The 61,271-nt window shown below is 37.8% G+C and overlaps 3 protein-coding genes and 3 long non-coding RNA genes across 11 annotated transcripts in view; 4 read left to right on the top strand and 2 right to left on the bottom strand.

Moving 5' to 3' along the window:
• Window positions 1-647, top strand: part of c7h19orf53 (chromosome 7 C19orf53 homolog) — a 2,181-nt gene extending 1,534 nt beyond the window's left edge. Inside the window, exons 3-4 of one of the 2 annotated variants that reach the window (XR_013300841.1) lie at window positions 205-458; window positions 535-647. Coding sequence is in view for 1 of the 2 variants with exons in the window: in XM_077604391.1 (XP_077460517.1) it covers window positions 205-351 (147 nt within the window). In the remaining variant the exon portion in view is untranslated. Of the gene's footprint in view, window positions 1-204 lie in introns of both variants that reach the window. The other variant, XM_077604391.1, reaches the window with a different exon arrangement.
• A 2,349-nt stretch (window positions 648-2,996) lies between these two features.
• On the top strand, window positions 2,997-4,463 carry LOC144077020 (uncharacterized). 2 transcript variants are annotated; one of them, XR_013300856.1, is made up of 5 exons: window positions 2,997-3,102; window positions 3,294-3,371; window positions 3,931-3,996; window positions 4,079-4,209; window positions 4,352-4,463. It is a non-coding gene; the product is annotated as an uncharacterized LOC144077020 (long non-coding RNA). The 2 variants fall into 2 exon arrangements; XR_013300855.1 differs by having other exon boundaries at window positions 4,079-4,228; window positions 4,352-4,375.
• Window positions 4,464-4,521: 58 nt separating this feature from the next.
• Window positions 4,522-5,965, bottom strand: LOC144077021 (uncharacterized). Of its 3 annotated transcripts, XR_013300858.1 has the most exons (6): window positions 5,862-5,965; window positions 5,209-5,295; window positions 5,020-5,111; window positions 4,846-4,936; window positions 4,741-4,760; window positions 4,522-4,601 (listed from the first exon to the last, which is right to left on the bottom strand). It is a non-coding gene; the product is annotated as an uncharacterized LOC144077021 (long non-coding RNA). The 3 variants fall into 3 exon arrangements; XR_013300857.1 differs by having other exon boundaries at window positions 4,522-4,760; XR_013300859.1 differs by having other exon boundaries at window positions 4,522-4,760; window positions 5,559-5,923.
• Window positions 5,966-13,148: 7,183 nt separating this feature from the next.
• Window positions 13,149-25,699, top strand: chrnb5a (cholinergic receptor, nicotinic, beta 5a). The gene is made up of 9 exons (XM_077604448.1): window positions 13,149-13,173; window positions 13,401-13,519; window positions 16,633-16,778; window positions 18,311-18,355; window positions 18,679-18,788; window positions 19,864-20,390; window positions 21,161-21,645; window positions 22,453-22,598; window positions 25,159-25,699. Exons 2-9 carry the CDS (start codon window positions 13,456-13,458, stop codon window positions 25,172-25,174), a joined length of 1,539 nt encoding a protein of 512 aa, XP_077460574.1. The 5' UTR covers window positions 13,149-13,173; window positions 13,401-13,455; the 3' UTR covers window positions 25,175-25,699.
• A 10,174-nt stretch (window positions 25,700-35,873) lies between these two features.
• On the top strand, window positions 35,874-53,928 carry chrna6 (cholinergic receptor, nicotinic, alpha 6). Of its 2 annotated transcripts, XM_077604446.1 has the most exons (8): window positions 35,874-36,070; window positions 41,492-41,631; window positions 42,994-43,038; window positions 44,388-44,497; window positions 45,057-45,264; window positions 47,676-48,275; window positions 49,537-49,809; window positions 51,015-53,928. In XM_077604446.1, the coding sequence occupies exons 1-8, from the start codon at window positions 36,016-36,018 to the stop codon at window positions 51,138-51,140; spliced, it is 1,557 nt and encodes a 518-aa protein (XP_077460572.1). In that variant the 5' UTR covers window positions 35,874-36,015; the 3' UTR covers window positions 51,141-53,928. The 2 variants fall into 2 exon arrangements, with proteins under 2 accessions (XP_077460572.1, XP_077460573.1); XM_077604447.1 differs by lacking the exon at window positions 49,537-49,809.
• Window positions 49,199-58,345, bottom strand: LOC144077023 (uncharacterized). Its single transcript, XR_013300860.1, has 3 exons — window positions 57,221-58,345; window positions 53,785-53,865; window positions 49,199-49,628 (listed from the first exon to the last, which is right to left on the bottom strand). It is a non-coding gene; the product is annotated as an uncharacterized LOC144077023 (long non-coding RNA).
• Between the last annotated feature and the right edge of the window lie 2,926 nt (window positions 58,346-61,271).

Here is a 61,271-nt window from a genome sequence, read left to right on the forward strand (position 1 = left end):
GCGACTTATACTCCTGTGTGACTTATGTTTTTTTTTTCCTTATTAATTATGCTTTTTTTGGCTGGTGCGACTTATAGTCCAGAAAATACGGTATACGTATTGGAGTAAATGACATTAAATGTTTGTATTGATGTACAACATTGGCACAGCTCTGTTATGAATGATTCAGTGATGAAGTTATCAGTATTTCATGTCTTCTCTAAGGATCTGGAAGTTGCCATTAGGAACAAGATTGAACATGATGTGACGCAGAAGGCGAGTTCATCCCTACACAAGCCGCTTAGCGTGGTCAAAGGCGCTGAGCGCAAAGACAAGACGGGACCACCTCGACCAGGAAGCAGTTCCAAATAGGTCTGCATACTATGAACATTAGGACTCAACAAGCAAAAGTTTCAGGTGGACTTCAAAGTTTCTGGATGCTGCACACTACTCAACACTGACTACTGTCATTTGTGTTGATGCAGTTATGAAAAAATATCTGCATATTTTAGCCGTAGTAATATGACTTATCAGTCATATTACTATGGCTAAAATATGCAGATATATAATTGTAGGAACAAAAATGTCTAACTTATAAAATTCTTACAGAGTAAAATATTTTCAACAGGTGTTTGATTTAATAAACCAATTCAACTATGAAATGCTCATTCAACATTTGTTCATAGTTTTTTTTCTCTTCCAAAATTAAAATGCACACAACTACTCTACATATAATAACTTTCGGACCGTTCCATTGCTAAGCGTGTATCACATAAATTTTATTCCCATATTCTTCCTACTCTTTCGCTTCAAATCAGGCCTATCCCAGCTCCTTCCAGCCTGAGTACAGGTGCATTGTGGGGTGGTTAATGATGACCTTTTTGCTTAGTGAGAAAACCCTGAAGTACTAGAATACAAACGCTGCCATAATTGCTGTACTTCAGAAGTCGTTCAAGTAGATAATGACCCTCCGTAAGAATTTTATTGCCATCTGGTGGTATAAATTAGTCATAGGTGTGAAATCTTTTGGATAGAAAATACTGTTAATCAAACAGACTAAAACGAATTGTCTAAGATGTTTTATGCCATATTTTTTATCTTACTGTATATTTCCTGAAAAGTATGCGGTTTAGAAAATGAATAGGCGTACAAGTGGGCCACATAACACTCCCACTATGAGTGATTTATACATAGTTTTTGCTTAATATGCAGAAATCCTGGAAACTGTACAGAAGAGTTATCAGGAACAGAGTCAGGGTGCAGTATACTCCATTAAAAACACATTCTATCTCACATTGTTATTTTTTCAGTATTTTCAGTATGCTTTCATTTATATTCATTCATTTTTTGAACCGCTTTATGCTCAGTAGGGTTGCAACCCTTAAAAAACAAGAGTTCACAAAAATATATAACAAGAACCCAAAAACTAAGATTTTATTAAGCACTTTAAAATCAGATGGAAGTGTTTCAGTGAATGTTACAGGTTTTTGTCAAGGAAAATAGACCAGTGTTTTACAACCGTTTAACTGTGTGTTGGATTTATTTTGGGATGTTTCTATATGTTTTGTAAGCATTTTTAATAAGTAATAAGGCTATAAATTAATTCATGATTTATGTTGGGACCACGGACACTTTTTCCCCCCCATCGTCGCTCAAGGCCCCACAGCTCGAGGACACATTGTTTTCAGGACTGTGCGCTTTTCGGCAAGACACAACCTGTTTTTGGACGGGACTCTGGCCGCAGATGGCGATAATAGCATTATTGTTTGAAAATACGGCTGCTTGGTTTACCTTAGAATGCTTTGTTTACCTTATAATGAAAATATTATGCAATTCCTTACACCGTTGTTTTGGCTTGTTCAACTTTTATGCTTACTTCTGCAATTCTTACACAGTTGTTTTTCTAACCTTCTAGGGCAGGGGTGTCAAACTCATTTGGCATCGTGGGCCACATACGGCCTAGGGAGATGTCAAGTGGGCCGGACCATTAAAATTATACCATGCTCTGCCATAAATAACCCAAATATCATGTCTTTCCTTTGTTTTGGTGTAAAGAAGCACAAGAACATTAGGAAAATATTGAAATTGAATGAACTATCCTTTTTCAAAACATTTCATGAAACACCTCATATTTCCTTAGACAAATGTGCAATTGACTTTTATCATTCACAAATATGCATTGCAACTGATCCCACTGATTGTACAAAGGCACAAAACTTTAATTGGTACTGAAAAATATAGTCATGCACTTTAAGATTAAATGAGACTTTTAAGGAAAGGACTTTTTAAACCACTTACACATACGCATATAAAATCTAAATGTAATCCCTGCGTGCACCTTACAAACTAAGGAGAGTGATTTTAAATGTGTAATGAAGAAAGTGTTCGCCTGTCCTGTAAATCTGTAAACTTCATACATGAAACATACATACACATACAATACATACTGAAAATTTATGGAGTTGCTGCTGTTTTCAGTCTGTCTCAGTGATGCGGCTTGTCTTCTACTCTGATGGAAAGAGTGCGCCCCTTAGCGGATAATCCATGAATTGCAGCGAATTAAAAATATTAATTCCATGTCTTTTATGCATTTTTTTTCCACTTTCAAATTATCCTGCGGGCCTGATCGAACCTCCTTGGGGGCCGGTTCCGGCCCGCGGGCCGTATGTTTGACACCCTGCTTTAGCCAAATGAATCCCAATTGAAAAAGCATATCCAAGTATGTAACCTTAGAAGTCAAAAACAAACACTGAAGTGCATGTCACCGCAATGTTCATAATGTGCAATATTGTATCTTAAAGTATTAAAGCCCAACCAAAAAGTATTTACAGTACGTTATTATGAAAACAATGTATTTGTTTTGAAGTATTAATGCCCAACCCAAAAGTATTTGCAGCCCCAGCCCCCTGACTAATGCACTCTATGATGAAAACGATCTCTTTTTTTGTGTCTATGTGTAATAGGCGTGGCCGAGGCGTGGCTGTGGTCAGAGTTCAAAAGACCCGCCGCCACGCCGCCAGATGAGCCGGAGGCTGGGCGCGTTGGACTGCTGAGCTGCTCAGAATTGACGATTTCCCGAAGAAAGACCCGACAAACTTCTTCCAGGACAATGCAGCGCGTTCGGTACTTTGTCTTTTGGGGATTTCGTAGCCCCAGTTCTCATTTCAATAGTGCTTTTTGACGGGAACGTGCTTCATTGGCGTGATGTAGCCCCGACGTGGATGCAAACACAAATGTTTGCTAGCAAGTTGGCTACATTGCGTCACCTATTGCTCTTAATGTTTAAAAAGAAACCCTTCCATTGTGTGTTTCAGTCCCTCAACGAGGACAGACTGCTGGGAAACATCAAGAATGTGGCCATAACGGCCAAAAAGGAGCAGTTTGTCGGCAAAGTGAGTCTTTTTTTAATAGCTTCTAATTCCTCTACCCGTGTAATTGGATTGGATAACTTTATTCATCCCGTATTCGGGAAATTTAGTTGTCACAGTAATGTTTAGATATCAGCGACCAGTGTTCACGGCTTTCCTAAATTAGCTTGTTTAGCATCATGATACACTCCAATTTTGAATGAAGACACTAACTGGGTTGGCGTTGATTTTTAATAGCAAGATCCTGTGTGGGTAACTCACACTCACACTAGAGCCATCAAGTGGAGGTGTAAGGAATAAACAGTACACTTCTAGAATACGTATATACCTTTGCCCTTCCCTTTCCTAAAGGAAGACTTCAGGGCTTGGACCTTTTGATTTTTAATTGTGGTTTTGACAAAACCTAAGCGAGACATTCATTCAACCGTAGCGCAGGGGTCATTTTTGACTCGTTTAAACAACCATTTTTCCTCCGTCTAAGAGCTTTGTGAGACGTATTTTATTTTTTTCATTGAATGGGAGTCATTTGTGCATCAAAATGGTTAAATAAGCAATGGCATAATCATGCTGTGGTGTTTTGCAGAAGTTTAAAGCCACGGAGATGGTGGAAGCTGTCCAAATCTACAAGACCAAAGAAGTCGTGTATGACGTAAGACCTGTTTTTCAGGTTATTTGATTTATTATTTTCATGTCATGTGTACTAAAAATACTCTATTTTGCTTCTCTTCAAGGTCCACCCAAGTTTACCAAATCAACGCTAAAGAAAGGTGACTTTGGAGTGTGGCACAGCCTTTGACACCAACATCTTGAGGGCCCCTATCCAGTATGTTTTCCATATCTCCCACCACATCTGAAAAGAGAGGTGGGTCCTTCTGATGTTGGTAAAACCTAACTTAGTATTATTGTTTTTTGGTCAAATCTTTTGACCTAACTGGCCCCCAGTCTATTTTTTTTAATGTTGGACTTAATCTATTGTGCTTTAACCCTCTTTTTTTTCTCCCCAGAATTCCATCCAGTGCCAAGAAGAGTGTCATCAATGGAAACACCACCTCCTCTTTAAATGCTGGAACACCTATGTGAATTTCTCAATTACCCCATTTTGTGGGAAAATAAAACCTCTGAAATTTACTCATGTATTTTTCTTCATAGAACTAGCAAAGGAATGCAAGCAACATGACATTTTAGAATTTTTATTCAAAGAAATACATTTGCACACTTAGGATCACATTGCTTGGCGTAGCTGGTATTCTCCACCTGTAGAATAAACACCAAAAAAAAAAAGACCATTGAGGGTCTTGGGTCTTTTTTCCTCCAAGTGTTTTAACAAAGACAAATAACACTCAAATCTCTTTTATTGAAATTTCTGATTGAAAAAAAAAAAAGAAATCCTCACCTTAGGGATCGGGACATCACCTCTAAAATAAGAGGGGGTTAGTAAATTGCAACTTTAGTCAATGAAATAATGTGAGATTGGAATGTTTTGACTTGGATACATTACAATATAACCCGGAAATAAGCTGCTTCCGGTAGCCAGCGCTATCGCATTTCGATCTTAATCCATATGAAATACATATGCGTGCTTTGTGTGTCTAAAATACAGAAATAGCACTCGTTACTGACACTGCGGCGTAAGAAACGATGCGCCAAATAGGCGTGAAAATACGGTATTAACCTCAAAGCAGAGTTCAGAGACGATGCATCATCTTCAAAAGGGCAACCTGGGAAGATCACCTGGTCCTCCAGGGTCTGGACATCACCATGGACCTGGTGCATGCAAAAAAATAGAGCAAAAGTTATCATATACAGAGACTGGAGATTCAACAGATGTGTTTAGGTGGTTTTTTTTGGTCATTAGTATTACCTTGATACCTTGGCCCAGTCTCCTCTCCCCTCAAGGGTGTGCATGGTTCTGGACACACGGGAACAGCTTCATCTTGATTTAACCAAGCTATTTGGGAAGTGCAAACAATTATTACAGGAAAGAGAAATCTTAAAGTAAATGATCAAGATAACGAATGAAAATAAGTTAGTGAGTGCTCGGTGCTAATTTCCCCTTTCCAGACAAAGCGATTCAATATACAGACTGATGTTAAAAACTAGGAAAGTCGGCTTAACCATTTTGGTATCAATGATTTTTGTTTAAAACAGAATTACAAATTGGAAAAGGGAGTTTAGCAATCGCAGTGAAAACTATCATTACATTCAACACACCTTCACCTGGCAAACTGACCGTTGATATCTCGGCTTTGTTTGATAAAATGAAGTCTTCCCCCACGACTCAATAATGGAGAGAATACGGACAAAATACTTTTGAAGTCAAATGTCGTGAGGCTAATGCTAAGCTAGCTAGTGACATGCCAAGGAGCCCATACTTCAAATGTCGACGGTGTGTTCGACCTGGCAATAAACTAACAGATTTGTTGGCGTTTTGGCTCAATTGATTCCTAAAAAAATCTCCCGGTAGGGTGTTAAAAATGCACATAGGCCAGTAAATTGCTCTAGTCTAGGGCTTACCTCGTTTGGGTGCTAGTCGTTCGACCGACGGCATGGAAATGGCTGTGCAAATGGGGCGAGATGCTGCGCAGGTGCATAATTTAAGCACCTGCGTTACCAATGGGCGTAACCACGCCCATAGGAGGTGATTTGTCCTCCCGACTCATGACCATGTTTGGAAGATGACGTACTATAGTCGCCATTTTTGTAGTCTTGATGCTGGAAAAGAGTGTGTTCGGTTTTTTTTAAATATAAAAAGCCTTACTTTGCATGGTCATTTAAAAAAAATAAAAAGCCTTACTATACATGATCATTTTTTACAAATTATAAAGCCTTACTATATACTATGTCGTATTTTAAGAAAAAAAGCCTTACTATACTATGTCGTTTTTTTTAAAGAAAAAAAGCCTTACTATATACACTATGTCGTTTTTTAGGAAAAAAACCTTACTATACTATGTAGTTTTTTAGGAAAAAAGCCTTACTATACTATGTCGTTTTTTAGGAAAAAAAGCCTTACTATACTATGTCGTTTTTTAAGAAAAAAAGCCTTACTATACTATGTCGTTTTTTAAAGAAAAAAAGCCTTACTATATACCAGGGGTGTCAAACTCATTTCGCATCGTGGGCCACATACGGCCTAGGGAGATGTCAAGTGCGCCGGACCATTAAAATTATACCATGCTCTGCTATAAATAACCAAAATATCATGTCTTTCCTTTAATTTGGTGTAAAGAGGCACAAGAACACTAGGAAAATATTGAAATTGAATGAACTATCCTTTTACAAAACATTTCATGAAACACCTCATATTTCCTTAGACAAATGTGCAATTGACTTTTATCATTCACAAATATGCATTGCAACTGATCCCACTGATTGTACAAAGGCACAAAACTTTAATTGGTACTGAAAAATATAGTCATGCACTTTAAGATTAAATGAGACTTTTAAAGAAAGGAATTTTTAAACCACTTACACATACGCATATAAAATCTAAATGTAATCCCTGCGTGCACCTTACAAACTAAAGAGAGTGATTTTAAATGTGTAATGAAGAAAGTGTTCGCCTGTCCTGTAAATCTGTAAACTTCATACATGAAACATACATACACATACAATACATACTGAAAATTTATGGAGTTGCTGCTGTTTTCAGTCTGTCTCAGTGATGCGGCTTGTCTTCTACTCTGATGGAAAGAGTGCGCGCCTTAGCGGATAATCCATGAATTGCAGCGAATTAAAAATATTAATTCCATGTCTTTTATGCATTTTTTTCCACTTTCAAATTATCCTGCGGGCCTGATCGAACCTCCTTGGGGGCCAGTTCCGGCCCGCGGGCCGTATGTTTGACACCCCTGTTCTAGGGTGTTATTCTACTGTCTAAGACAATTGTTTTGATTACATAACGATGTTTTCCGTTTGTCGCGATTAAATACAATGAATCAGATACTGCCAACGAGAATGCCTTGTGGACGGGACGACGTCACAAGTGTACCTCCTTGCAAGTTGTAACCAGATATGTGAAAGATGTCTTCCAATTTTAATTAAATATTACTAATAATGATTTAAGGGTATTAATCATAATTCCAACACTGTGTCACACTTTTTGCATTGCCCAAATCAAGGCACACCACCTGCTAAAAAACATGCAATTTAAAACTAGCACCTATATTTAATATACCAGGCTATTCTAATCAAAGTTTTATCAACACCAATCAAAAAATAAATTAAAAAAAATAGCTGACCCCAAACAACTTCCGGTTCATGTGATGTAAAAATAAGTGATGTACTGATTTTATTCTTATAATGTCTTGCCTTTGTTACACCCTGCATTCGATCTTGACACACAGGGGGAAATAATCAGAACAGCGAGATGTTGTTGTTACTTCAATCCAACTTTTACTGTAATAATTAACACAAAAACCCATAACATACAATTAAACCCATATATATACATTATCAACACGTTAGAACCCAAAACATAATGTACAATTACACCTATATATATATAAATATATATATTATCAACACTTTAGAACCCAAAACCCAATGCACACACACACTCGTTCAACACACGGTCATAACTTGTTATATCTTTTCCTTTTACAACTTGTAGTAGTCCTACTATTATTCAACAGGGCAAACAATGCAATATCAATAATATAAAATCCTTTCTATGACCGTTATAGACACTGTCAACGATAATGGTGGCCGAAGGTAGCGTGCTAAATGCTATTCCATGTGCGTGACCGAGACTCTCACATTCACGCCCGTAATTCAAACGTAAATAAACATTAATAACCATTATCTCTTTTCTCACACGCTAAACAGTGTATATTACAAACCCCAAACTCAAACAGCCTTTACAACAAACAGCATACCTTGACACACAGGGGGAAATAATCAGAACAGCGAGATGTTGTTGTTACTTCAATCCAACTTTTACTGTAATGATTCAGCACACCTCCCGTGCCTCAAGCTACTTGCTAAGACATCAATAATCGAATACCGATCTACTTTAACATGCCCCACACTTGCCATGTGGATCCAAGGGTCACCAATCGAACACCGATAGACACATTCAATCCAAACTCGTCATAGCTTCTTTACATGCAATCGTTAATAAATCAAACACTCTAGCATGTCACACTAATAAATCAAACACTCTAGTATGTCACACTAATAGATCAAACACTCTAGTATGTCACACTCTCCCCCACAAAAACAAATGTCGTCCCGACATCAGTATATTCCAAATATCTTCCCCTTGTTGGTTGTTATGCTGAACAGTCTAGCGAACTTGTCATTTCACATCCTCTTCTGTAAACTGATACTCATGAAAACTCCAGGCGGCAAGGGCCACAGTTCAAATATAATCCACAACTCGTACGGTCCACGTTCACTGGATGGAAACTGTAATCACAGTCGTAACAGTCCATGTTCGCATAATACATGCCACCCTTGTAGGCTCAAGCCTGTTGGAGTCCATACATAAAGGGTGGTTGAATGTAATATGGCTGCAGGTGTACTAACCAAGGAACCACTCCTGGTGCAGGGTAAGGAGGTAGCAGCTGATGTGGTGACTGAGTACTATAACAGGAGGGGACACCAAGCTGATCATAGGTCGTTCGTCGTGGTGGATGTCTCTCCCTTCTTGGCCGTTCATAAGTCAACGCCTCAGGTTCATTCACAGTGGTTGGCGGAGAGGTCTCTGATAAATGATCATCACGAGGATCTTCAACAGCCAGATTTGTTCCCTCACCAGGCAGGTCCTCCAGCTGATAGTCCTCTTCTGCTTGTACTGGTCCGGAAACAGGGCCCTTCACTTCGAGTCTCTGATTCGCTGGCAGTGGCCTGTGCTTAGACTCCATCCCTTGGGCATCTCTCTCATTTAGCACCTGGAGGGGCTCGTAGTGAAAGTCATCTTCGTAACCACTGTCTTGGTCTGTCTCTTGAAGATGAGATACCGGCTGCTGTTTATTTCTCTCCATACTCTTGTCAATTTTTCCTCCTTCTGGTGTCAGGTTTTTTATCAGGATGCGCTCTCCTGGTTGTAGCACGGAGCTCCTCACTTTGGTGTCATAGTGCTTTTTACCTCGTTCTGCAGCTTTTCGTACACTCACGGTGGCAATGGTGTACGCCTCCTCCATCCCTTGTCTCCCTTTCTCCACTTTGGCCTTGTATAACTCCAGCTTGTCAGCTTTGATTGCGCGTTCTCTCAGCGCATCCAGTTCATCGCGATAGGCGCGGGCTGCACGGGCGTCTACGAGCAGCCTCAAATTCTCCTGCTGGAGCCTCTTTATTTCTTCCTCCATGTTTTCCTGCTGGTGTCTGTTGTCCAGCAGTTGTTCATTCCTCTCTTCTAGCTCTTGTCTAAGTCGTCTGATCTTTGCCTTTGAATCGGCAGGTTCCACCATCAGGTGTTGCTGAGTTCCCACCTGCTGCTGTTGCATGCTGGGAGGATTGACGATGGCCAGTGGACTGGGTGTGCCACAAAGCACACGAACCACACCTTCCCTTTCCCGAGTTAGCTCTGCTATAGTCTCTTCTTTTAGTGGTCTGCCTCCTCGGATTTTACATCCAGCTTGGAAATGTTCTCCACTACCACACCGATAACAATGTGTGCACTTCACATCTCGCCCTCCCTGCTGACAAGCACAACACCTTCTTGGGACATAAGCAGGGCGGCTAGTGTTCCAGGGGGGTGCTGGGGGCTTGCTGTAGTAATTTTGTTTTGCAAAAGGTGGCTGGGGCTTCCTAACTGGTCTTCTAACTGAAGGTGGGAGGTAGGACTGAGGCTGAAATGTAGACTGCTGTAGTATCTCCTTTATCTGAGCTATTTCTGCACTGAGATCTTTAAGAGAAGCAACACTTGCCTTAAGTTCAGTCAACTCCGCTCGTACCTCAGGGGACACTTTTGGTTTTTCTTCTACAGGGCAATTGGTAGGTCGTAGTTCTTCTGACTGCACCTTGCTAACATGTGTCGCTGCCTGTGGGGTACTAAACTTCTTTTTATTTCTCCTTTCCACTTCATTAGCACAGGCTATATTTAACCGCTCTAGTAACAGTTCATCTGAAGTCTTACAGTCCAGCAAGAGAGGCTGCATATCTACCCTCACACTGTCACTCTGGAGACCAGTGAGTATTGTGTGCAAGCACATACGCTGGACTAAACTTGGGTCATACTGGAGTCCTGATTCTGATTCTCGAGATGCAAACAGTACCTTCTGCCTAAGACCCAAGACTCACATTAAGAAACTTTGAGGAGTCTCTTTGATCTGCTGCACTTCTGAAGCTAACTGCTTATAGAGGTCGGAAGCACTCCTCTCCTGAAAGTGAGTGCGTAGGATGCATTTGAGTGTGGGAAGAGTGAGGTTAGGTTTCTCTTCCAAATAATTACGTAGCTGCAAACTGGGGGAGATAGCTCTGATAACTGCATCAATAATTTCCACATCTAGGTAACCCTTATTCAGTCCATTTTCAATTTGATGAACAAGGCTGGAGAATGTCAGCTTGTCCCTTTGGCCTGGTTCACCTATCTGGCCAGCAATTTTGAAGTCCTTGCGCCAGTATGAGCTTGGCTGGGGCTGGGGAGACACACCCCCTTGAGGGTCCGCAGCATCTGGTAGCTGGGGCAAAGTTATTGGAGTCTCTTCCAATCTTGATCCTTGCTTTTCGTTTTCATCTATTTTGACTTCATGCTTCATATCTGATATTTTCTCTTTCAGTTTCAACAATTCAGACATGCCTTCATCCTCTACTTCCTCTAGTTCTTCTCTTTCTAGGTACTTTACAATGTGAGCCACTAATGATAGACGCGATTTCCGTTTAACACTTCTTAATATGTTAAGAAAATCACATATTTCCAGTAGGTTATTTTCCGTCAGGTTGTTCAATGTTCCTACCACCTCTTCGAGTAACTGTTCCATTTTGTTGACGATCTAGGAGCTCTGTTGACTGTACAGGAGTGAACTCTGAACTGGCACGTCTTTACTGTCCATCTGATGATCTCGTAGGCCTCAGATGACAAGTACTCAACCGCCAACTTCCAGTTCTTCTTAAACAGCAACACCTCCTCTCACTGCCATCGGCCTGGTTTTGTGGGGGGATTTAGCTGGCTCAGAATTCAGTGAGCAGGTCTTGGACACTGGACATCTGAACAGCAATCCTAGCGGTGCCTCCAAAATGTTACACCCTGCATTCGATCTTGACACACAGGGGGAAATAATCAGAACAGCGAGATGTTGTTGTTACTTCAATCCAACTTTTACTGTAATAATTAACACAAAAACCCATAACATACAATTAAACCCATATATATACATTATCAACACGTTAGAACCCAAAACCCAATGCACACACACACTCGTTCAACACACGGTCATAACTTGTTATATCTTTTCCTTTTACAACTTGTAGTAGTCCTACTATTATTCAACAGGGCAAACAATGCAATATCAATAATATAAAATCCTTTCTATGACCGTTATAGACACTGTCAACGATAATGGTGGCCGAAGGTAGCGTGCTAAATGCTATTCCATGTGCGTGACCGAGACTCTCACATTCACGCCCGTAATTCAAACGTAAATAAACATTAATAACCATTATCTCTTTTCTCACACGCTAAACAGTGTATATTACAAACCCCAAACTCAAACAGCCTTTACAACAAACAGCATACCTTGACACACAGGGGGAAATAATCAGAACAGCGAGATGTTGTTGTTACTTCAATCCAACTTTTACTGTAATGATTCAGCACACCTCCCGTGCCTCAAGCTACTTGCTAAGACATCAATAATCGAATACCGATCTACTTTAACATGCCCCACACTTGCCATGTGGATCCAAGGGTCACCAATCGAACACCGATAGACACATTCAATCCAAACTCGTCATAGCTTCTTTACATGCAATCGTTAATAAATCAAACACTCTAGCATGTCACACTAATAAATCAAACACTCTAGTATGTCACACTAATAGATCAAACACTCTAGTATGTCACACCTTTTTCTCCCAAGATTACTTCAATGGACATATTTGTTAAATGAGCTGAAACAGGGAATAATTTTAGTTTTTTTTGCATACTAGCTCGACATGTGCTCAATGATTAAAGAAAAAATGTTAGATTAGATTAGAACTTTATTTCATCCCGAATTCGGGAAATTTGAGTGGTATCAGTGTGTTGTTGATGTTGTGAACATTTAAAAAGCATGAAAATACACAAGTTGCTTAAAAATGTTGAGTATTTCTATAAAATCTGTGCACAGGTTATTACCAGTTATTGTTCACAGTTCTGGGGATCTAGGGTTCAAATCCAGGTTTGTCCATCTACGTGGAGTTTGCATATTCTCCCTGGGCCTGTGTGGGTTTTCTCCGGGTACATGTCTAAAGACATGCATGGTAGGCTGATTGGACACTAAATTGCCCCTAGGTATGAGTATGAGCGTGAATGGTTGTTTGTCTCCTTGTGCCCCTGCGATTGGCTGGCCACCAATTCCCCCGCCTCGTGGCCGTGTCAGCTGGAATAGGCTCCAGCACCCCCAGAAGATAAATCAGTTGAGAAAATGAATGAATATTCACAGGTAAAATGACTTAGGTGATATTTCTGTGATTTCAATGCATGAGAAATACCAGCAGAGCAGAAGCGTGTTATGACGTAAAGAATACACACGCACACGCTCCTCCTTTCTCCCTTTCGGAGCTCCAGTTCCAGGATCTCTGTGGACCTTACTTGAGTTGAAGTATCTTCAGCAAGGAGGTGCCAGGGCGATTTGAGAGGACACCAAATTAATTTGCAATTGACCAGGATACAATTTTACAGGTGAGGACTGAAACGATTTCCTCAACAAGACTATGCATGTTGACTTTGAGGGAGACCATGCTGCAAACTTAACGAAATGACAGAACTAATGTATCTTTTGTTTGAAACTCTAAATTTGTGTTTGTGATTGCAAAGAGCATTTCTGCTGAAAAAAAAATGGAGTATTTGTTAATTCTTTGTGAATGTTGCATGAAAACACCTAACCCAAATGACTTAATCTATTTTAGGTTTATAGAAAATCAAATCCCTCAAAAATGAGTTATTAGGTTTCCAAAGATCAGGATGAAGATGAGGATCAACGCCGTTATACTGATGACCACACTGTTTTTTGCAAGTAAAATGATAGGTAAGATTCTTTAAGATTCTTTCCAACACTATAAAGAATATATTTGTTGTCAATGTTGTTTGTCTCTTTCGCATTTTCATCCTTTTGAGCTAAATTTGGAAGTCTATGGTTCTCAACAGTATTACTACTTCATACTACTGCACTAATTTGGATTTATTCAAACGGGATCACTTGCTCAATTGCTCTTTATTTTTCTTTAATGGGTTATTTTCTGGCTGGTTCTTTAGAGATGTGAAAGATAATATTCCGTCAAAAAATATACAGAAACTCCTAACAACATGAAACTTGAGCTAGATGAGTAAACAGATTGAAATTGAATGACTTGAAATCCTTCCAAAACATAATGTAATAAAATCAATAAAACACTAAAGGAAATGATAGCAGTGCTCAGTTTTGATTGACTCATGCATTTCAATTTCAGCACATTGTGTTTTTTGCATTGTCTTTGCATCTTAGCATACTTAGAGGTATATTTTGAGTGGCTAATTTTGGTTTACAAACAATATCATTATGCAATATGAAAAAGTATACAGCAATAATGAGTCTTAGTGTTTTGGGTTGAAAGTCTTATATTGAATCTTGTTGGATGTTGCAGGTGAAAATAATGCGCTCAGTGAGTGTGTACACAAATGGCTGTGCAGTGTTCCGTATTTTTTCCTCTTTTTTTGTAGCCAACTGCATTGACCTGGTTGTATGTGGTGTCCATTAACTTAAAATATCTCTACCTAGAGGCAGATGGGTGCTCTCAATAATTTATCAATGGAACTTTCAACCTACAATCAAGGAAGCAGAAATCTGGCATGAAAAAATGGGCCGTGACTTGCTTTGTTTTCTAGAGAGTTCCCTCTTATTTTTTTTTCTTTGTTTGAAATCACGTATCAGCACTACTTCACGTCTGCGCCATTACAACTAGTCTGTTGTTGTATGACAGATAACAGAGTAATGCATTGTACTCAAGGCAAGGATAGCCTCAAGTCATGGTTTAAATTATTTAAAACAGGGAATCTATGCTTGTGTCTTTCACCACATTCTTTTGCTAGATGTGTGGTGGAGCAAAAGAAAAACATATAAAGGTCTTCAGTTTGAACCTTGGCTCCGGACCTCATTTTTTGAAGTTTGTACGTTCTGTTTTTGCACACGTAGATTTTCTTGCACCTCCTTATACCCTCTAGACCAGGGGTGTCAGACTCGGGTTGGTTCGCGGGCCCCGTTAACGTCAACTCGATTTCATGTGGGCTGGACCATTTTAGATAAACTTAGATAGACTTTTTATAATGGATTAAAAGAACTGGATAAAAAGCCCTGAATATTCCGTTTTTTTATAGATCTAAAACAATGTTTATTTTATAATATTATTATATAGTTTTAGATTTTACAAAATGAATTTTGAAATAAAAAACAGAAAAAAATGATTAAAAATTACAACTAATGATTTAAAAGGGGGAAAATCAGGAAATTTAATATACATCTATACTCTTCATTTTAATTTGATCCTAAAACAGAAAGTCGGCACTCATGATTTACTTTCCCGGGCCACACAAAATGATGCGGCGGGCCAGATTTGGCCCCCGGGCCACCACTTTGACACATGTGCTCTAGACATTGCAAACGCATGCATGCTCAGTTCATTGATGACTTTAAGTTGTTTTTCTTACACTACACAGTACTTTCTGAAATTTGCCCAATGGCAACTGATGTAATACGAATGAGGCAAAAAAAATCTACATATTTGTAGGAGAAAGCTGAAACCCATAGATAAATCCCATGTAAGTCTAAAGAACATCTTAAATACTGAGGCCTCTTATATCTCTGTACCTTCAGCTATTTATATTTATATTACTTTGTGTCGCGGGATGAAATTTCAATTCAGAACTTTGAAAACTGAGTCAGATTTATTGTGCAAACTACCATATCCACAGATGTTTTTACAATTGGAGTTTTTAGGAAAGAGATCCCATAATTTGATATGAGTTTACTTAATTGCAAGTAATTTTCATTTTTTTTTAACCAGGGTGCTTACAATGTTAATTGCAACGAGTAAGCATACAAATCCACTTGTGGAAAAAAATATTTGAAATGTAAAATATTGCTTTTTATTGTACATGTAACATATTTTTTCGCATATATACACCGTATTTGTCGCTAAAAAAAGATGATATAATGAAGGGTACGGCTTATATGTACGAATTTGACTTGACATGCACGAAACTGCAAGGTGACAGACAAAACGCCATAATACTAGACAATGCGACCGATCTGATAATTTATTTCAAAACAGAGAAAAGATAAACAGATAAAACGCTAAACAAAATTTATTTTGATGTCTATGAATGAAATTCAAGAAGAAAATAAACCGTATTGTGCATAAAACGTGAAAAAAAACTAACTTGTGCCTGCCATTGCTCACTCAGGGCGCCGCCATCTTTCCATAGTTAAACGTGCTCTGACTGGCCAGACGTGAGTAGCCTTGATACATGTATTCGTAGTGTTTACCATGTATACACATCCTAATAGTTGTTAAGGCTTATCGAAGGTCTTGTGGTCGATCATTAAAATATTAGCCTAGATACCTGCGTAATGTGTATCTCATGCTATTATTGCACCCAGAGACTTGGTGAAAACTAGAGCGCTACGGACACACTGCTCACATGACTTCCTTTTTGAATTTGTCTACGTGCCGGCAACACCCTTTCGGAATGTACGATCCAGCAGACGATCTTTTCGATTTATACAGTATCTCTGAAATACCACATGCGATGATTTCTCTTAAGATTTTACCTTCAAAGTAACACATTTGTACTCCCTATTAAAACCATGAATATGGAGGTTAAAATTGTGAATCAGGGGGTGTCTTATACGAGAGAAATTGTAAAATTAAACAATTTTAAGGCAATTTTAAGGGTACGGCTCATACGCGGAGGCGGCTAATATGCGAGAAAATACGATAAATTAAATTGTGTAATACCAACATGCAATTTTATTGCATGTTAAATAGAGAAATAATGGGAGTAATCCCCACAAAAGCTTAATATGTAATCGTGATGTAGTATATAACATATATAACAACATAAAACAAAAACAATGCTATGAGTTGTGTTGCTTTGCATTGGCAGGCTGCACAGCAGAGAGTGCTGAGGAGCGCCTCGTGAATTTCTTGTTAGGTCCAGAACGCTACAACAAACTAATCAGACCGGCTGTCAATAAGAGTCAACAGGTCACCATTTCTATTCGGGTGTCACTGTCGCAGCTCATCAGTGTCGTGAGTATATTCATTATCAGTTCCTCATTGTTGTTGTCTTAAGCATCATTATCTACCGTATACTGGATCCCCAGGTACATGGTATGTAGTTTGTGGCTAATGAGTCGAGCAGATTAGTTTGAGTTAAACTTTTGACACCCTTATAGTAAGTAACACATAATCGGAAGATGTCTTCTGGCCCAATAAGTACCGAAGCATTCATTCATTTTATGAACCGCTTATCCTCACAAGTGTTGTGGGCGGTGCTGGAGCCTATCCTAGCTAACTATGGGCACCAGGCGGGGCACACCCTAAATCAGTGGCCTGTCGTGCTCACACATACCTATGGGCAATTTAGAGTGTTCAACCAGCCAACCCTGCATGTTTTTGGGCTGTGGGAGTAAACCCACGCAAGCCCAGGGAGAACATGCAATCTCCGCACAGTGAGGACCAAACTGGGATTGAACCCTCGACCTCAGAACCGTGAGTCCGACGCGCTAACCACTCATCCTAGTATAGAAACAATAAAATAAAAAATAAAAAGCTTCCGGGTGGTCCGGTGGAACGAGTGGTTAGCGTGTCGGCCTCTCAGTGGGGACCTGGGTTCAAATTCAGGTTGGTCCACCTGTGGGGAGTTTGCATGTTCTCCCCGGGCCTGCATGGGTTTCCTCCGGGTACTCTGGTTTCCTCCCACATTCTAAAGACACATGGTAGGCTGATTGGACACCAGATTGCCCCTAGGTATGAGTGTGAGCTTGAATGGTTGTTTGTCTGCTTGTGCCCTGCAATTGGCTGGCCACCGATTCCCGCCTCTGGCCCGAAGTCAGCTGGGATATGCTCCAGCACCCCCCGCGACCCTAGTGAGGATAAAGCGGTTCAGAAAATGAGATGAGAGAGAGAAAAAGGTTCCTATACACCAGACAGAATGAACAAGGAGACATTTTGCATTAAATGCTGTATTTCTCAATTATTTGTTACTGATACTTAATCCAATTGGGACACAGCATTGTCATACAGTATAATCAGTATCCACTTGACCAATGAACAAAGCAATAAGAAGAAAACACCGGTCTTTCAGGGTTTTATGTGTTACATTACAACCTTCCATGTAATTTGCTAATGTTGAATTCGTATTCATTAATCATGTTAAACAGATTTAATTTGACTGACCTAATTTTAAATAAGTCTTTATATTTATTTGTTTTTGCTTGTAAAACACAGCTGTCACACTCAAGGCAGTTTCCAGTTACCATTTTGTATGGCCCTTGAAAGAATATCATCTAAATCTTTGTTCGTAAAATATTGCTTAAAATTGTTGTCACTTTTTATAACGTGAGGTGTTGCAGCTGAATTAATTCGTCGTTTATATGTAATAATTTGAGGTGACATTTATATGGGTTTGCAATAATGACGGCTCTCCGATGCAAACAATAACTATGATGTGGCCCTGCTACAAATATTTGTTTGACATTAGTTTGATATTAGTTTGACACCCCAAATCTAAAACTACCAGTCGCTGATAAGGGGTTAACATATTTTTGTTGTTTTCCCAGAATGAACGAGAGCAGATAATGACAACCAACCTGTGGCTGTCTCAGGTAAATATTGTTTAGCATATTGTAAAACAGTTATTTGAATTTAAAATATCAAGTCAACCATTTTCACTAGCTTTTTCAAGTTTTTATGGAAAATCCAATTAAACAGGTTGACACTCTGATCTCAACATTCTATGTAAACTGGACTTTGGTTACTAATTTACGATTGACTTAAAATATCAAGTTCAGAGCATTGACTTGTTTAATTGACTTTTCCATAAAAAAAATAACGAAAAAGCCAGTGACAATGCATCATATGCTTTGAGTATACACGTAGAATTGGGTGCGGATGTTTGTTTAGTTTTTACTATCGCATCTTTCCACAGGAATGGAATGATTATAGGTTGAGGTGGGACCCAGAAAAATTTGAAGGCATCAAGAAACTTCGAATACCCTCCAAACTCCTCTGGCTTCCTGACATCGTGTTGTATAATAAGTACGTACATGAAAGTTACACAGTTACTTTTCAGATTTTTCTCAAAGAGAATGCTGCTCTGATATCTTGGTAGTCTGCCTCACATTTTCAAAGTTATGTTTGCATCTCTGTTCTGGTCAAACTACTTCCCATATTCAAAAACATGTCCATTATGTTAGGGTTATTGAAGACTCAAATTGGCCCCAGGTGTGAATGCATGTTTGCCTTTCTGTGCCATGCAATGTGTATGTTCCAAATAGCCATAATGAGGAAAACCAGTATAGCAGTGTTTCCCAACCACTGTGCAGTGAGCAATGGTCAGGTGTGCTGCGAGAAATTGCAAGAAATCATACAATGTAATATTGCGAAAGAAAAATGAATATGAATATAAAGAGATTAAAATTGAACTATTACAAGGTTCAAATCAAAACATGATAAACGTTAAATTATAGATTATACTATTACAAGATTCAAATTGTGAAACAGTCATTTTGTTGCTTATTTTTATCTAACCTGAACTGGAAGTTGTTTGGTTTCTCGGGCATCAACTTTTGTAAGCTTAACGTCCGTGTGAGCACATTTTTTTTTGCTTAATATTAGGAGATTTAAGGAATATTTGAAGAAAAGTCATACAATTATGCGAGTAAAAATTACTACTTATTTTTGCATCACTCGAACAGGAAGTTGTTCAGGGTCTGCAGACATCAACTTTTTGTGACATTAGCTAAGTCAGTGTGAAAATTAAATTTTGGAATAATTTTGGAGGTTTATGTAATTCCTGCCGATAAAACTTTGATGAGAATGACTATTGTTAAAATAGGCGACAAAGTTTTCAATGAAAATATTTTCAAATGGTTGTCCCTTGAGTTTTTTTTAATGCAAAAAGTGTGCCGCAGCTCAAAAAAGGTTGGGAAACGCTGCAGTGTAGAATATGGATAGATGGACACGCTCCATCACGTTTTGATTCAGATTTTTTTCTAAGTAACTGCCATCTTACATGTATATACGTACATAGAGCATTGTAATTTACCAATAACAAGATTTGTGTGTCTACATCACTAATCCTTAACCTCTCCTCCCCAACATGTTACCTCAGTGCTGATGGTGTGTATGAAGTGTCCTTCTATTGCAACACGGTGGTCTCCAATACGGGAGACATTGTTTGGCTCCCTCCGGCTATCTACAAATCAGCCTGTGCCATTGAGGTGCAAAATTTCCCCTTTGACCAGCAGAACTGCACTCTCAAGTTCCGCTCCTGGACTTACGATCACACAGAAGTTGACCTGATTCTCACTAGTGACTATGCCAGCCGTGACGACTTCACACCCAGCGGAGAGTGGGATATTGTCTCGCTCCCGGGACGCAAAAATGAAGACCCCAATGACATCACTTACCTCGATATCACCTATGATTTTGTGATCAAGAGGAAGCCGTTGTTTTATACCATTAATATGATCATCCCTTGTGTGCTGATCACGTCTCTGGCTATTCTGGTGTTTTACCTGCCATCAGACTGTGGCGAGAAGATGACGTTGTGCATCTCGGTGCTGCTGGCACTCACTGTGTTCCTGCTACTTATTTCAAAGATTGTACCCCCGACCTCCCTTGCAGTACCGCTCATTGGTGAGTTATATCTATTTTAGTTCTAGTATGCACAATTAGAGATTTCAAAACAATTACATTAGGGATTATTTTGTGTTTATGAAAGAAAAGTAGCACTAAATGGAAATGGAAACATTTCAAAATAGAATGACTTTTCCTATCCCATGTGTCCTACATTTAACTGAGCTCAATTTAACGTATTTGTGATGAGATGCTGAGTACGGTAGTCATTCCTTTATTTTATTATGCACATTAAGTCACAAGCTTTTAATTTCATATTCAAACTCAAAAGCTAGTTTTTTTCAATTTGATTTTGAATTTGAGATCCCATTATTAGAATTAATTATATCATGTTTTTTCTAAATACAAACCTGAATATTAAGTATAAAAAAGCAATACTTTTGATCATTTTCTACAATAATTATAGTAGAGGCCTTTTCACAGGTTATGGCATCACGTGATGTGTCTTTCCAACTTTGATTTTGAATCAGATTTGGAATCTATTCCTAAATTAGCAAAACATCTGAGTAAATTTGTCATTTTTCGATCACATTCTCAATGAAAATGATTGGACTGTGTCATTAGCAAAACATTTCAACAGGTTTCATTTTTTCATTGAGATTAACAATACCTAATAATAATATTTACCGCTACACTGTTGGTGACCCCATACATAATCATATGTTTAACATTTATTGTCTATTATATTATTGTGATTATACTACATATGTATGATGTAATAGGGGATTTTTTTTGTCAATTTATCGGTTACAACTCTTCCACCATTTTAGGTAAATACCTGATGTTCACCATGGTGCTGGTCACTTTCTCCATCGTGACCTCCGTATGTGTTCTGAACGTCCATCATCGCTCTCCCTCCACTCACCATATGCCTCAATGGGTAAAACTTCTCTTTTTAGTGAAACTTCCCACTCTTCTTCTAATGAGGCGTCCAGGTGCGGCTAATGTCCGTGAGAAGCTGAGGCGGAAGTATGCTGACAGAAATACCACCAGAAAAAGTCCCTCTCACACTGATAAACACCAGATCACTAATAGAAGACTTGGTGGGATTCAAACAGATTCTGACTCCTTCTACGTGAATGCTGACTGGGCCCACAAGTATTGTTGGAGGGTGGGAGACATCCCAGATGCGGGTGGTGGGTCTTCAGACATTCAGAGACCTTTGCGCTCTCAGTGGGATGAAGATCTCGAAGAGGCGGTGGAAGGGGTGAAATACATTGCTGAGCACATGAAGACTGAATATGATGATGAAGGGGTAAGGATATACGTAAAAATATGTTCAAGTATCTTTAAGGTAGCTTAGTGAAAGCCAAAAAGAAGCATGTGATCTGTAGCGCATTCACCATAATGGACAGGCCATATGCCACTGGTACACGGTCGATTGGTCGCCGGTCCTTCCGGGCGACCTAAAGACCGCGACCAAAAGACCGGTGACCAAAAGACCGGCGACCAATCGACCGCACACGATGCCACTTGCTCAGATGTCTAAATATACAAATAGTAATGGGGGGAAGTAAAGATAATTTAATTGTTATTTTATTACATCATTGTAGCTTGATTGTGTTTAGAAATCCAAAAGCTGATCATTTAATGGAATTCTGTACTACAAGACCTGATCACATCGGTATGGCTGTAAATAAAGCCATATATATATAATATACACAACCGGCTATAAATGTAAATGAAATAGTTAAAGTACAGATTTGTACTTGTTACCATGTCCTGGAGCATATTATTTTTACTTTTTTACTTCCAACAACTAGTTTTAAACTACTGCTAAAATAACTATTGAATTGATTGCAACTATTCCACGTTTTCTTCACGAGGGTATGGACACACTGGCATTATATTAAGACCTATTTAAGATTGTAAAAGTTTCAGACGGCTCCCATGCTTAATAAATATTACAGAATCTTAATTGCACGTTAGTGCATGGTTCATAAGCGTTTAGCTTTCTTGTGCATTCACAAACCTGTTATTAAAACATGAGTCTTGTCAAACTTTTTCAGCTTCGACAACCTAACAGGTCCCAAACATTGAGCTCTCGTGTTTTATTTTTCAGATAATAGAAGACTGGAAGTATGTAGCCATGGTGATAGACCGTTTGTTTTTGTGGATCTTTATCCTAGTCTGTGTAGTAGGAACACTGGGGCTCTTCATGCAACCACTATTCCAAAGCTACAACACCCTTGCTGCTGATGATACTGAGTGAGTCATGAACACACCCTGGAACACAACTTCACAATGGCACTCACCATGCAACAAAGACTTTAAGTTTACCTGTTTTACTTTGCTGTTTGTTTACCATATGAAAAACACTCATTAAATGGATGAGAAGAGCTCAAACAAAACAGCTTGACTCAAATAGCATAAACCATCAAGGATCATTGATTCTACATAATTCCCTTAATCCTATTAATAGAAATCAATCAAAAGCCTTTATTGTCCTCATACACAGCTGCGTATAACACAATTGGTGGTGCTACTCCACAAAGTGCGTTTCCACAGTAAAAAAAACATAAATAGTAATATAAAATTATAACAAGTCACATCCCGGCTAGGTAAATTCTAAAATATTGCAGTCTAAGATATTGCACATTGTTATTGCACACCCCAAAGTTATTGCACAGAAGGGATTGTGTGTCGTGCTAACACAAGTTCAGAATCCTGATGGCTTTGGGAAAAAAACTGTCCTTAAGTCTATTTGTCCGTGCTTTGTGAGACCTGTAGCGTCTGCCAGAGGGCAGCAGCTGAAACAGGTTGTGACCAGGGTGGTATTGGTCCCTGACAATGTTCCTGGCTCTGCTGAGGTAGCGAGGGCTGGCAATGTCATCCAGTGCGGGCAGAGAGCAGCCAATGATCTTCTGGGCAGTGTTGATCACTCTCTGCATGGCCTTTCTCTCTGCTGCCGTGCTTCCAGTGTACCACACTGTAATGCAGTATGCCAGGATGCTCTCCACAGTGGCTCTATAGAAGGTTACCAGAAGCTTAGTGTCCAAGTTGTTCCTCCTGAGTACCCTCAGGAAATGGAGTCATTTCTGGGCCTTCTTCAACACTGCCGTGGTGTTGGTAGACCAGGAGAGCTTGTCTGTGATATGGACCCCCAGGAATTTGAAGGACTGGACCCTGTCTACGCATACTCCATTTATGAGGAGTGGGGCCAGATCTGTGCCTCGTTTGCGAAAGTCCAGGATTATTTCTTTAGTTTTTGTGGTGTTCAGTGTGAGATTGTTCACTGAGCACCACGAAGACAGTATGTTGACCTCATCTCTGTAGGCCGACTCATCCCCTCCTGAGATGAGTCCGACCACAGTGGTGTCATTGGCAAATTTGATGATGGAGTTAGACTGGTGGGTCGGTGTACAGTCGTATGTGTACAGGGAGTACAGAAGAGGACTCCGTACAGAGCCTTGAGGGGAGCCAGTGCTCAGTGTAGAAATGGTAAACTAATTTCACTGAGGAAAAATATAGTATTTTCACCCAACCAAGTGTCATTTATGCAAGGGGTATCTGTGTATTGATTCCGGTTAGGGAGCTGTTTAGGGAGAACCTTTCCATAAATGTTGTCAAATTCCATTGAATATTTGATTGCCATTTGAGGCTGCCAAGACTTAGATTAAATACTGGGTTCGAAACCAGGTCACTCCACTTGTGTGGAGTTTGCAGGTTCTCCCCGGGCCTGTGTGGGTTTTCTCTGGGTACTCCGGTTTCCTCCCACATTCCAATGACATGCATAGTGGCTGATTGGACAATCTAAATTGCCCCCTAGGTATGAGTATGAGCGTGAATGGTTGTTTGTCTCCTTGTGGCCCTGCGATTGGCTGGCCACCAATTCAGGGTGTTCCCCAGGTGCCCGTAGTTTGCTAGGATAGCCTCCAGCACCCTGCACGACCCTTGTGAGGATAAGCGGTTCAGAAAATAAATGATCATTTGTTGGCCTCTATAAATCGCTATTGAAGTTTTTTTTTCCGAACTGAAAATGTGAATGACTTAGTTGACACACTATTACAAAAAACAGCTTTTTCAACTCACCATTTAATCTATATAAATTGTAGTTTGTTTTCATAAGAGCAATATTTCCAAAGTGGTAAAGAAACAAAAGGCAACCGAGGTACATACGTGCACACACATTCAAATGCCAAATTTCTGTGACAAAAAAAGAGGCAACAAAATTTTTTTTTTAAACTATTTCCCACTAATCAAAGTCATTATCGCAAGTATTTGGCTAATATAAGATGTTTAGTATTTTCTTGATTTGTTAGTGGATAATGGTGTTATATACACAGTAGTTTCTTTAATTGTCTTCAGTGTAGAAAAATAAGTCCTAAAATATAAGGCCTGTTAAAATCCTACTTAAAAATGGGAACAGTGTAGTGTAGACAATCCTTTTTTTGAATCCATCTCCACACAGAGTTAGGTGATCCATTTACAATGTAAAATATTGATTCAACCTACTTTAGAGTGAGCAATAGAGCAGAAATATCCTCTATCCTTAAGGTTCCTTTCCTTTACAACTCACAATAGTTGCACCATTTCGTGCTCTAGAATCGGCAATTTCCAGACATCCCTTTGTGAAGCTACAAATTGTTGACATCTTGGTGATACATACGACTGACTATCTTACTACTACTACTACTACTAATTATAATTATTTTTTTTTAAATAAGAGCTGAAAGTTAGCCTTTGATACCAATTACATTCAAACATTTTTTTTAAACCTGCATTTTGAGCTTCCGCCTTATATTGATTTGTGTTTTTCTTTTCATAGGTATGCAGATTTCTAAGATGTTAGGATGCTGGCAGCTGGTCTTTCTTGCACATGTTAGCAGGGTTTAATCCTACTCCAGTTTTGTTAGTATACTTTCAAATAATGGTGACTGGTGAGTTTTTTCCTGTGAGGGCTATATGTTCTACATACATGCCTATATATTGTATTTAGACATGTACGTTTGTATATATGTACAGTATGTACATACGTTCGTACGTATGGATAGTATGGATGTATGTATGTACTGTACATACATACATACATCATTTTATTACTATTATCATTATACTGTCTTTATTGTTTGTAGCGTTGATGAACATTTCAAACAACAATCGGTTCTCAGTTACCTGACTTGGATAAATAAATGACTTTAGACATACATATTTGGGTATGACATACAAGTTACAGAATATGATATGTAATTAGAATATTGTGTGATAGTTTCTTCCATGAAAGCTTCAGAGAGAAACAGTTGTAATGACACTCCTATTGCATGCCTTTCAATTTGAGCAGATTTGACCAAAGCTCTAACAGCATAACAGGGTCCATGACACAATGGACTGCTCTTTTCTACTTTTAAACATAATATATATATATATATATATATATATATATATATATATATATATATATATATATATATATATATATATATATATATATATATATATATATATATATATATATATATACATGTATTTTGACATATATTTAGACAAAGTTTAATGCTACACAAGTAGCATCCTTTCCTTGCTAAGTTCAGACAGCACCTGCATTAGACTACTATGGAATTAGGTTTAATACAATGTGTTTTTGTTTTCTGGGACACTACACTTGTAAAACATATGCGTATGATGTTTTATTTTATAATGTATCTCATCGAAAGACCATGCTGTTCAAGTTTTGGATTGGTGGAAAATTGCAAGATCAGACGACAAAGAGAAGTGGCGCTAAATGTAATAAAATTGTACTCTGCAACTAGTGCAATAGTGCATTTGGACATTAAAAATAATTTACCGGAAATTCTTGACTAGGGTGGAAATGCATTAGATTGAGTAAGTATTGAGTGTTGAGTATTTTAAACAGAAAATATGAATAAAGGAGCATAAGGGAATGACTTAAGGAAAATAATTTCCAAGTGTGCTGCTTTTCCCAACAGCTAAAAAAGGCTTTACATTCTTGATTATTGTTGGATATGTTTTTAGTAAACCTAATATCCAATTAAATTTGTAAATCAATTAACAAATAAATGACTGTAAACCAATCACAATATTTTGAATGAAGTTGATGTGTTCACAGAGTGATAGAGTTATAATCATATACAGTATGAGACAAAATGAAGGTGAAAATTGCAAGTTAATGTTGGTTCTTTTCTGCCACGTTCTTTTGGGAAGATGGTTAACCACAGAATTTACACGATAATCATCTGTGACTTGAACAAATCTCACAAGATTTCATTTTACTGAGCAAGAGATTGTGATTCTGAAACTGTACTAGTGTGTTTTGTTGAGTGTAAATAGCATTGATGTTGTACGTCTTGCTTTATCTGCTAAGGGTAAGGGCAAGATAAAAGGAACATTCCGTTCTTAATCCACTAGGGTTTTATGGTCAGTTTTAATTACTGACGCAAAGACAGGAAAATTATGAAATTTTAAAAAAGAAGAAAAAAAAGAATGTGCACATAGATGTGTATTTATTTATCAAGAGTAGTATGTGGTTATGCAATAACGTTTTTGATTCTGTGCAATCCTCCCTTGAAAATCCTTGCCAGCCAGGGGGTCTATTTATTTAGTTGAACCACTGAATGCAGAGACACACCTTGTATCCGTAGAATGTTGACCTTAGTGTCATTGGAATTGTATATCAGTCACTGTATATAATTTCCCCATTATTAAACTACGCCTTGCAGTATTCCCGCCATTTTGCATATAATGAATCGTCATACATTACCTTATTCCTTTGAGAGAAACCTGTCCTGCGATTGGCTGCAGATCAATTCAGGGTGTTCCCCAGCCATCTCTCCACAGTTGTTTGGGATAGGCTCCAGCACCCCTGCGACATGTGAGGATAAGCGGTACAGAAAACGAATGAATGGATTCAAGCATTATTCCATGAAAATCCTCACTCTTTTATACGTTGGCTCAAATGTAGTCTAGCAACGTGCAGAATTTTAACACTTTATATTTGATAAATAATGGGTCCTAAATAAAATAATTGGATGCTTTGAGTCTGGTCATGCCCTCCATCTGATCTGTCATATAATATAAAAATATAGACCTTGTCCTTGTACAATTCAAAAAATTATTTGTTCTGCATCAAATAATTACAAAGCAGCCTCTTAACTGCAAAACTTTATATTTAGTTAACTTTTGAACACATAAGGGAGACCCTGATTAGAAAATCTCTTCACCGTTGCACTTAAGAAATTCTCATCTTGCTTTCATCTCATTCAAATGCCTCAGGCTGCACTCCACAATGCACATTTGAATTCTCATGCCATTTGTTATGTGTCTTGAACGAACAGAGCTTTGCATCATGGTTGATTGTCTGACTTTTGGCTTGAGTTTCCTGAGGTTGCACTCCCAAATAACCAAAATGCATCAGGACTTATTCTACAGTTTGCATGCTTGTGGGAGAAAAAGCCAGAGAATGGTATTATACACACTTATCCAAAGTTGGACACTTAAAAAAGTTCTATTAACCTGGAATTTTTTTTACGTCTTCTTTCTTCTGCCACACCTCAGTTGATTGTATTTTAGAGGAAAAGCAACCACAAATGTTTTTGGGTTGAAAACAATGACATACTGTTTTTCTTGGTGCATGCACAAATGAATTACAAGCTGTTAGCCAAACAGCAGGTTGTCATTGCTTTGTGAGAGAGAGGCACCATTCCAGCTTCAGCCAGTTGCTGTTACCAAACAAGACATTACTCATACGGCCATATTATGCTCAGTTATTGACGATATTGTAGTCCGTGATCATATTAGAAAGGGCAATAAAGTATTTCCCTGTCACCTGGTGTCTTCATGTGTGCTCATCATTTGAAAATAAAGGTGCCTCAAGGGATACAATTTTTTTTCTTCATTATTTTTCTCTCAAAGGCCCTGGATAGCCCTGTCATAGGACTTTTTACAATTTAGGAAACTCATTGTGAATTTTGAACATAGAAATTCAGTGGACATTTTGGTGACGTAATGCAATTCTGTGTATTTTAGGATCATGCCCATTATTACCATAAATCTGGACCTTAAGTCGCACAGGCCAAAATGTTATTCCAAAGGGAATAAAAATATATAAACTGGAGTATAAGTGAGACTTGCAAAAAATACACAATGAAAGGGAAGAAAATATATTTGTGCTATTGTACCGCTTATCCTCAGATGTACAACATTATACAATAAATTAATAGGAAAATAGGGAACAGTCATAATAAGCACTTGTTAATGTAGATTATTAACATTTTTTTATAACTACAACATAAAAACACAGCATGACAAGGTAATAACAGATATATACTAAGTTTCACCTGAGTATAGGATGCAGGCCCTGCAAAACTATGAAAAAAATGTGAGTTATAGTCTGGAAAATATGGTACTTATAATAAGTGGCAAAGTTAAACCTTCATCTGAAAATACATCAACTCCAAAAATGCCATGCTTGTTCACTACAGTTTGTGACTTCACAATCAATATTTTGTATCTTGAAATAAAATTAATCATAATTACCAGGGATACTTCTGTACTTACTAACCAAATCTCAACAATTAGTGTATAAATGCCAAATTTGCAGCTATGAATTTGTTTGTTTGCTTAAACAAGCCCATCAGGAAGCCATGATCTTGGTCTTCCAGCCCTCACAATGTCAAGCTTTTCTTAGAAAATACGCACGGAAGATAAATTCCATCATAACCAACATTGTCCTTTCTTTAAAATATATTTTTGGATGCACAATCAACTCAATCCATGAGAAGAGCCTACGTAGAAAAACTATAACCGCTTTCTGGCACTGAACTTACTAGCCAATCAGATAGATCTCTTTCTTCCCTGTCTCTCCACTTTGGAGCGAAAGCATTTTAAAATGTTATTAAGTAAATTAATTCCCAAAAATCTTACTTGCATGCTCGTGAAATGACTGATTTTAAAAGACTTTCCAAAATTACAAGTCACACGATAAACTGCTCAGTTTTATTTATGAGCGCAAATGTAATTTTCTACTTTCCACTCTTGGGTATGCCACACTTTTGGAGGGAGGATGAACCCCATCACTTCATTTTTATTGTGAAATACTTAAACATTATTTATTTTATTAATGGTAGAAAGTAGTGGAATATCAAGGCACACGTGATGGTGAGTAATTCAAGAAGCAGGGTTTGTGCCAAGGTAAAATAACATGACTATTGCAAGTGTGAATAGACAGATAAGGCCATTTGGAATGGTTACCATTACCATGTAAAAAGGAGTAACCCTGTATGCACACACAAATGTTAAGCTGATATTAACCTGGACCATTCTAAAAATAGAGTGTTTTTTGTGCTTTTGGTGATTTTATTGATTTAGTCTTGTCCATGTTTGGTTTTAATGTATTTATTTTTCTTGGCCACCATAGCATCAAACCCTTTGTGATTTAAGTGTGATGAATTTCTGGAACTATACACCACTGACAACTTAATTTGGGTTTTAAAATGTTATTTAAGGCTTGATGGTTTGAGTCAGGTTGTCGTGTTAGATAAACCACTTGGAGGAGCCCACAACATGTGATTTCTAGTGTGTCAACTTTTGTGTGCGTTCACTGTCAAATAGATTCAAATCAAAACAAAGCATTCAACTTGTCTTTCCTGTGAATTAAAACTAAAGTAAACATGATTCCATAAATGTACCACGTCCATAAACATGTCAGATTGCATTCTTTTTTTTCCAGTGTGACGCAAATGTGTTGCTGTAATGTAATTTTTTCTTTTCTTTTCATTCGGCTTTCTACGGTCAGGTTAGCATTGAAAATAAGATTCTGGTCTCAGTTACCATAGTTGAATAAATAAAGGTTGCATTTTAATGCTCTATTCTTTTGCTGCCATGTCAGAAATTAAATCACCTGGTTCTTTACATTAATAAGCAGAACACCCTTAGACAGTACTTGATGATGACTTAACATGGTTTTCATCTTGTTTAAGAAATTATTTTTCCTGTTGCTTAAGACTGTGTACAGGTTTGCATGAATGATACCAGCCAGTGTTGTAAATCTTAATTACACTTCTATTCCTCAATTACTGTATGTCAGTGTTCATTATACCACTTTTTGGACTTATGGGATTTGTATAAAATGTTTAGGTAAAGATTTTATATGGTAGAAAAACAATTGAGGCAGGATGTATTTTTAAAATTAATTTGGGGTTCAGTACATGCATTAAATCACATGACCTCCCTAAGGAGATTTTTCCATAAAAAAGTATAGCTTGTATTTTAGTGTACTCTACATGTTTTGAAACACGGAACCTGCAGCTGATTATAAATAATTGGCACTGTATGTAGGTCTGCTCCAGGCACAGGTGTGCACAACACATTAGTCCATGCAGAATAAAATGCACACATGGGTAGAGGTGGATTAGGTCTTTCATTGTTAAACAACATTGACATTGTGGCTTATATTTTTTATTTTTTTAAACATGTTAAACTTTATTATTACAGTAATATACTGTACGAGCCATAGAATATTTTTGCATGCAGAACATTCAGACAGTCTTATTATTACTTTTGTATTAGTACCATCAATACACAGTGTGTAGCCAGTGAATGGGGTATTTGTTGATTGAGGTCTGGTTACACTGTAAATGTGCTCATGGAATTCTACTTTATAAACACAATTTGTAAATGTGCCATGGCCAGCATATACACGCACACACGCACACGCGCACACGCACACACGCGCACACGCACACACGCACACACGCACACACGCACACACGCACACACGCACACACGCACACACGCACACACGCACACACGCACACACGCACACACGCACACACATACATACACTTACACTTACATATTCATTGTAGTGTAAAAAGCGAATTGAAATCTTAAAGATAAGTTGCATAATCATACCTGTCAACCTCTGCCGATAACTGCCCTTATAAATGATTATGATTCCCCTTACAAACCCCAAAAAACCTTACAAACACCGTACGACTCGTACGGTGTTTGTAAGGTTTTTTGGGGGTTTGTAAGGGGAATCATAATCATTTATAAGGGCAGTTATTGGCAGAGGTTGACGGGTATGCATAATACTCAAATTGCTCTGATTGTTGGTTGATTATTCATTATTACTATACAAGACAAATACATAGAAACCAGACAAACCATGACCTCATGACCATTTTAAACATTCTTAGATGATAAAGTTTACCCTCATTGGTCATAGTATTACATGCATACAGATTACATTCCCCACAAACATAAATCCGAGAAATAAATTACTTGGAAAGCTGGGAAAAAATGAAAACATGCATTTATGGCACAGATTTACTATTGTATTAAAACATTGATTTTTTTATATTGCATTTCTGCATTCCTCATCTATTTTTTTGTGTATGATATATTTTAGCCCATGTGCATCATTAGTGTAAAATTAACCCCACAGCGTCTTTCTTTAAAAACATGAAATATGACACATTTTCTTGTCCCTTTTGTTGATTTAAAGGGGTCTTTTTGAAAGGAACGACAATGACAGGCAACCATAATGATTCTTCTGCATTACTTTTTCCTTGCAGTGTCACATTTAACTGCAATCTATCTAGAGAATTATTTGTTGGAATTACATCATCTTTGTTCCACTAAACCTACCTCTGACACGATATGGCTACCAAGTGTAAAAAAAAGTGAATAAAATGTAGCATTCAGATTTTATTATATGGGATTGTGAATAAAAGCACTTATCTCAGGTCAGGAATGTGCTGCAGATATATGTGCGTCAATAATTTAAGAGAGTCTAAAAGTTCTAGCGGGGGAAGCAGATACTGTTATGTTTCAATTGAGGTAGAAAGATGGCACCAGTGCACGTCATATGAACTGGAGCCGGCACATAGGGGAGTGAACCCTTTTACGGGAAGTGAAAAGAGACGGAATGATGACAGAAAGCATAGGATTAAAGACACATATGGAATGGAAAAGAGGTATTTAATGAATGTCAATGAGAAGCTGTCGGATGAGTTGTACTGTAGGTGTAGGTGACACAAGGGAGTGAAAAAAATTGTGATTTTAATAGCTTTTGGATGAATGTATTCAGCCAGCCCTTAAAAAAAAGAAACATGAATTAAACATGTCTTGGGGCAGCGTGGAGGGAAAGCTATGGTGCATCACACTAAAATGTCCAGGCAGAAACATTAATTTTCACCTAGTTCTTAGTTTAAGCATCCTCACTAATGAAGTTGACGAAGGGGAGATGCCCTCCACTGAGCTTTGGTTGACATTACCAGCAATGGCATCAACAAATTAGGTCTTTTTTTATGAAGGGGCGTTGATTATTTTTTCTGTCTTTTTTTTAAAGGCTCATGAATCTTATATTCCATATATTTGAGCCTTAACATATTCTTGGGTATATAAAGTATGCACATTTGTAATGTTTAATTTTGTCAAAAAATGCATTGGATTTGTAAAATGGCAGATGTTCTTTTCTTTGTTCTGAAAGATCGGGTGAGACAAGTGTCAACAAAAATATACGCAAGACATTATTGAGGCTCTCATGACCAGTTCTGTTTATTGCTCAGAGAAAAGGCAAGACCCTTGTGCTGACTCCATTTTTTTTTAAAGCCTTCATTGCCTCGACCCAAAGTGGGCGTTAATTTGAATACAAGTGGGTGGGTTTCAGTTACAAAGGAACATGGCTGGTTTGAAATCAAATACGATTTGGGTTGCTTAAACATCTGTTTGGACATAGATTCTCAAGATATGACACTTCTCTTTGAACCATATAAACAAGATATTTAGAGAGGTCAGGAAAAGTTTTACAACTGCCAGAACTCGATAATGGCTCAAACCTTTAAGTTAATTTTTATAACAAATAATTCATTACAAAAGCGATATGTTAGCTAAAAAAACAAACTCTAGTTCAGGCATTTGAGTAAAAAAGAAAATAAATAAATTCTAACCCACATGTGTCAAAGTGGCGGCCCGGGGGCCAAATCTGGCCCACCGCATCATTTTGTGTGGCCCGGGAAAGTAAATCATGAGTGCCGACTTTGTTTTAGAATCAAATTAAAATGAAGAGTATAGATGTATATTAAATTTCCTGATTTTCCCCCTTTTTAATCAATAATTGTAATTTTTTAATCCATTTTTTCTGTGTTTTTAGTTCAAAAATCATTTTGTAAAATCTGAAAATATATTTAAAAAAAGCTAAAATAAACATTGTTTTAGATCTATAAACACTAAATATTCAGGGTTTTAATCCAGTTCTTTTAATCTATTTATAAAAAGTCTATCTAAGTTTATCTAAAATGGTCCGGTCCACATGAAATCGAGTTGACGTTAATGCGGCCCGCGAACCAACCCGAGTCTGACACCCCTGATCTAACCCAATTTATTCCCTTCTTGTCATTTGTTTTATATCCAGTCACCGGAACCAGTTCAACTACACTTAGCATACTACTGTACTGATTATCTTGACGGCGTCTAACCAAGCATGGCAAATTGGAGACAGAATTTAATGAGTTTGATCTGGAGGAAAGACTCACACAACTACCTGGGGAGATAACGTAAAGGTTTGACAGGATAGCGGAAAGCGTAACTTTCCTCTCAGTGGAGCAGTTTGTGCAAATCTCTTCCCTAAATCTTTAATTCCATGGTGCATATTTTGACATTGAATCAAAGTTGTACAAGGATATTCGAGAAAGCATCAGGAAGTCCAAAAGCACCCTCTTTAGAGAGTTCAGAGGTTTGCTAACATCAATTCAGACAGCACAGGTCGGCACAAGTTACAATTGCGGACAAAATAAAAATGTCAGCCTTGCATCCGTCCTTTTTAGACTTACTAGTCCACATGAATCCCAGATGAGCAAGACAGGCTACACCATACATTAATTGACTCCCACCGCACATAATTCTTAGTCATCCTTCTCCTGTCTTTATAATATAATACAAGGAAGAGTAAACCAACTGTACCAAACAAAACAAGTCTCGGTGGATCAAAGTAATAACAAGAATGGAACTATAAAAACTCTATAATTATAGTATACAATAATATAATAGCCAATAGAGATTTGTCAATGTCAGTTAAAAGATCAGAATTATAGGTACTCTTAAATTATGAACCATAACAACACACATTCCCTTCTGAGGTAATATGAAAGGATGTTTGGGTGGTGATCTGCCTCCTACTAGCTGACTGAAGGTAAGTGAAAGACAGTGAGAGGTAAGTGACCTGTATCCATAACAGCAGAATGCCAATTACAAGTCCGTAACTATCACTTATTTAGGTCTTTTGTCTAGTAAACGTAGCTTATGGAGAAGCACTACCAATTTCGTCATACGCAGTTTCTGGGTGTGATGACAAGTAGGCTTTTTTTGTTGTTGTTGATAATGATGACAGGGCCTATGTCCGATTATTATTATTATTATTATTATTATTATTATTATTATTATTATTATTATTATTATTATTATTATTATTATTATTATTATATTTTCCACATTATAAGGCACAGCTAAGAGTTCATATTTCTCAAAAGTTGGCAGTAGGCTTTATAATCCGAAGCACCTTATACATGGATCAATATGGGTTAATCCAGGAGTGGGCAAACCGGTCATTGAGGGCCGGTGTGGGTGCAGGTTTTTGTTCCAACCGATCCAGCACAGACACTGATCAATAAGATTTCTGTAGAAAGCAAGAAGCACCCAACTGCAATCCACTAATTGTACTTGTAGGACACCAAATTGGTGAAAAGGTGTCCTCTTTATGGGTTGGAATGAAAACCCCCACCCACTGTGGCCCTTTGGGGAATAGTTTGCCCACCCCTGGGATAATCATTGTATGAAATTCCCTTTAGCACAGCACCATCTAGTTGATAACACAACCCATAACCACTATTACGACTACTACAGCTCCATCTAGCAAATCTATAACACAACTCATTACTACTACTACTACTACTACTTCTACAGCTCCATCTAGTGACTCTATAAACATAGCCACCCACTATTACTACTACTACAGCTTCATTTAGGGAATGTACAACACAATCCCTTACAGCTCCATCTTTTGGATGGATAACAACCCCCTACTACTACTACTATTATTACCACCACCACCACCACTAATGTGTTTTATAATCTGGTGCGCATTATATATAAAACAAATTTTAATATAGGCCATTCATTGATGGTGCGCCTTTTACTCCGGTGCGCCTAATGGTGCGGAGAATACGGTACCTAATATTGTTGGGATTTCTATAGAACTTCATATCACACTCTACATTCAACATTAATTTTCACACATTAACAAAATAGAGCACACAGTTATAATGAGGTGACCTACTTCTGCTACATAATTAATCTGACGTGACATTCCACTAAAACATATGAGGTATATTGATTATATTGATTTTAATGTTAAGATTTCAATGGGTTAGTATTTTTTCTATTTTTTTTATGTTCGTGTGTGGTGTGAGTTACAAGGATACAGCAGGGGGAGGTGCTCATTCAAGTTTGGATCAGTAAGAGCGCACCGGCAATTCCACATCCGCGCTCCTGGACGAGAGACGCGGCCATAGTATCATTTGTCTTCTCACATGAATTGAACCGAACTGATTCCCTCAAAAAAGAAAAGGACTAAAAAAAACAAAATTAAAAAAAAGACAGATGAGAGATGCATCCACATCTAAAATGGACTTTGCTTCTACTTGGAGGTTTTGTGACACAAGGTAAGGATTTGTCACTTTTCCTAATGTGTTAGACAGGTACAGAGTAAGATGGATGAGACAAGTAATAATGATAGTTATATGACTGCTATATAAAGTAAAGTATGCCTTTTCTACCTATGAGTGTAATTAGACAATTAATGATGCGAGCTGAAGACAACAAATGAATATTTTCTGGGGAGACGGGATGATGATTGGTGTTAACTAGGCCATCAAAATGAAATGCACTGAAGGCAAATGCATTTTGATGAATGCAAATGTTGTTTTGGAAGCATGTGTTGTGATTTCAGGAAACCATACATACAGATTACATGATTTAATCCCCTCTTTGCAGCTAATGAGGGAGACTTGATTTGGCTTGGCGGTTCCATTATGACATTCTTGTATTTTAAAATACTTCAACAATACTCCTATTATTGTTCAAAGGCAAAAAAGTGGAGTTGTAGTTACAGTAATCTCTCTGTACCACAGTAGAGGTTTTGGCTCAAATTGTGACTTGTATGCTCTTTGTGCTTTTCCCCCCCGGTCTTTCGTCCAACACTTTTGACTATCTGCATATTATTTCTGAGCTCCTTAACACCCAAAAGTAGAACTGCAACTCCAGTGGTTGAAGCTCACGTGGAGCACTCCTTCTTTTGTCAATGGCATCAGCAATATTGATATAAATATGAACAATCCCTTCATTCATTATTATGGTCATTCATTTTCTGAACGGCTTATTCTCACAAGGATCGCGGTGGGCTGTATGGGACGGGGGGGGGGGGGGGGGGGGGGGTGGGGGTGTTGCTGGAGCCTAACCCAGCTGACTTCAGGCACCAAGTGGGGTACCCCCTGAATTGGTTGCCAACCAATCCCAGGCCACAATTAGCTGGACAACCATTTACGCTTACACTCCTACCTAGGAGCAATTTAGAGTGTTCATCCAGCCTACCCCACATGTTTTTGGAATGTGGGAGGAAACCGGAGTACTCGGAGAAAACCCACACAAGGAGAGAGTAAGTGAGGACCGACCTGGGATTGAACCCACAATCCCAGAACTGTTTGGCCGATGAGCTAACCACTTGTCCACCGGGCGTGTATATCATGGTCATATCTAAAAAATGAAAAGTAAGAAAGGAAAAACAGCAGTCTCTTGTGCTTAGGCTGATGAATTCAACTGCGCAAAACATGAACCACTGAGGATTGATGCTAGGCAATCAATTGAGGGGAAGGTTTTATCTCCTTTATCAGGGTCTATTGCTGAGGCGGACAATGCGCATCTGACCTGCTAATATTCAGCAGAATACAGAGTGGGTAATTATCTGGTGGCATTGTAGAGGGTTGATATAAACATTTAGCTGCAAGGGCAATGATAAATTGTTATCAAGCATCTTATCTATTGAGTGTGGCAGATAGACCTTTTATTGTTTTTCATCAGCTGCTGCACATAATTCTCTCTTCCATATGTAGAGGTAAGTAAATGATGTGTTCCCCCCACCCTCTCAATATGATACTACAATACAGTCACAAAGAAATACCTCATTTTCTATGTAAAATAAAGTTTAATTTTAAATGTATGATTAAAGATTAAAACATGTTTCCAATCAATCTCGGGACTAATGCTGTTATATGCCCTACATTACATAAAGAAACTACTTTTTTGGTGTAACTTCTGAGCAATGTTCCCTCTAATTTTTCGTTGGTCTGAGCAGAAAGTCAACCTCCCTGAGCGCACTGAGTACCAGTGTGAGCGACATCATCGGTACTCGGATGATTCGCCTAAAGACGTTTCGCCGACGGACGTTTGACAGACGGGCAGGTCGCTGAATGAACGTTCGGCGGAACGTCCATTCGGCGACCTGTCCATTTTTCATGTAAAACATGCTGTAAAACACGAAAAACATAAGTGGACAGAGCTACTGCCACTTGCTGCCGCTTAAACGGCGCCATTAATGGGGAAAAGGGTAAAAAAAAAAAAAAAAAAAAAAAAAAAAAAAAAAAAAAAAAAAAAAATCCGATTTTTTTTTTTTTTTTACTGCGCGCCATATGATTGCTGCTGCGCAGCGAGGACGAGAGTAGTGCGCAATTGCGCACGCGCGCAGCTTAGAGGGAACACTGCTTCTGAGGTAATGCCTTAAAATTTTCATGCTATGACGGCCATACAGTTAGTATTGTTGAAGCGTTACCCACATTATGTGATTCAAATTAAACGTCTTTATCCGTACTTATGAATAGTCGTGACTCGTGAGACACACCGTGAGCAAAGACGGTTGACTTTTTTTCAACTGAACACCGTCCCCAAACTTTTGGTTGATCCCAATGCCTCAGCCTACAGGCAAAGTTAGAAAGCACGTAAGTCTATCTGTCATTTACAGATGTCCCTGCTGCTCTCTCCGTGGTGTTTCAGTTGACACCCTTGGGTCCTTAACACCCCTCTAGAGCACACATGGTTCTTCTCACTCCAACGTGAATAAAGGACGTCACGGAAAAGCTTATTGATTATCTAGCATGGGTCAAGATTCCAGGGTAAGTCAATCAGAAACAGTTTGGTCCAGTAGGGTGGGTCTTACTAGTATGCCTTATTAACATAAGCACAATTTATGCAACCACACAAAACGCTGTTTAAACAAAAGCATGGTACAATTGCAAGTGTGGATCACACTGAGTGTGGAGGCTTTTCAAGGGGTGGGGTGCTGGAGCCTATCCCAAACAACTATGGGCACCAGGCTAGGACACCCTGAAATGGTGGCCAGCCAAATAATATTTGATATTTTTTTCTTTTAAAGTTAAGTAACGTAGTGGACTCATTCCTTCATTCATCTTCCATACCGCCCATCCTCGAAAGGGTTGCTGAAGCCTAACCCAACTGTCTTCAGGCGAAAGACATCCTACACCCTAGACTGGTCACCAGTCAGTAGTAGGGTACACACGGAGACAGACAACCACTGACACTACGGGAATTGAACCCAGACTGCCCGCACCACAGGCAGGCGCAACAACCACTGCACTATCATGCAGTAATGCAGTTGCTTTCATAATTGAGCAACTAGTATGTAATTTTTCAGAAAGGTAACAATGACTGTAACTTTTCAAAAGAAACTTGAACATCGCCGGTGACAAGTCATGTTATTTATTATTAACCAATTATGAATTGGCCCAGTGGTCTGACCTCAAGCTGTCATTGTGGTGACTTGGGTACAATTCCCACGTGCGGGTTCTGTTAGAAAGCGCATCTGGTGTAGAACTTGTGCCTAATCAAGATGGCGATTGTACAATTTTGCCGTGGCAATCCCTGACAGGATAAATCCACCACTACATCCGGTCTAAAAGTTTCAAAATACGGTTGTGTCATTGAAGGTTCATTTTTGTTTCGATGTGGACAAAGCCCTGTTTACGCACGGTATTTGAATGCATGAGTGACGAGCCAGTCCGTGAACTGTGCGATACAACAACGGTATATGTGTTGTTCGTGTAACTGTGAACAAACAAGGATTATATCACCACAACATTTATAGAACAGATCACAGAACAGAAGGGGCATGGCTAAGCACCAAGTGACTCATGGATAAATGTGTTGAAAATAACTCATAAACAGTTGTCATTATAAACTACTTTTATAAACAGCATTTAACTCAGATAATACGTCATTCTGTGATTGTCAAGATAAATATTAAGACCTGACATGATACATTTCTGCCATTTATTCTGCCTGTTCTGATTACAGATTTTTGCAAGCAATATATTGTCTCATAAAATGCCAATATGCGAAATTGTTGTCAACAAAAGACAACAGGCTGATGGAAACTTAACACAAATAATTAAGACATTGAGAATTGGACAAATGCTACTTCTTAAAAAAAAAAAAATAACAGCTTCATAAACTCGAGGGAAAATGAAGCTTAAAATCCTTTCACTCAGTATTTTTTCTGTGCGTGTCTTGACTCCGTGGATTCATTTTTTTCCTATTCCCACACCATGAACCTCCTGAATGATACTCATCCAGAGCAGGTTTTCTCTCACGATTCAAGCTCACCTCCAATCTTCCGCGCTTGGCTGCATTAAATAATCCTCATGAGATCTACACCTAATTTGTGCTCCAAGTTTTGACAGCTTCTGGACATTATGTTGAATAATTCACATTGTACATTTCAGGACATAAATTGAACATTGCTCTCACTTCAACACATCTTCTATTCTCCTCTTAGCTGAGTTTTAAGCTCTCTTACTTCCTTTTCCAAATTCAATTGTATAAACTGCTTGTTCAGGAAGTTCCAGATGATCATTTGCTGTGTTTGCACTGTTATTTTGGCGGCCGGCAAGCCATGATTTAAGGTGACTGTGTTCCCTGCCACAGAGATTACTGATAAGTGAGAAAAAGTAAAACTTTTAGAGGGCAGAGTTACACCCAAGCACCCAAACTTAAACAATAACCATAATTCTGATCCGTGTGAATTTTAACTCTATCTTCTCATCATAACACCTCCCCTGCAAATGTGAGTTAAATAGGTTAATACGGTATAAAGTCATTGCAGGATTCCGTATCAAACCATTGTGACGTCTGAGCTCTCTACCAAAATATAAAGGTACACTCCGGTAGAAGTCAACCTTGATAAATTATTTGATTTTCTCAAAGAAAAAAATGTTGTCCATCATGTGACCTCTTGGTTACCACATCTGCCTGTTAGTTGTCCTAGATTCATTCTCAGGCCCCCAGAGTACACTTTAAATGTTATCTCAGTAATTTGCATGGGTGTTCTTCAAGTACACTGGCATCAGCTGTCAAATCAATCAATTCAGATATTTTGTAACTGCAACCAGAGAGCTTTCAGTGCTCTGAAAGACTAAGACTTCTCTTAGACACAGTTTAATGTTTGAGGAGTTGGGCAGTAACTCAAAGTCAACTCGGAAAGCAAACTCATACCACTGACAATTTGAGAAGTAAATATATGATGCTAGGAACCTCGGTACTCGGACGATTCGCCGAAAGTCGGTTTGCCGACAGACGTTTCACCGACGGACAGTTCGCCGAATGGACGTTTTGCTGAAAAAATTAAAGTGTTTAATTTATTATTTTATTAAACAAATAAAAGTGGGGATGTTTCTCTTTGTGTTGTTTTTTTGTGCCGAGGTTGAAAAACACACGCGCGAATCCCGTTTCGGCTAAACGTCCGTTCAGCGAAACGTCCATTCGGCGAACTGTCCGTCGGCGAAACGTCCGTCGGCGAATCGTCCGGTCACGAGGAAGGTAAACCTCAGCTTGATGATCAACATTAACAATAATCAAAGAGTCTTTTCACGGAGCTCAAAGGAATTACATTAACAATATGATTCCTGTGAAGCCTGTCTATGATTTACATCCTTTTCCAAATTCAAATTCAGTTTTATCAAATTTAATTGTACATATCCCTGATCTTGGTCTATGTCTCTCTTTTCCTACTGTCCCAGACTGCATTGCATCCAAAGCTGAAGACCGTCTTTTCAGAAAGCTTTTCAGGAGGTACAACCAGTTCATCAGACCAGTGGAGAATGTCTCAGACCCTGTCACAGTGGAGTTTGAAGTCTCCATCTCACAGCTTGTCAAAGTTGTAAGATAACTCACGCAAACATGGAATAAATATGATCAATAGTATATATTGTTTCCTTTCATGGTATTGCATACAATACCCATAGAATGTGTTTTTAAAAGTTATCTCGCAAGGTAGAGCATTTGATTCTCTGAAATATCTCCCTCACACCATTTTTATTACCCTGCAAATAATAAAATATGCAGAATAAATGGTAAACACAGTACAGTAGAAGTGGATAATAATCCTGCCGTTAGAGCAATTTCCCACATTCAAAGGGTTCTGCTGTTATAGCTGAAGCACGACAAAATATACCCTGGAGAAGGCATGTGGTCGGCTCCGTAAGGAAAGCCTGTGATAAACGAAAAGAAAATTGCCTGCTGAGAGATTTTTTTTAATTTTTTTAGACTTTTTAGACTATGTAGCTTTATCACTTCAAGGTGACATTACACTTAAGGGGAATCAATTAACTTTTATGCAAAGATACTTTCAGTATCTTTTGTGCTTCAAAGTTAACCTCAAAACAAGTTGACTAGAATAAAAGGTTCCTTTGGTGTTAAGATGTGGAGCGTCTTCTTCTAAACTGCCATTTGTTTATTAATCAGTAATAAAATAAATAAGTGCATTATGATCTCACTTGACATTTCCTTAAAGCTTGGACTAAAGCAGGAGTGTCAAAGCAGATTTTAAAAAATGCATTTTGAATAAAAAACAACACAAAGAAAAAAATACAATTAGGGATTAAAAAATTGCAATTATTGATTTAAAAAGGGGGAAAACAGGAAATATTCCCTATACATCTATAATCTTCATCTGAAGTTGATCATAAAACAAAATCGGCACTCATAATTTACTTTCTCGGGCCGCACAAAATGATGTGGCGGGCCAGATTTGGCCCCCAGGTCACAACTTTGACAGTTGTGGACTAAAGTGAAAGACAAATCATTTCACTGCAACATTTTTTTTAAACATTGCCGAGACTAAACATGGGAATGCGAGTTTTTGGGTGTATTGCTGAGGTGATATTCAAACTGCTTAATTCAGTTAAGGTAAATCCACTGTTTTTTCCTTAATTGGAGATATAAAAAATAAGTCATGCAGTAGTAAAAAGTGCTAGTGCAAACCAACAGTGCTTTAAAACTAAACACACGCACAAAAATAAACTACACTGGGTAAAAGGAAAGGTAACTGAGGAGTTTCCCTCACGTGTATATCCTGATCTATACTGTGCCCTGCTGACGGATTTCAATCGCCTCGACGGAACACTTTTGTCCATGCTACATGTTTTGTGTTTTTTTACCAGCAGCAGTAGGCTTTTTCTTTGTCCTTTAATATTCATGTAAAATATTGCATACGTTCTTATACTTATGTGCTTCTCCGCAGGATGAGGTCAATCAGATCATGGAAACAAATTTGTGGCTCAGGCATGTAAGTTGGCACAAACAAAACCATATTATCTTTGTGTGAACCAGCACATGCGGTTTTTCTGGTAAAAAAACAAAAATAAAACACTTCTGCCCTTTGCTTCTGCTATTTTACCTACTAGGGAACACAGAATAAGAGGGGATGACCAGTTCAACATATACATAAATCAGTATGAAATGCCACTATTAATGTGTCAGCATTGCCCCTCCATTCTTGCCATCATGCCATTTCCATTTGTCATTGAAATGTTAAATGCAGCAATTGAGGTTGTACCAGGAAAACAAATAGATAACAGATAATATTAGCATGTGTAGTCATGCATCACCTCACTGCAGGGTATAACCACATACGTTCACCTCTGGCTTCACACTGTTATCTACTCATTCAAATGCTGTATTTGCTTTCATCTCATATGTGCCTTTAAGTACGCCCGATGCCAGCCTCATCAATGTATTATATTGTGGTCACAACTTAAACTTAAACGTCTGGGTTGATAGTAACACGATTCCACAGAAAATATGGTGCTCCCTCTTCCTGCTCAGTTTTACATGCATTAATGTGTCTATAAAGACTACACTTGTTTGCAGTGTCTTTTTCTATTTTTAAGAATAGTTAAAATGTATTGATGCCAGCAAGCAGCAACTTCTTCAGCATAAGCATGTTTTTAATGTTCAAAAACAGTATCTTCCTGCTGATGCTTCAATAACTCAACTCATGCCCATGTTGAGTTTACCATGTCAAATGTGTTTAAATCATGTATATTGAAAACCAAATATAGGAACAGATTTGCAGTACTTTTATGTTTGTGTCAGGAATCAGAGGTGTTTAACAAATAATGAGGCATCCAGCCCACCCCACCAGTAACTAAACATAATCCCAGATAAATGGCAAAATCACTGTAGCATGAAGTGGTTAATTAAACAGCTCTCAGGTCGTTACTAGGCGATAATCCGCCTTGCTAATAAAAGACTTGATCTTGAATGACATGCAAATGACCAAGACTAATGGATCATGAAATGTTACGAGGGTATGTTGACAAATAGCAAGTGATGCCTCTCTTTCTGTTGATGAGCTACAGCAAAACCCTTTAATATTGACCTTTAATATCGTCTATATATTGATTGACAGTATATTTGACAAAATGTTATTTTAACTCATTGTTACACAGTGCATGCACTGCATTCATGAATCAAAAGCCAGTTAGGGTTATTTCTTTCATTTTCTAAATATTTGTTTTCTGAAAGCTGAATCAACACAAAGCTTTAAAAGTGTGTCTATGATTTGCAAATTCTTGCATTATTGACAGCAAGAACAGATTTGTCTTGGAACTGTTAATTTTTTGTTCTTTTCAGATCTGGAATGATTATAAATTGCGATGGATGCCGGATGAGTTTGATGGAATTGAGTTTATTAGAGTTCCATCAAAGAAGATCTGGAGACCTGACATTGTTCTCTACAACAAGTGAGCATTCATCTGTTATCTGTCCCTGGCTTCATCAATGAATCAATTCATTGGATAACAAAATATTGTGTAATTTGTAGTTAGTTGTACTGCAGTACTCTACGTCCTCTTTAGATGACAGATAGACATTACCTAGAAAGGGATATGTCAATTCACAACCAAAGCACAGATTCACTTAAATATTGAGTTATACATGTTATGTCTGTACTTAATTTTCAGTTCTATTGGTTTGAGTGGTGTAGTTAAAATATTTGAATCCTTTTGGATTCTCGCTAGCCACCTGATGGTATAGGGGTTTACTTGGCTGACTTCGGTGTGGGCAAACATGGTACGGATGATGTATGAATTGATTATTTCTTGTTTTTATCCAAGCACATCAATTACTTCATCCCCGTTGTTCCTGTCTTCTTTGTTTTCATTGACACCTTCAATTTTTGACATTTCGCATGTGCATTCTTTTTAAAGCCATATAGCATTCTCGTAATGTATCTGCTGCTTTCATGGCGTTGTCAACGCTGGCGTTACTTTTGTAACATGTACACATTCGCTTTATATGCAGTGCTGTCGGAGATTTTCTAGTGGAGGATAAAACCAAGGCACTACTCAAGTTTGATGGTACCATTACCTGGATTCCTCCTGCGATTTTCAAATCCTCGTGCCCTATGGACATTACCTACTTCCCCTTTGACTATCAAAACTGCTCAATGAAGTTTGGCTCATGGACTTATGATAAAGCCAAGATTGACCTGGTACTGATTGGGTCTAAGGTTTGTATTTGGCAGCCTTATGCTATATTGTTGTCTCCTTATGCCCTTCGATTGGTTGACAACCAATTAAGGGTGTTCCCTGCCTGCTTCCCATAGTTGGCTGGGATAGGCTCCAGCACCCACCCACGATCCTTGTGAGGGTAAGCGGTATTTAAAATGAATGAATGAATGAATGTGACTTTGTCCATTTTCACAAGTATTTTCTATTTTTGAAGTGTAAGGATGTGAAATTAAATAAGTGATAAATACTTTTCAAGCATACCATGTTGCGATCAACTCATTCACTGCCATTGAAAGGAATAGATATCAACTATTCAACTGCACTGGCTTTGAATCATCACATTTCAGTAGGTACATACACACATACACACATGAACTTAATTCATTCTAGAAGTAATTTTATGATTTTTCTTAACTAGAAGCATATTTTATATCGAATTAACATAACTTGTTGCTTGATTTTTACTATTACACAGCATAATTAAAAATAATAAATGTATACCAATTTTGTATAAAATGTATGTATATATGCAACAAAAGTGAAAAAATATAAGAAAATTGGATTCTAAATAATTATTAACACATTAAAATTGATAACAAATACAAAGAGATTTTCCAGTGGGCCGGAATTGCAAGTGGCAGCTGAGTAAACATGCGTATACACACACACAAACACAACATAACTTAAAATTATATCACATGCGCTGAGGAAAAACTCAGCAAACAAATCTGTGATGTAGACGGGTCGAAGGCACACAAAAAAAACTTTACCGCCAGCCAAAACTAATCAGCCATGGTCCAAGAAAAAGATGAAAATGCACCTACAAATGTTTTGGTTGGACAGTCGTGGTCATACTCATACCCTTACCCTATCCCAGCCAACTGTGGACAATAGGAGTGGATACCCTGAATTTGTTTCCACGCAATCACAGGGCACGGGGAAACAAACAACCAATCACACATTTATACCTAAGGATAATTTAGAGTTTTCAAAACAGCCTACCTTGGATGTTTTGCGGATGAGTACCCAGATAAAGTCCATGCAGGCACAGAGAGAATAAACAGAAAGGTTGAGACCCTAATGGAATGAACACTTATTCTCAGAACTGTGAGGTAGACGTGCTAACCTCTCTTTCACCGTGCCCCTGAGTTAGTATATAACATAACATGAAAGGTGTTAGATAATGGGGCGGGCCGGTGTCGTGAGTGGTTAGCGCATCGGCCTCACAGCTCTGGGGTCCTGTGTTCAAATCCAGGTCATGTCCATCTATGTGGAGTTTGCAAGTTCTCCCTGGGCCTGCGTGGGTTTCCTCCGGGTATTCCGGTATCCTCCCACATTCTAAAGACATGCATAGTAGAATGATTGGACACTCTAAATTGTCCCTAGGTATGGGTTTGAGTGTGCATGGTTGTCCGTCCCCCTGTGCCCTGCGATCGGCTGGCCACCGATTCAGGGTGTCCCCCGCCTCTGGCCCGTAGTCAGCTGGGATAGGCTCCAGCACCCCCGCAACCCTAATGAGGATAAAGCTGTAGTAGGAAGATTGTTGTTTTGATGTTGTAAGAGGTCATATAGCAAAGTTAGTGTGTGGTCAGTCAAATTCCAGTTGATTTTACAGCAACTCTAGTTTGTCTACCACCGCCATTGGCAGCAAAAAGTTTTAACATTGACATTTTAAGAATTTTATCAATCATAGCAAGTATAGATCAACCAGTTAAACAAATAAAAGCTAAAATCCTAGACTGATGAACAATCAAACTGGTTTGGTTGCTGCTGCCATTGCAGTGAGATGGCGACATGCCTCTATATATTTCTGATAACGTGAAACTGTTTTGCACGTTGAGCAGACTGTAATGACAACAAAAGTTTCATCAAATACTGTCACACATGCAAAATTGAAGAGAAATCTGAATATAAAATATGACCAATCATTGGGAAGCAAAGAGTTAATTGTACTAGTCTAATTCTCAGAGACCTGTATCCCACTAATCTCGTTTCATATGGCAACATTTTATTATTCATGCAAACACAATATCGATGCCAGCCTCACAGTTCTGGGGTTGAGGGTTCGATCCCAGGTCGGTTCTCGCCGAGCTTGTGTGGGTTTTCTCCGGGTACTCTGGTTTCCTCCCACATCCCAAAAACATGTATGGTAGGCTGGTTTCATCAATCTGAATTCCCCTCAGGCATGTGTGTGAACGTGAATGGCTGTGTCTCCTTGTGCCCTGCGATTGGCTGGCCACCGATTCAGGGTGTCCCGCGCCTGGTGCCCGTAGTTAGCTGTGATAGATCGATGCCTTTTTTTAAGGCTTTCTGGAAGTTTATTATTTAGCAGCAATCAAAATTCAGATAGTTGATGCAGGCAGTAACCTTAATTTTTTTTTACGACGCAAACTTTTTATTCATCATTTAGGTTAACCTCAAAGATTTCTGGGAGAGTGGCGAGTGGGAGATCATTGATGCTCCGGGTTACAAACACGACATCAAGTACAACTGCTGTGAGGAAATCTACCCGGACATCACTTACTCCTTCTACATCCGTCGACTGCCTCTGTTCTACACCATCAACCTCATCATCCCCTGCCTCCTCATCTCTTTCCTCACAGTGCTGGTTTTCTATCTCCCATCTGACTGTGGAGAGAAGGTCACGCTCTGTATCTCCGTCCTGCTCTCCCTCACTGTTTTTCTACTGGTTATCACTGAAACCATCCCCTCCACATCTCTGGTCATCCCGCTGATTGGAGAGTATCTACTCTTCACCATGATCTTCGTAACACTCAGCATTGTCATTACGGTTTTCGTCTTAAATGTGCACTACCGCACACCCATGACCCACACAATGCCAGGTTGGGTGCGGTCAGTGTTTCTCAAAGTGCTGCCGAGGGTTATGTTGATGCGGAGACCAACTGTTGAAGACAGCAAGGCTGGAGGGTTGGAGAACAGTGGGGAGGCAGGAGGAGCTGGAGGGGGAGGAGGAGGCGGAGGAGCCAAGAGGAGGAATAACTTGACTCAGGTAAGTATTGCTGCATCCTTATATGGACAATTGTCAGATCTCACAAAATGTATATTAAGCAATACCTACAGCAAGGGTGTCAGACTTGGGTTGGTTCACGGGCCGCATTAACGTCAACTCGATTTCATGTGGGCCGGACCATTTTAGATATAATATTTAGATTTTTTTAATAAATGGATTAAAAGAACTGGATTAAAAGCCCTGAATATTTTATAGCTCTAAAACAATGTTTATTTTGCTTTTTTTAAAATATATTTTTAGATTTTACAAAATGATTTTTGAACTAAAAACAGAAAAAAAATGATTAAAACATTACAATTATTGATTTAAAAGGGGGAAAATCAGGAAATGTAATAAATGTACATCTATACTCTTCATTTTAATTTGATCATAAAACAGAAAGTCGGCACTCATGATTTACTTGCCGGGCCACACAAAATGATGCGGCGGGCCAGATTTGGCCCCTGGGCCGCCACTTTGACACATGTGACCTTCAGGAAATAAAAAAAGAGGTGATCTATGATTCAAGAAAAACTATCGCATAACCTCTTGGGCTTATATATCTTTAAAAATTCAGAATACAAAACAAAACCACACATTTTCCCCCACTAAGCAATTCAAGTGTATCATTTAAATTTTTCCATTTAGCAGATTGTGGGTCCAAAAAAAGATAGTTAGTTGAAAGCTCTTGTTGTGGTGTGATCATTAGTGTGCACATTTGGTTGTCTATTTTTAACTGGTTGGTCTATGCTGCCTTTAGCACTATGTTAACTCCGGCTCACCAGGTGGACTAATGATGGTGTAGAAAATTATTTTTTGCCTGTTCCATTACATTTAGTTGGTGTATTTTGGCAAAATTTATAGTGCAGTCATTTGTATTCCAATTCTTTCTCAAAAAACAAAACAAACAACACAACATCCAATTGTCATGATAAACGTGATGTGCTTTACTTGTTGCTTAGATGTGTACTGTCCTAAGAACATTGACTATTGGCAGGTTCACAAAGAGCAAGGAGAACCACTAATGAATCCATCCAAAACCAGCTCTAAAAATATATACTATCACATTTCACAATAGGTTATGTTTCCATCTCTACCCAGTGCTGAAAAATGCGACTTGATGTCAATTTTGTTCCTATTTTAAGAAAAACATTTTTTTGCAGAAAACAGAGCACCTGCTTCAATTAACCAAATTGTTTAAAAGGAGTTTCCTTATGATAGATTTTTTTAAAGGGTCAATTTTTTTTTTTTCGCTCTCCAGCAGGTAGGAGTGGGTTCGGTAAACTGTTTGGAGTTTGGAGACAGTACATTGTCCTCCATGGAAGGCTGTGGTAGGAAAAAATGCTCTTGTCCCTGCCAGCATGAAAAGGAAAGTCCTGAATCAACAACAACTGGGAAAATGACATGTCAACTAAGTCCGGAAAGCATGAATTCAGTAGTGGCCTTTTCTGTGGTGTCACCTGAGATAAAACAGGCTATCGAGAGTGTTAAGTACATCGCTGAGAACATGAGGAGCCAAAACAAAGCCAAGGAGGTCAGTTGTTCTCCTTGTAGACAATAACGCAAAAGAAAATCTATCACATCTGTTGAGATTTCATGTCAGAGCTTTAGAATATAATCAGAAATATGAATATGAAATTATGCATCAAGTGAAAATGTAAAGGTGGGTATGAAAATGTAGTTGTCAAATGTGGTTAAGTTTTTAAAAAAAAATTATGGTAGTACAATATATATTTCCCGGATGCTTTACTGTATTTTATGGACTATAAATCACATTTTTTTTGTTTTTTCTTATTGATTGCGACTTATACTGCAGTTAAAAATAAAATGAGATTATATAATGTTTGAAATTATTCACACATTATGTAATCTCATTTTATTTTCAAATTAAACGGCAAGAGGGAACTCTAGGTCTGTGTTGATCATTTGAAAATTGGCAGTTTGGCTCATCTCCTCGGGGGTCGCCACAGCAAACCCTGTAACTTCTAAAAACAACTAAGAAGGGCTTACCAATAAAACTTAATTACTTTTTTCATATAAAAAATATATTTAGCCTGTTGTTGCCTCAATCTGAATTATTATATTCCTAATGTTTCCATCATCAAAACATCAAAACAGTTAATACTACTATATTGCCTTTTAAAATGACATTTCAGATTTTTGTTTTGGATTTTATCAAATTAAATCCCCCAAAATGCGACTTACACTCCAGTGCGACTAATGCAAGTAATTTCTCCTTTCATTGTGCATTCTTTAGCTAGTACGACTTATACTCAGGTGCGACTTATATTCCGAAAAATACAGTACATGTTGCTGTATCTTACATTTCAATCAAGTACAATGGTCAGAACTTCAGAATTACCATAAAGCTAATTTAATATCTTAGTGTTTGCATTCTGGTAAAATATAGCATATTTTTATAGAGAAAAATGTATACAGTATGCATACAATCGCCATTCTTAAAGGCAAAAAAACCTGATGATTACACCATGCCCCCAAAATGTCATTTTGAATCATCATTAGAATTAAAACGTTTTTCCATACTCACTCTTTCAGATCCAATCACAACAGCAAAAAAAAAACAATCACTTTTCTATGCATCATGGTTTTCATTAAAACAGTTAAAGGAGTTTAATTAAAAGAGTCAATTTTCCATTAAACACGAGAATTATGAATAAAATACTATCAATGCTTATGTTAATCATTTTTAAATGTCATTTCTATCTTTTTGTATCACAGGTAGAAGACGACTGGAAATATGTTGCCATGGTGATAGACAGAATATTCCTTTGGGTGTTTGTGACCGTGTGTGTCCTCGGGACAGTGGGCCTCTTCCTTCAACCCCTTTTTGGATTTGTATCATAATTTACTGCGACCCCAAATGAACCATGTGAACAAATGACCCATTTGAAAACAGGAGTGTAAAAGCCCTCGTAATTGTCTTGTTTTGCTTTTTTCCTTTTGCAGTAAACTGCACGCATTGAACGCCCTCATTTTATGTCTATAAATACGACATATTGTTTTACCCAAATAGCTCCCAAATGATATCTTTAAATAGCAATACTTTTATGTAGGCTTTAGTAGTATGTAGATTCAAAACAAGCTCATTAAAAAATGAAAACAAAGCAGTAGTTATTATCATTTGAACAACAATGTCGGTTAAAATCTGGCTGGGACTCCACTTTTGTACTATTACAGCATCTACTTTCATAAGATAATCATGAGGTCACCTGCTCAAATTATTTTTGAAAGAACATTTTACTGAAAAGGGAAAGTTATACACTGTAGTAGAATGATTCGATACCAATGGAAATGCCAAATGTGATTATATCTCATTCTATATAAAACTGTTTTAGAATGCCACTGGTGTTGTTAAAACGCAAGATATATAACACTTCAAATTTCTACTCTGACTACTGGCTGAGATCCTGATGTGTCCATGTAAGATTTAAAATGCGGAACGTTTATAATCCCTTGGAGTGTTCGGTTCCCACACCGATGTATAAATTTCATTATATATCAATAATCATACAGTGAAGTATACCACACTGGCAGGCATGAAACCAATTGTGTCAGAGTAGAGCCGAATATTTTTCTAGTCCTCTATATTATTGACGCTTTAATTATTCTGAAAATCCTTGCCTTGCTCAAAGGTGTTTACACGGCTGTCAGGAAGCAGAATAGCATATTTCTAATTATTTCTTTTTTTTTTTTTACCATAGCATGTCTTAACCCTTGTACAGTCATGTCGATTCAATGATGATGACAAAGCCTATGTTATTGTTATTATTATTATTATTATTTGGGTCTGTGGGACCTGTTTTTAGGAAAAGAAAATCAGGTCTCACGAACCCATACACTAAACAAGGGTTAAATAGTAATATCTGCTAAGGTCGATTTCAAAACTTTGTTATTCATGAGTGAATTGTTGTATTTCTGCTTAATCCAATTCAAAAGATCCACAGAATTTACAGACAATATTCACTATGACAGACCACTGCCCAATTGAATTAGTTGCAGACATCAGCGAACTACTGATTGCCTTTTGGAGTCATTATAATATAGAGGTGAGGTTTGTGATGTACTGGCAATTAATGAATAACATCCGGTTGTAATTATAATTCAAGTGTTTCTAAATGTTCACAATGATTAAAATTGCACATGTTATTTGGTTTGCCCCAGGAATTATTACATCCAATCTACTGGGCTGGTTAATCTCAGAATAGCATTTGTTCATCAAATAATTGGTTTTTATTTCGTGGATATTATTTCTTTTTTTTTAAATTTAATTTGGATGGTCTTAAGAAGCACCATTTAGGAATGCCTCCAATATAGTGGTAATGAAATGCACATTTCTGAGTGCTGGGATTCATTTTTTGGGGGGCTTTTTCATATATTGTACTGGGGGTTTATAAAACGGTGTCTATCTTTTTTAACACCACTGATTTTTAAAATACAATATATATTATTTGTTCAATTTGATGTATAATTTTTTTTTCTTATGTACAATGTACAATCATTCAATGGTGTTGATTCAGATTAGGAATTTGTTTGAAAGAAGCCTTCAAATTAATTAAAATCCCAATTTGATACATTTTGAAGACAATATACAACGTAAGAAAAGACATTGATTTATTCAATAACTACTGTTATGATATATTTCTCATGAAATGCATCGTCAAATTGGATTGGACGTCTACAAATGTCAGTGATTCAGTTAAAAGCTACAAGCAACAAAATAATCCAGATGGATAACGATATTCATTAATTGATTCATTTTTGGTTAACCCGGTCAGGTTCGCAGAGTGTTAGAGATTATTGCTGCAGATTGGGCAAAAGATGGAAAATAATTGAACATTTTAACAATGTGCAAAATGCAAAACATATTTACATGATATTGTATTTTGAAATTATTCATCATGGTTAGTTAAAATGGCGAAAAACAAAAACTTTCCACATTCCAATTTTTTTTTTCATGTAAATTGTTGAAACATAGCTTTATTTTTTTTCCGAAGGTTTTGATACAAAATGCATATTCAGTAGTTTGTAAAGACTGGCGTAGTAAACTACGGAAGATTTGTAGTATTTGGCATTTCTGAAAGGAGTAGTTGTTGAGCATATGGTACAATTAAAGCTTAAACTGTGACTGCATGCAACGATTCATTTTCTCTAGAGTTTCTTTATTAGGACCTTGGGTGCACTCAGCCTTCCCCATTTAAATTTAGCTGAGGATTGGGTGCAACTAATTGTAGGGCACATATTTAAAAACAAAAACCTTCACCTTTACTTGCACAGAGAATTATGTACAATTTAGTAATGATACTAAAAGGGTATTATTTTTTAATACTAATTGGGAGATTTTGGGAAGAAAGCCAGATGCATAAAGACAATTTTAGCCCTAGACATCAAAACAGTTATATAGATGTGGGTCATCACATAAGAATAGTAAGATTAAAAACATTGGAAGAGTAAATCATGGCTTTGAAAGTCTCTAAACGTAAGCACTTACCTAATATTCACTTTACGCCTTTACTTTTCTGGAAGGGTTACTGACTTCCCCATGCAGAGATATCAATTTCTTTGTGGTATGCTGGGGGAGGAAGAGGTAGGATTAAAAGAAAAGAAAAAAACAGAGATGCAGTACACAGCAGCAGGAAGGTGTTTTCTTTGATCGCTAGCAGAGGAGGAGAATGATCACATTTGACAGTATGTGCATTGTTTCTCACAGACCCATTTTTAAGGTAATCTGTGGGTGGCAAATGTGAAGTAAACACTTCTCTCAGATATTTTGTATTTTCACAACCAATCTTATCCCATTAAATATTGTCTTGGAATATTCTTGATGGATAATTTTGTCACTGACATCAAATATTTGAATTAGGGCCATGTTTTTGTTTTGTTTTAGGAAGCCATGGAAAGTTTTAAAGGCAAATCAGATTTTTGGTGGAGTTTGTATTGTAGGGGCAGTGTTGGGACAAATATTTCCATTGATCCCGGAAGCAATTTAATAATGCGTTATACGAGTCATTTGCGGGAAACAACGTCTTTGAGATACTGTATGGAGCCCCGTGGTTTCCAGAAATGGTTTATCTATACGGTTTCAGGATAATGTGGTGTACTAAACAAGCAAATAACATGTCCTCTCTCCATTTCTGGTGTTTACCATGTGCTAGACCAAGGGTGTCAGACTCAGGTTGGTTCGTGGGCCGCTTTAACGTCAACTTGATTTCACGTGGGGCGGATCATTTTCGATATAATTAGATTATTTTATATAAATTGATTAAAAGAACTGGATTAAAAGCCTTGAATATTCAGTTTTTTATAGATCTAAAACAATGTTTATTTTTAGCTTTTTTAAAATATATTTTTAGATTTTACAAAATTATTTTTGAACTAAAAACACAGAAAAAATTGATTAAAAGAATTACAATTATTGATTTAAAAGGGGGAAAATCAGGAAATTTAATATACATCTATACTCTTCATTTTAATTTGAAATTTTAATTTTATAACAGAAAGTCGGCACACATGATTTACTTTCCCAGGCCACACAAAATGTTGCGGCAGGCCAGATTTGGCCCCCAGGCCGCCACTTTGACACGTGTGCTAGACAGTGCTAAACAGAAACTGCTTTTTTTCCCAGTATTGTTGTTTTGGCCCATTGCTTGGGCAACGGAGGAGTGGCGCAGCGGAATAATTTTTTTACCTCTCCACCCCAGTTGTTTTCTGCCACTAGAACAACTAGGGCAGAAAATTTGACCCATCTCTTACCTTTGTTAAAAAAAATAATTGCAGACCCTGTTTGGTTTTCTTTCCCAGCATTACAAGATCTGCTTTTTTGGATAACATCTGAGATGACCAGAAGGTTAATGTCCTGGGATCTGCAGCTTGCCTGCGGTGGTAATTGCAGTAATTGCAATAATTGAAATAAAATGCTGCAATAACTCTTCAATGTTAATGATATTGCAATACAACAGTGCTTCTCAAATAGCTTTGGGCACAAAGCAATGCCAGGGGTTGAGCACTAAGCAATGCCTGGGAGCATCTGATTTAGAAAAACCTACTTTTTTTTCTTTTTTACTAGAATAAAGTAATTCACATTCACCCAGTGGACGGCAGTGGTGCGCTCACTGTCAGTGTTGTTAAATTTAACAAGGATATATACACTCGTATGCAGAAGTGTAGTTGGAATTTGAGACCAAAAAAAATACAATTTACAGTTGCAGCAGAGAGTTGGGGGGATATAAATTTCTTCCCCGGGAGCAAAACAGAAAAAAATGAGCAGCACTGCAATATAATGATGAAATTCAGTAGAAGAAAAGCAAGATCTACATCTTGATTTATAAGTCATTGTTTAAAAGAAGTGGGGGGAAAACGGTTTTTTTTTTTTATAAATGGATAAAAAGAACTGGATTAAAAGCCCTGAATATTCAGTTTTTTATAGATATAAAACAATGTTTATTTTAGCTTTTTTTTAAAATATATTTTTAGATTTTACAAAATGATTTTTGAACTAAAAACACAGAAAAACTTGATTAAAAAAAATTACAATTATTGATTTAAAAGGCGTTAAATAGGAAATTTAATATACATCTATACTCTTCATTTTAATTTGATCCTAAAGCAGAAAGTCGGCACTCATGATTTACTTTTCCGGGGCAAACAAAATGATGCGGCGGGCCAGGATTGGCCCCCGGGCCGCCACTTTGACATATGTCCTAGACAGTGAACCCCGCATAAACTGTTTTTCTTCAGTATCATTGTTGTTTTGGCCCGTTGCTTGGGCAACGGAGGAGTGGAGATGGCGATAGACATTAAAATCATTAAAAGTGGGTGGGCAGACTGTAAATTCTCATGTTATGTGCCATTGATGACAATGGACGTCCAATTCAGGGCTGCCGTTCCCAGGCAATATTTGCATTGCTGTCAATTAAGTTAACATCAAGTTGCATTTTGTTCTCATTGAGAATAGGCCAAGGGCCTTGGTTGAACTTAAAGGTTGACGAGGAGCATTTAATCCGGTGTGATTGAATTCAGTCAGACTGCATTTTATGAAATTGAACCTGACAGCCATGGCCAGTTGATGCAAATGAGAAATTAAGTTTAAGAAGCACTGGGAAAAGAAGAAACAGGAATACAATTGTGACACAATACTGGTATAACAAGTAACAGTTGCTCACAAGGTTTTAAAACTGCAATTAAAGCCGTTAGAAATTGTATTTCTGATCAAATTTGGTTACTTTTCTCCTCTGTCTAGAGTACCCAAATTTTATAAATATATTTGGGTTATTCCCAAGGCTACAAGACTCTGTCCGAGTATGTAACATCAAATTATAAGCATTATAGTACCATGATTCTATAGTAAGCAAGCTTTAAGTGTTTTTCTTTTGTATGGGAAAGTAATATCTTAAAATTAATTTGAATGTCAGTATGTTCAAGTGGTCATGATATCAACATCAAAGCTATGTTTAGGCTTTTGAATGCAGTCTCATGTTCCAGAAAAATGCAGGATAAGTTCATTGAAAACTAAAATTGTTCGTGAAATGAATCTGCCTATTAATAGCAGCCAAGATAAATTGGGAAAAGCTCCAAACACCCACGACCAGGTGATATAAAAGTTGAATGGAAGGACATTTGTAATCTGGTTAAAGACAAATACACACACATGTGCATGTTTGTGGTTTGCATGTTCAACTGGGCTCCATTTTGATCACTGATGAATTCAGTTGAAGTTATGTTGACTATAAAGAATAAAGTAGCATTAACCATTAAATTGTCACGTCGTGCGACCGTGCAGACATGAAGTGGATGGACCCAATGGCAGAGAAACAGGGAGGCCATGAACGGTGGTATAATCAAAAGTTTTTAATTAATGAGATCAAGGCAAAGTGCAAACAAGAACAGGGAATCCAAAAATGAACCAAAAGCCAGAGAATCAAGCCTACCTGGTACATGCACCAAACACTCATGTGGCATTGACAAGGACACAACAAGAAATGGTTTACCAAAAGGGTCATTAAATACACAGACATGGGTTAACGTGGCATTGGGAACAGGTGGGTGACACACAATGCAACAGTTACAGAGTCTGAGACACACAGGAAGTTGACAACAGGTGAAATCAATCGACATTGACAAGTTACAGAGGGGAAAAAGCCAAGACTAATGCAACAAAATACATAAAAAAATCACATAAAGCTAACAAAAATACGAAAACGAATATTGAAATAATTCAGTATGATTGTTTCATATGGGATTTAACATACTACTAACATTGCCAAACTCAGACTTGAAATGCACAATGTTAATTCTCAAATGATTGGCAGAATATATGACTAGGATTGTAGGTGGAATGAGCCAAATGTTGACGTGTGTTGCATTTTAAAGCCCATTCAAAAATAATTCAGATGTGGCGTTTAAGAGCTGTCTCAACATCTGAGACCCCTTTAGCAACTTGGCACCACCATCAAGTACCAACCATCAGGTTCCAGAAAATCCAATTGAAATGTTTTAAATGAGAAGCGAGAACTTAAATATACAGCCCACTGGCACAATTTCAATGAATCATTTTTTTGGGGTGAGACGTGTGCCTGTGTTCATAATGGATGACTCCTTCATTCTTATCCTTATCCTGTTTGTGGGAATGTTGCAAATTTCTCACATGATTATGCATCTCATATGATTATGCGTATTTGCGTGTGGAGTGATCTATTTTACAATTTCCTTTTCAGCTGCTATATGCCCAAACTCAATTAGGAGAAAGCAAGTGTATCTGCCTCTAGGGCTCAACATGACTTGTTTATGTGTCAGATGACATTTTATTTTGTGGCTTAAAAAACGACATGCAGTCATGTTTCTCAATGTTGTTCAGCTTTTTGATTCCTTGCATATGCATACATTCGCACAGTTTGAATCTCCACTGCAGTGTCACAGATGAAATATTATCACTTAAAAAATAAGTCTCAGTTCATACATCTTAGTGATAGAAAACACAATGGAAATATATCTTCATATCAACAGACAATTGCAAATTCATGTGCTTCCATACTGCCTATCCTCAAAAGGGTTGTGGAGCCTAAACCCACTGTCTTTGGGCAAAAGCCAGACTACACCCTAGACCAAGGGTGTCAGACTCGGGTTGGTTCGTGGGCAGCTTTAACATCAACTCAATTTCATGTAGACCGGACCATTTTAGATATAATATTTAGATTTTTTTTAATGAATGGATTAAAAGAACTGGATTAAAAGCCCTGAATATTCAGTTTTTTATAGATCTAAAACAATGTTAATTTGAGCTTTTAAAAAAAATATATTTTCAGATTTTACAAAATGATTTTTGAACTAAAAACAAAGAAAATATTGGATTAAAAATGACAATTATTCATTTAAAAGGGGGAAAAATCAGGAAATTTAATATACATCTATACTCTTCATTTGAATTTGATCCTAAAACAGAAAGTTGGCACTCATGATTTACTTTCCCGGGCCACACAAAATGATGCGGCGGGCCAGATTTAGCCCCCGGGCCGCCACTTTGACACCTGTGCCCTAGACTGTTCGCCAGTCAGTCGTAGGGCACACTGAGAGACAAACGACCATACGCACTCCCAATCATAACGCCACCAGCGGGAATCGAGCCCACGCTTGCCCACACCGAAGGCAGGCTAGTGAACCTCTACACAAATTTTTAAAATATAAATTGTGTCTAATGGTGTTTTTTTTCTAAGATACCGGATTTGTGGAAAGCTTTCCTCTTTAAAGGTTGGAACAATTTGTGGAATAGTTTCCCCACATAAGAAGGAACACGTACACAATCACCCGAACAGCATACACAAAGAAAAACACGCACACATCCACCCAAAAACCCAATAAAACGTGACCATTTCATTCTCACAGGTTGTACAAGACTAAATTTGTGGCTCAGGTGCTGAACAGGATTTCCTGCTGCCCTTCCTCATTGTATCATTCAATATCAGGGACAATCATCATCTTCACACCAGCCCTGCAGATGTATCTCAGCTCACCATAAGTTAATTAACATACCTGACATGAATTCCATTCACATAAGTGGTTCATTAAAGTAATCATCAACTCAAAAACCAATGCTATTCATGATTCGTTTTTTTTGTACTAAATCTCCCACAGCATGCTTGATAAAGTGATGTAACGCAATTATCTGTTGATGCAATATATTTGAATAAGGATGTGTAATTTCATCACTGAATATGTGTGAACTGAATCAATCATTATAGAAAAGGTTCGATGGCTGTAATAGTCCTAAATGACCACTACACGGCAGCAAATACAACGTATTACAATAAACTTTTCCTCATCAGCCCCTTCATCAACAAGATATTTATTACCACTAAAAAAATTGGCCTGGTTTTTTTTTACTCCCCCCATTGATTACTTAATTTACAGCTCCCGTATGATGAGCTCTACTCGGGGTTGTCCTTTAATTTCCACACAATCTGTTGTATATATGGTATTAACACCCTCCTTTAAATTTTCTAAGACATCCCAAACTGCAAGATTTTTGGCAGGAATTGGCTTATTCAAAATACAATATGGTGCAATAATTGGTGCTATGTATTTTCTCTGCTTTGTGTTCTAATGGTCTAAGAAAAATCTTGGTAAAAGATTGTGCATATGCAGAGGCTCAAGGAAAAAGGTGAACAGATAAATAATAACCTTTTGTGAAATGTACCATTAATTTCTGAATCCAATGTAGCACATCTATCCTATTATTCTATACTGGTGTTGTGTTTAAACTTACTTTATCAAGGGCTGAGAGTTTTCATCGACCCTAAATCATCGGGAACAAGACTGAAGTTACTTTTTGTAAAAGTTTGGAAAGACCAAACAGAGAAAATAGTTGGAAATAGTGACATCGGCGAGTCATGATGGTCACACACATCCAGACTTTGAAACATAGTTTTGTTCTAATTCTTCCCATGTAAATTGATTATTTGATAGTGTGCAAAACATGTTGAACTACTGCATGATAGTAGGCTGCAACAATCAATAAAAGTGGGAGCAAAAAGAAAAATAATGTTTCCACCAACTCTGAATCAAGGCGAGGCACTATAAGGCTTTTAAAAAATTGAACACAGGAAAATGTTCACTGAGGGCAACACTTTTAATTGGATATAATAAAACCATGCATTTTTTGGTGTGGAAAACCCTGGAAAGCCAAATCAAACAATACAACCCTGAACATAAATAACATAGCATATGATTATGGAAATACATTTAAGTGCAAACTTTTTCAGAATAGACCGACAAAAAAACTAGAGCTCATTAAGACAGAGTGAAGAAAAAAACCTCAGGGATGTTTGGCTCGGCATTCAAATGCCAGCTGGTTTCCCCACCAACTCCTTGTTCAAGCTCACTGTGGTTGTGTCCGCATGGTTGAAGATCATTACTTCTACTGCGAGTTCGATCAGTGATTACACCAAGGATAGGGAGTAGCACAATGCAGCTCTTGTCTAATCACTTACACTCTCTACACAAACAACTGTAAAAGCAAAACCCCTGTGATAACATCAAATACTCAGAGGGACCCTGTAATCACTGACAGGGCGAACAGTGATGGACATCCGCTAACAGAAATTGGATTGGTTTGGATTGGATTGGATAACTTTATTCACCCCGTATTCGGGAAATTTCGTTGTCACAGTAGCAAGAGGGTGAGGATGCAGAAATAGGAAAGGCATTTTAGACATAAATAGATAGGGAATAAGTAACTTAATAAATAAATACATGGATAAATATACAGACGCTCCCCTACTTACGAACGCAATTGGTTCCGAGCGATTGTTCATAAGTTGAATTTGTTTGTAAGTTGATTCAGTGCTATATTTTGTATTATAATTTATGTTTAAGGCCGATATAAGTATATTGAAGGTTTATACAAGTGCATTTGTATGTTTAAGGCTTGTATAAGTAACACGCATTGGTTTGTACTGAAAAAAAACATTTAATAAAATGGAGAGA

The sequence above is a fragment of the Stigmatopora argus genome, chromosome 7 (assembly GCF_051989625.1).
Source record: "Stigmatopora argus isolate UIUO_Sarg chromosome 7, RoL_Sarg_1.0, whole genome shotgun sequence".
NCBI classification, from domain to species: Eukaryota; Metazoa; Chordata; class Actinopteri; order Syngnathiformes; family Syngnathidae; genus Stigmatopora; species Stigmatopora argus.

Excerpts from the sequence above, each read along its gene's own strand:
- chrnb5a (XM_077604448.1), top strand. The coding sequence starts at position 13,456 with ATGAAGATGAGGATCAACGCCGTTATACTGATGACCACACTGTTTTTT. Across the intron at positions 13,520-16,632 it reads TTTTGCAAGTAAAATGATAG|GCTGCACAGCAGAGAGTGCT; the intron begins GTAAGATTCTTT and ends TTGCATTGGCAG. Across the intron at positions 18,356-18,678 it reads CCAACCTGTGGCTGTCTCAG|GAATGGAATGATTATAGGTT; the intron begins GTAAATATTGTT and ends ATCTTTCCACAG.
- chrna6 (XM_077604446.1), top strand. The coding sequence starts at position 36,016 with ATGCATCCACATCTAAAATGGACTTTGCTTCTACTTGGAGGTTTTGTG. Across the intron at positions 43,039-44,387 it reads CAAATTTGTGGCTCAGGCAT|ATCTGGAATGATTATAAATT; the intron begins GTAAGTTGGCAC and ends TGTTCTTTTCAG. Across the intron at positions 48,276-49,536 it reads GGAGGAATAACTTGACTCAG|CAGGTAGGAGTGGGTTCGGT; the intron begins GTAAGTATTGCT and ends TTCGCTCTCCAG.